We start from the raw sequence: 71,477 nt of genomic DNA on the forward strand, positions 1-71,477 counted from the left end.
CTGCACACGGACTTCCCATGTCTTATGTTCTCTTCTCATAAGGACACCCTAAATCCAGGATGATCTCATCTTGAGATCCTTAATTACAATCGCAGAGACCCCTTTTCCAAACAAGGTCACATTCACAGGTCCTGGGGTTTAGGATATGGGCATATCTCTGTGGAGGGGTTACCACTCGACCCCCCTACGGAGCCCGCAACACAAAAAAATGTTGAGTCCCCATGACCTTCCTAGAGGATTATCGATGTTTCCTGTCACAATCTCACTGTTTCATGATTTTTGCTGCTGTAACTTGCTTGCATTCCTGACCTGCAGATTGGAAATAACGATGCATTTCACTAACCCTCTCCCCGCTTCTAAAAAGCTCCTGAGCGGGATTCAGTTATGGTGAGGGTTGACAAGTCCACATTTGGTTTTTTTTTTTTTAACTTTCAAATATCGTCAATCAGGAAAACACTGAATGGAGATGACTTAAAATCCCTCCCCTGTGCATTCTGCAGGTGACACTTATTCAATGCTTTCTTGCAGGAGGAAACCCCCACAGTGCTTGGGATGGCGCTTCTCAGCTTTGGTCTCGTCTGGTCTGTTTCACGTAATGCAGTCTCAGGGTTGACACCCACAGGCTCCTGTCCCTTGCCACTTCTCCCGAGACACTGAAAGCCGCTGCTGGGTCAGGGCTGGCTGGAGCTTTGCAGTTGACAGACCACTTTCATTCACATGACTTCGTGTGGTGACATGCCTCTTCCCCTGTACCTCACATGGCTGGTTTCTTTGGTCTTCAGGTCTCAACTTAAATGTCATCTCAGAGCTGCCTAACCACCCTTTCTGCCCTGAGGTCTCTTGTATTTTCTCTTTTCTTTTTCCTTCTTTGTCCTTTATTGATGCTATCTATATAGCAAGGAGACAGGCAACCTCAATGTCTTTGGATGACATAATTTTTAAATTTCCTCCTGTCAAAACCAAAAGAGAGAAGTGGAGAACCTTGGGTGAAACTGTGTTGTTTAACAGCTTAGGATACATGTAGAATAAAATTTTGGTAATTTTGAAGAGTTGGGTGAGTTTTAAGCGTTTTGGTGAGTATGAAGAGTCAATGGTAAGTTTTCTGAAGTAGCACAGTAGCTAAAAATTAACCCTCATACTGAGCATGAAACATTTCTATTCTCAGACCCACTACCGCTATGCTATTTTCTGCTTGTTTCTTTTCATTGCTTTTTATTGAGTTAGAATTCACACGCCATAAAATGCACCCTTTAAAAGTGTGCAATTCAGTGGATTTTAGTACATCTACAAGGTTGACCCAAGTGATATTTGGGCTGCTTGGCTACTGCAGAAGCAAAGAGTCAAAAATTTTTTTTCTGGTGGTAGTTTGTGTAGTGTTTATTAAGGGACACAGCATTGAGACCACATTTTACAAAATTGAGGGTATGAAAAATTAATATTTTCTGCATAGAGTCTGTTATGAGCCTGCATAATCTCTAGTTTGGAAAGCTACGTGTGAAGGATAAGACAATGGATGAGGCGCTGCCCAGCTGGATGGTGGAAGGAAGCTGTGAGCCAGGGAAAGACAACTGCCTCTCTGGAAACCCCCAGGTTCATGGTCAGGGACACCAACCACCTACGGAAAACTTTTCTGAATGACACAATGCATTCTTTTATCCTGTTGTCAACCTGAGATGTAGAGGCCCACAGAGGCTCCCTGCCCTACAATCTCCCTCTGTGTGCCAGCCCTGCTCAGGGGCCGGTCCAGCACATCACTCCAGTTCTGGCACACAAAGCCCTTCTCTGCATGGCTCCCATCCGCTTCCCAACATGTCCCTTACTCTCCTATCTGAATTTGGACACCCGCCCACTGTGACCACCACTGTTCCCTGCACGCTCAACGTATCCATGATTGTCAGACTTTGTGGATTTTTGCAGGTGTGATGAGTATGAAATTCGACCTCAGGGTTTTGACTTGCATATTCCTCATTGCTATTGTAGGTGAGCATGTTTCTGCATGCTTATTGGCTTTTTGGATTATTCTCTTCTATGAATTATCCATTTCGATAAAAATATTTACAAACAGCCTTACTGAGATACAGTTCACATACTACGCAATTCACCCATTTAGACTGTATGATTCAATGGCACTTCCTATATTCACAGAATTGTATAACCATCACCACAGTCAATTTTAGAACATCAATAAAAGAACATCCTTACTCACTATCCTCCAAACTCCTCAGCCTAGGTAGTCACTGATGTGCTTTCTGTCTCTATAGATTTATCTATTCTGGACATTTCATATAATAAAATCATACAATATGTGGTCTTTTGTGACTGGCTTCTTTTACCTAATATGCTTGTGTTCAAGGGTTGTCCATGTTGTAGCATGTGTCAGTACTTCATTCTTTTTGATGCCTGAGCAATATTCCCTTGTATGGATGTGCCACATTTGTTTATCCATTCATCAGGTAATGGACATTTAGATCGTTTCCACTTTTTGGCTATTATGAATAATGTTGCTATGAACAGTTGTGTAAAAGTTTTTGTGTGAATATATGTTTTTATTTTTTGGGGGAGTATATACCTAGGAGTGGAATTGCTAGGTCATATGGTAACTTTATATTTTATTTATATATTTTGCATATTTTTCTTTTAGTTCTTTGCCTGTTTTTTTTTTTTTTTTTTTTTTTTTTGCTCTTTCATAGGACTTCTTATACTTTCTGGGTAACTGTCTATACTCTTTGTTGCAAATATCTTCTAGGCTGTGGTCTTGTATACATTTTATTTTTTCATGGTATAGAAATTTTAAATGTATTAATCATTTTCTGTATGGTTTATGATTTTTTGTGTTTCTTGTTTAAAAAATCTTTTCCTACTTGAGGTTATAGAGTTATTTCCTTATATTTCCTTCTAAGGATTTTTACCTGTTGCCTTTTACAATTAGACCTTTAATCCACAGAAATTTTGTTGTGTGTTTGTTGTGCACCATGGAACTAATTTTCTTTTATTTTCCATGTGGATAGTCAGTCTAGACTATTCAATAAGCAGACCACCCTTCCTTCATTGATTTCTAATACCTCCTCTATCATAACTCAAGTTTTCACTTATATAGGGGGACAGTTTCTGGGCTGATCCTGCTGTTCCATTAGTTTCAGCCTCTTACCTGTGTTGCAATCACATTCTCTTACTTCCAACAGAGTGATGACAGGACTAGATATCTGGTAGGGTAAGTCCTCCATATTGTTCTTTAAAATTGTCTTGAGTCTTCTCTATGATAAGGTATTTTCCAATCCATGAACATGGTATAATCTCTATTCAGTCATGTTTTCTTTTGTAACTTCCAATAACACTTTCTAGTTCATAGACAGTGCCTTTCACTGGAACCTCACATGGTGGAAGGGGTCAAAGGTCTCTCTGGAGCCTGTTTTATAAGGGCACTAATCCCATTCTTGGGGGTTCTATCCTCAATACCTCAATACCTTTAGGTATTCCTAAAGGCCCCACCCCAAATACCATCACTTTGGGCTTTAGGCTGCAACATATGAATTTGGGGGTGGGACATAAACATTCAGTCCACAACTTCATTCAAGGAAATGTATATGTTGATCCAGTAAATAACCTAATCCGAGCAATAAATGAGGCAATAAATGCATGAGAATAGTCTTTAGCGAAAAGAAATTGGACATCCATAGCTTGAAAGGGTAACCACACCTATTCAATATGGAGGAGTTTCAGCAGTGCTAAACCGTATGCCCTATCTCTCCAGAATCCTATATACTGGATGAAACAATCAGATTTTTCCATTTACTTAAATCTGAAAAAGAGTCCCTGGAAATTACTCTACAAAGAGGTAATCCTAAACTACTGGGGACCCCGAGAGCAGCCCAAAATGCTGGAGCTGAGTGAGGAAAGAGAGTTTTCGCAACATGGTGTAAACTTCAATGACCTTCATACAAACATAACTTTTATACACATTCCAGAAGCAGAGCACAAAACAGGTGTTGTTTGCACATACCTCTAGCTTGACTCGCAAGTGATGATGCATTTACTTGCACGATTGGATGACGGGGTCAAAACGAAGAGCTCAGAACAAGGAGAAGGCTGTCAGGAAGGAAATGACTAACTTATAAAGAAAATTCAGCCATTTGTGTTCTCCTCCCAGTGCCTCCCCTACCAAGTTCTCAGTTGGCTCATTTTTTGTAGAACAATTCTGCCTGGAGAAATTAGACATTTATTTAGATCTGGAAGAAACTCTAGTGCCTAACTAGTTCAACTCTCTAATTTTCTGGAAGAGGAAATAGACATGTTACCCCCCTCTATTCCGGGCTGCTCCTGTATCCCCTGAGCAAAGTGACATGGAAGAATGGAAAGAGCCATGGACTTGAAGTCAAGAGCTTTCAACCTCCCTGAGTCTCAGTGTTCCCATCTGTCCAAGCGGACAGTCATACCTGTTCTGCCTGTTTTGAGGACCAAGGCTGTTTTGAGAACCAAATGAGAGCAAGTGTTTTGTAAGAGAGAAAGCAAATTGCAGATGGAAGTGGCTATTGCTAGTCTCACTGAGGGCCACACAGCGAATTAGTACTTTCCTTCGTTCTTTGTTGAGTTCCGTAATGCAGTATTGGGAATCCAAGGATCCTGCTTTATGTCTCGGCCTCGGGAACCAACTCCGCTTTGTATCCCTCCTTTGTAGACAGTTATGTGGTACAACCCAGCCACTCATGCGATTAGAGCAAAAGAAATTAGGACCCGGCTTGAGTTTAACTACCTCTATTCAGGAAATATTTACTGCAGACCCTTTAGGTGACAGAAAAGCTGAACCAGAATCATGGAATCTTAAAATTGGAAGAGACTTGAATATTACAGATTAAGTAGTTCACTGTCCCAGATTATACAGTAACACTTTCTGAAAAAATCTTTCACAGGTGATCAAGCTTTTGTTCCTCTATGCTTCCAGGGAGAGGCAGCTGCCCACCTCACCAGGCACCTCATCCCATTTTACAAAGATTATTAAAGAATAGCTTATTATTAAGTGGATTGAAGTACACATGGGAGAAAATTCTGCCCATTGACACACAACTCTTATATGCCACAAAAGTCTGAAGTGAAGATTGCTTACAAATAAAGACTATTACAAAGTCTCCAATCTTGTCTCTTAGAACCAGTGTAAAGGTGGAGTTCTAGCATACCATTTCAAAAGTCTCTCAGACTCCTCAAAATGTGTGATTCTATTTAGAGGTAAATAATTATTGTTGCACTAATTTTTTTCTGTGCTTAAGCCAAACATTTGTTAGAGATCTATTTGTTGTATGTCTGCAAAGGTTACTGGGAGATGGATATGGATGAACTTACTCAGGATTATTTGACCTTTTTGTCCAGCATTCAGATTTCTGGATCTGGCCCCCAAATGTACTGAAATAGGGCCCCGAGTTACTTATGCACGTTAAAATGGAAAAACACTCATCGATGCTACAAGTCAGAATTTATATTTTTGGTAAACCAATATCTCCTAGCAATTGCCCCAAACGTTATAGATATTTTTGATCTATGCTTAGAATCCTTTTATTCCAAGGAGCTATTCTTCTTCAGAACTGTTTCAAGCTCTTCCCCTAGTAATAAATATGAATAAAATTTACATTTGAAAGGCAAACAATTATCGAACGGTTATTGCAATTCTTTTTCTTTACATTAAAGTTTTATATGCTTGGATCCTCCTTGGAGGATGGTTATGAGTTAGCTACATAGCACTTAATAAATATGCAGGAACTTAATAAATATCTACTAAATGAAAGAACACTACATTTAAAAGTAATGCATTTTAGGCTACAAACAAACATAGATTTATCCCAGATTTTTATTTATCTTTCTAGAGTAAAGAAGTAGTAGATTGGGGCAATATTAGAAACTAGTAAATTATCGTCTAAATCCTCTTGATTACCTAGAGCAATTGATTCTATAAAAGAGAAACTACACCTACAGAAATAGGGTCAAAGTTCTCATCTTTAGAATAGACAGGTTTTACCCAGTTTCTGAATATTTCCCTTCCCAAGGCCCTTGAGTCAGCCCCAAATCACCACCTTGAAAAACAAATCTCACTTTTATTGGAAGATAGCCTCTTACATGCAAAAATTGCCCACTTGTGCACACACACACACACACACACAAACACACACACACACACCCTTAACTACTTGATAAGCTATAGCTATTCGTTCTGTATTGAGTAAACTAATGAATGAAATCTTTTCCTTATCTGCCAGGATAAACTGCCAACTTTCAAGTACAAATTGGTTTTTCACCGGGTGAATCATATACCTTCCTGCACCTGTGGGCTCAGGGCTGCCCATGTATGTAGTTGCGTCTTAGTTCCTGATCTGGTGAAGGCATCCCGTGTTTCCCTGAAAATAAGACCGGGTGTCATATTAAGTTTTGCTCCAAAAGATGCATTAGGGCGTCTTTTCAGGGGATGTGTTATTTTTTCATGTACAACAATCCACATTTATTCAAATACAGTCATGTCATCTTCTGGAACATCATCATAACGTACTAAATGCGTCCGTCTGGCTGATGATCTTAACTGGGGCTTATTTTCGGGGTAGGTCTTATTTTCGGGGAAACACGGTATTAGGAATCATTGCTTGGGCTAACATCGTGGTCAGTTGTCAGCTGCCATTGTATTCATTTTTTTGCATGAACCTTAAGTGTTCGGCAGGATGAATTTTCCATATGTACACGCCATGTATTAATACAAACCCCCAGATCATGACAGAACATTCTAGCCCCGGATATACTCCCAGGTGGCTCATCCCCATCAATTCCCACTCACCCCCCCCTTTCCCTGTGACCTCTATTCTGACCTCTAGCACCTTAGTTTTGTCTGCTCTTGACCGTTTTTTTTTTCTGTATTTCTTTTCTTATTAGTTTCAGGTGTACAAAACAACACACTAGTTAGACATTTACACCTCGCACAAAGTGATAAACCCTCTCCACCAAGCAACTACCCCTCTGACATCGTATATAACTGTTACAATTCCATTGACTATCTTCCTTATACTATATTCCATCTTCCGTGACTATATATATGTGTACACATAGATAGATATATATATATTTTCTTATTGTTGACTTATACTATTATTCTCCTTCAGCTTTAGTTGTACAGTGCATTGGTCAGGCATCTACACAGTCTATGAAGTGACCCCCTTGATAAGTCCAGTGCCCATCTGGCATCGTTCACGATCTTTACAACATAGTTGGTTACATTACCCATTTTGTATTTCATATCCCGTGACTACATTGTGGCTGTTAGCTTGCTCTCTCTAATCCCTTCGGCTTCTCCCCCATTCCGTCCCCCTCCCCCCTTCTAGCTATTGGGTTGGTGCAAAAGTCATTGCGGTTTTTGCAATTATTTTTAACCCTTTAAACTGCGATTACTTTTGCAATCAACCTAATAGCAACCAACCGATATAGAAAAAAAAAAAAAGCCTGCTCTTGATCGTTGTGTAAACGAAGTCAGACTCGCAGGTGTTCTTTTGTGGCTTCTTTCACACAGCATGATGTCTGTGAGCTTCTTCTTTGCCACGGAGTATAGCGATGAGGTTCTTTCTGTTGTTAGGTAGTATTTCATTGCATGGATATACCACCGTTGGTTTACCTGGTCTCCAGTTAGTTGATTGATATTTGGGCTGTTTCCAGTTCAACATTTGAGATTATCTTGAATAAAGCTGCAATTAAATTTTTAAAAAAATTTTATTGGGGAATATTGGGGAACAGTGTGTTTGTCCAGGGCCCATCAGCTCCAAGTCGCTGCCCTTCAATCTAGTTGTGGAGGGCGCAGCTCAGCTCCAACTTCAGTCACCGTTTTCCATCTTTAGTTGCAGGGGGCGCAGCCCACCATCCCACGCGGGAATTGAACCGGCAACCTTATTGTTGAGAGCTCGCGCTCTAACCAACTGAGCCATCCGGCCGCCCCTTAAATGTCTTGATTGTGTGTTTTAGTGGACTCCATGTATTCATTTATCTTGAGGATGTATTTAGGAGTGGAAGTTCTGGGCGTAAGACAGGTACCCTATGTTTTCCGAAGTGATTGTACCAATTTGCATTCCTACCAGCAGTGTACAAAAGTTGTAAGTATTCCACATCTTTTCCAACATGTGGTATTTTCCATCTTTTTAATTTTAGCCATTCTGGTGGGTGTATAGTGATATCTTATTGTGTTTTCTTTCTCTTTTTTATTAGAGTATAGTTGTCATGTGATATTATATTGGTTTCAGGTGTTATTGTGGTTTTTTTAAAATTTGCATTTCCCTGACGAATGATTTTGATCACCTTTTCATATGCTTTTTGGCTATTTGGTTGGTGCAGTGGCTGTTCAACCTTTTTCTTTTCTTTTCATTTTTTCTTCAAGTATCACAATGTTTATTGATAGACACAAATATATAAAATCAGGGCATGAACATAATTTCATAAGTTAAGCAGATTTAATTTCAATACTCTGATAAGAGGGACCAATTCAAATTTACCATTTGTTTTGCACCTGCCAAAGCCACTTCATGGACATTAATGTTCTCTCAAAACTGATCAGCTTTGTGCAAGTAAGTCATGTTTCTGTTAAAAAGTCTGAGGATCTGCCCAGGCTCAAAAGTATTAAAACCTTGCCTATAAAGACAGCACAAGAGATGGGATATACTATTATGGTAACAGCCGTCAATTACAGTTCAAAATTTTTGTGAATGACCAACTGGATAATTAAATATTGCAACAAGTCAAGCATTGTTGAGCAAAGTACATTTCTATAGTAGTCATGGATCTTATTGTGTTTTCTAACTTAAAATGGTCTATGATATCTGGGGGCAAAGAAGATCCACGCAATACACTGCTTCTGCTTGAGAATTTAAGGTAGAATTTTTTTCTTATTGATTCGCAGGATTTCTTTTTATATTCTGGATTTAAGTCCTTTCTTGAAAATATGTGTTATGAATATCTTTTCCCAGTCCTGGCTTGCCTTTACACTCTTAATGCTGTCTTTTAATGAATATAAGCTCTTAGGCTTTTTTTTTTAAAAAATGTGTATACATTTTTTTGGTACCCTCTGTATATCTTTACTATTATTTTTTTAAACTTTATTGGGGAATATTGGATATTGGGGAACAGTGTGTTTGTCCAGGGCCCATCAACTCCAAGTCATTGTCCTTAGTCTAGTTGTGGAGGGCGCAGCTCACTGGCCCATGTGGGAATCAAACTGGCAACCCTGTTGTTCAGAGCTTGTGCTCTAACCAACTGAGCCATCCGGCCGCCCCGTAAGCTCTTAGCTTTAATGAAGTCCAATTTATCTATTTTTTCTTTTATGGTCAATGGTCTCTTTGTCCTGTTTAAGAAATCTTTGACTTATTGTTTTCTTGATTGTTAGATTATTTCTTAGCAAATGTCCTGTTTTGTCTGCTCTGTATTTCTGGCCTCCCACCTGCCCTGATCACATCACACTCTAGATTCTTCAAAGCCTTTCTTATCCATCCAGATGGATGATGTGCTGACTGAAAGATCTCTTAGTAGTCCTTGTTTCTTGGGCCCATCTATCCAGTGTTTTTAGTTTGCCTATTCACCGTTTCAGCATTAGTACCATTTCTTACAATTAACTAACCTCTCTCTGATCTGGTGTTGCCAGTTTTGGAGGAAGACAATATGCCATTGTGTTGATGTGGTCTTAAGGAGAAGGTCTCCTTGGAAGTATACAATCAGGAAAAGTTTCAACAATTTACACATGGCCTTGGGTCAGAGTTGTACTTACTTGGAGGGCCCTGGGGTCAAACTCAGAAAGAGGAAACAACCAGAGAAACACATTGGGAGCCACATGATTGATAGAGCTGGGAGCCAGCAGGCACAATGGAGTGTTGGTAATCCAGAGAGCAGAGTAAATTGAGAACTATAAAGCTGAAAAGAGGAGGAAGAGCTCCATTCTCCTCCTTTTTTGGGGGTATCTGAGTGCTGTGGCTGGGAAGAGCCAGGGTCCTTAGGTGGAGAGATTACTGTGGAGGGGCCGGCAGCACCTCCCTGTGCCTAAATGGTTTGTACAGAGTGGTTGGTGTTGTTGAACATCTGCTTTTCCCCTGGGAGTCTGGGATTTTGGTACATGGCAGGCAGAGGTTGCTCATGTGGCTGGCCCCCAATAAAAATCCTGGACACTGAGTCTCCCTGGGGGACAACGCTTCACATGTGTTGGCACAACTCATTGCTGGGGCAATCCAGCACGTCCTGTGTGACTCCACTGGGAGAGGACTCTGGAAGCTGGTGCCTGGTTCCCCCAGACTTCATCCCATGTACCTGTTTCCTGGGATGACCTTGCTCTGTGTCCTTTCATGGTAATAAATCATAGCCATGAGTAGGGATAAATGTGGACTCTGAGTCCTCCTAGCGAATTACCAACCTGTGGTATTCTCAGAGACTTCCAACTCAGAGGAGTACAAAAAACAACGCATCTCCCGGAGCGCAGAGATATAAGTGACTTGGGTTTCTCAGGGGTGAGTTGACACCTGCCCTCTCAGCAAACACATTTCAGAGCTCTCTTGAATCTTCCTCATGAAGCTTGGGCTTGAAAAGTGCCAAGGACAGGTGGGGACACGAAAGTCGAAAAGCTCTCTCCCCAGAATTCTCTGCACCAATTCCCTTACCTAGCCTCCAGCCTCCCTACACGATCTCATTCCACCCTCACTAATCCTAAGAGGAAGGAATGATTAGGTTGAACCATATGAAACTGCCTTTTCTGTAGATCAAAAAGAGTTGAATATTGGCAATTTCACATAATTTCACATTATATTATGATCAACACCATTATACAGATGAGGAAACTGAGGCTTAGGAAGGCTGAGTCATTTGTTCAAGGTCACACATTTAGTGAGTCAGGGAGCTTGAATCTGATGTGGGGCCTGACTTGACAATCTGTTATTCTAACTGCGGCAGCAGGATGCTATCCCTGGAAATAGGGGTTCCTGGTGGATGATCGTAAGAGATATAGTTGGAAAAGTATGGCTTTTAGATGCCAGGATGAGCATCTGGACTTGCTGTGGTAGCCATGGGGAGCCCATTGTAGATAGAAAGGCTTAAGCTGGGGGAGCAAAGAGTAGGATAAACAGGGATATGATAAAGAGGCAGAAAGGCGAGTAGTCTGCTGTAGAAATTAGATGACACTTACCAGGATTAGGAGATGCTGGCAGGTAACTGGAGAGGAAGGAATGATCAGAGACACTTTGTTTCTTTGTTCTGCTATCCTTGGCACCATATCTAGCACATAGTAGTTGCTCAATAAATGCTCATTAAAAACGAACAGAACTAAACAGATAAGGTTAGAATTGTTCCTAGGAGGTGAGGAATCACCAGATGGAAAATATAGGGTTTTAGGAGCAGTTTTAATAAAAGTCAGTGTATTGTGAATGATTCCTATAATGTATATAGTGACACCTACTGCCAATAACATATGTTGTGACCTGTCCATGGCTGACTGCTCTGTATGTGTTTGCTCCTATCTTTACCCAAGTGGACTGGTGAGTGGAAACCTGAGCACACATCTTTGTGCAGGGACAGCTGTAGGTAAGTAAATCTGGGTAGGCTTAACGGGCACATCTGTGAAAAGATATGAGTATAAACGTACACACACAGCAGGCTGTTTTAAGAACTTCTTCGGTCCTAGGTGCTCTGAGTTCTGGAAGCTCATCCCCCAGCATAACAAACACATTAAAATACTCCCACATTATCTAAATAGCCTTAAAAGGTCAAAGAATTTGACCTTCAAATTAACAGTTTTCGTTTGAAATTATTTGATGACGGGGAACTCAGTTAATTTATGAACACTGTGATTTCCTGGCAATCATGGTACTAGGAAATTCTTACTGAGTGATTTCTAACTTACACATGTTTTTCAAATATAACGAAAGGTTTATCAATAAATAAATTACAATTACGAAGTTGACATGTTATGCTATGGGGACCTGTCTTTGAACATTTATGAATTTCAAATTTGCGATGTACTTTTTGCATTTTGGGGCCAATAAAATTTTTTCAGTCTCAAACTTTTTCATAGGTCTTTGAAAAGCCTAATGAATACATGGCCCCATACGCATCACTGCTTGCGTATGATTGGCCAACTAGGCAATAAAAATCAATGAAGACTCTCCTTTTCCTCTATTTTAAGGTACTCCAGAACCGAACCTTCTGTTTCCAGGACTTTTGTGCTTACTTCTTTCACCAGTGTTGTTCCCTCACTCCACTCCCAGATGTACAATAAATGTCAGCTAAACACCCAGGAAAGGCTGGAAACTGAAGACACAGATACACAGGGGACCCTTCCTCAAGATGACTGATGTTTTCTGGGGAAAAGAATTTATGATGAAAATTTCCCTATTTGGACATTCTAGGACTAACATGCTAGACACTCCTGTTTTTATTTCTGATCTTCAGAGGGCAGTGGTTTTAGACACTTTTTTTTTTTAAAGCTGGGCGTTTTTCTTCTACCACTCCCAGTCAAGGGCAGATGACTGGTCATCTAGGACCCATTCTGTAAGTGGCCGGTCCTTGCCGCATCTCAGGTGGACTGTTTGCCACTGTCTGGACACTTTACCAGGGGCTTGGTTGGGACCATGGATGCCTCCATACAGCTCTGGGAACTTCAGCCACATTCGAAATAACGGCCTGCTTGGGTACTGGCAGTCACTCTGCGGGGACCACCTACTGTCTGTAGCATTGATCTCTGGGCCCCACCATCCCAGCCTTGACCTCTGCTATCTGACCTCCACCTCGGACCCGACCTGCGCCATCTGACACTCATCCTCCACCCAACAACCCTGACCTCCGCCTGGGCCCTGACAGCCAGGCAGCGCCTTGACCTCTGCCATCTGACACCCACCATCCGCCCTGACCTTGACCTGGGCCGGCAGACGCCTCCGCGGCCCTTCGGGAATTCCAGGGGGCACCTCAGTCCCGCCGCACCCCTGGGACCCCCGGCGCCGACCCCGGAAGATATCCGGACCTTTAGCCTCCGCCGCCTCTGCCTAAAGTGATTTCTCGGAAAGGCGAGCGCTTCGAAGAAGGCGGACCGAGAGGGCGGTGCCGACTGGGAGGGCCTAGCGGCTCTTTCTTACCCATTGGCCAACAGGGCCGTCGCTCAGCGCTCCGAGCTCCCCTCCGCCCTTAATGCCGCACGGGCGCGGGAGCCGGCAGCCGCATCTCCGGAGGCCAGCTGCAAGCGTGGGAACGCGGGCAGGAAGAAGGGCGGCGGTCCCGGCGCGCAGGCGGCAGGTAGGTGGCCTGGGCGGGCAGACCCCGGCAGCCTGGCGGGCCCAGCGAGCGGGCCGGCGCGAGTGCAGCTGCCGCGCCGTCACAGGGCCAGCGCGATCGCTGTCTCCTGTTTTCTCCCACCCCTCTATTTCTCCTGACTCCAAAGCGAAGGTCCACGTTGTTGATCATTGTGTGGCTGCTCCCAAAGGTTGGCTGAAACTTTTCTTTTTTTAAAATCTCATTTTTCTTAAAATTGAGTTTGCATGGATAGCTTTAGAATGGCTCATGTAATGAAGGGAAATATTGACCCTTTATTATAAATAAGACCTCCATCCTGCTGAAATCCTGCCACATGGAATAACTGTGAAACTTCCCAATTACCAGCGGTGCTTGTGTGGGTGAGATTGTGAAGGTGGCAGACCGGGTTTTTTATTCCGATTGATGACAATTAGGATTTCTGAGTCGGGTTTGAGTTCCTTTGCTTCCATCATAGCCTAACAGTCCCTGGCAAGAAAGTCTGTATGGGGTCACAGCTAACAAGAGCATTTTGGTGTAAAAGGATCCCAAAGCAAAGAGCAGACTGTCTAAGTTGAGATATGCTTCTTACCCACGGCTGTGAAATGCTTCATGAATGGAAACTAGAGACCGATTTTCTGGGTTTCTTTTAAAATGATTCCCCCAACATACGAGGGGATATACCACAGTTAATTTTATTTTAAACTTAAATTAGGAGACAGTCCTTAAATAAGTGTTCTAAGTGTGTCCTTTTGGATTATGGCAAGTTCCCCCATGAAAAGAATTAGGGATGGTCTAGTCATTTCAGCAAGATTGGAAGCCAGAGGGAGAAATGGCTTGGATGCTTTTTGGTCTTGGGGGGATGGAAGTCTGTGGTGGCCCGAGAAAATGCCCACGGGCCCTAAGAGGTGTGGGAGAAGGTGAGTACTGCACCATCTCTCAGACACATCCTGGAATCTGGTTTGTTGGGCCCAAGGCAGCCTCTATATCACCTGCTGCCTGGGAAACCTGACCCCCGGACCCATTTATAGGGTGCAGATTAGCTCCAGATAGGACTTGGCCCATAAAGACAATTATTACCTAAAAATCAAGGAAGGGGAAGTTATAAACATGTGATTGGGCTTATAAATTTCCTGGCTCGGCATTTGGTGGAATTACTTTGTTAGTGTTCAATAGATCATGATGGGTCTTCACTGTATTAGAATCTTAGACTTTTAATGCTGCTTAAAATCATGGAGATGATTTCATTGAAAATTCAGGTGGGGCTGTCCATGTGCTGAGATCTCATAACTTAACCATGACTTTTCTCTGCAGAGTGAGTAAAATAAGACTTCCCCTGCTAGGGTGCCTGGAGGTTGGGGTGCCTCTCTGGGTTCAGTTTTTCCTCTTTCAAATAAAGAGGGGCTGGGTTAGATGATTTCTAAAGCATTTTTCAGCTTTCATATTCTATGACACACTCTTCTTCTTAATGACATCCCTCTTACTTTCTTTTCTCTTTTTCTTATAAATCACCAAGACATTTGTCCTTAGCAATTTTGGGGTTCTGAATCTATTAGAAATCCTGATGAGAAGGTGTTGATCCACTTTCTCCCAAAATGCCCATACATACAAAATTTTGATTGTTGTTTCAGGAGGCTCCTGGAACACAGACTCTAATTTAGGCACCTTGAACGAAGGGGGTGAGCAAAAGGCTAACGAGCGGGTGCATCTCCTTTAATAGACAACCAGTCCTTCTGTGGTGTTTTGGCCCCCTCTCACCCTCCTCCACGCAGCTCCTTCCTCAAGGGAGGGGAACGTCTCCTGCCTTTCTCCAAGGAAAACAATGTGTACACTGCCAAGTTATTTTCTGGGCGGTGGGGGAGCTTGGTGGTGGTGGCTTATTTCTCTCACTAGGTGCTCCTCCCAAATCTGTCCTTTATTTATAAACACAAGAGACTGTTTTAGAATTCTGGGATGCTTGAGATCCATTCACTTTGCAGGTGAGGAGAGTCTCAGAGAGAGGTTCAAGTGACTTTCCCAAGGTGTAGTTGGAGAAAAGCCGTTGCTTGGGTCCACAGTTTTCAAATCGAAGTCTAATTCCTATTTCACACATTTCACCCCTTTTAAATCCACAACTGGGGAGCTGGAGTTATTGGATGAAAAAGTTACATTCAGTGCTCATGGGACCTCACCTCCTTCTTCCTGGGACCTGGATCCCCTCTCCGACCCCACGGCCACCTGCAGGGTGGCTGGAGTCTCCAAAATGTGCATTTCTTGCTTTATGGACCAGCATTGCTCTGGATGTGATCATATTCTTGGGGGGAATATTATGTCTTGTCACTGCTGATTTTTTCAAACTAGTTTGCCTGAAGAGGTCACATTTTAATCAGAAGACTAAAAATGCTATTGTTTTGGGGGGAGTGGGCGTCTGTCCAACTGCCTAGGGGATTTCCACCCCTGTTCTTGTAAATGTGGGCTGTGAGTTGATATGGCGTGATTGCTTTCTCTCTTTCTCTCAACTCTTGGGACAGCTGGCTGCTCTGGCAAAAATGTTCTTCCGAAGGACGTCTTTGGGCACCCTGGGATGATGAGGCCCCCCGATTTTACTGCCTTTTTGAACAGTCTAGCCTGGCTAATTTTGTCTGTAGCCACAGTCTATTTCCTCAGTCTTGTCTGCTATCTTCCAGTGGGTCATAAGAGCTCCTGAAGAAGAAAGTTGGGATAGTAATAACATCTGTTATTCAGAGAGAATCTTCTAAGGTCCAGGCACCGTCTCAGGTGCTTTATACACATTGAGCTCTCCTTACAATGATGCCAAGTACCAATGATTGTCCCAGCGTTTCAGCCAGTGTAGCTGACATTTTGGTGTTAAATGATACTCCCAGGTCACCCCGCTGAGAAATGGCTCAAGGACTCAAATGGGACCCCAGCTCTGTCCTTCTCAAACTCATGCTTTTTTCTCAATTTCGAAGGCTATAGCCTGAAGAGCTACTGTTTCTCGAAGATCACAAATGTCATAAATGCTCACAAAAATTGGTCTAACCGGGCATCAAGTAATGGGATTGGCTCTTAGAGGTTGCGCATTGGAGGGATCTGAAACCGTAAAAGTGATTTTTCCATATCTAGTGCTAAGAAAGGAGTGACGCCATTAGATGTGTTAGAAAGGGCACATGAGGTGAAAGCTGGGAAGTGCCCAGCCAGAATCCTAGGTGGGACCAACATCTGGCTGATGGGCAGTTGCAGGTTTCCCAGGGAGCTTTTCGTTTTCATTCAGGGATCTGAGGTCCTGGAGACAGGCATTGTCTTCTCATGGCAGGTGGCCCAGGGTTCCTGGATCTGTGGGTTTCCCCTAAGTTGGCACCTGTGTTACAGCCCTCTGATTTTTGTATTAGCATTTCTTGGCAGTTAAGTACGTGGGGTACTGTGATTAATGAGATAATATTTGTGGTGTCATAGAATATGTGTTTTTCTTTCCAAGGATGTGTGACCGGAATGGAGGCCGGCGGCTTCGGCAGTGGCTGATCGAGCAAATCGACAGCAACATGTACCCAGGGCTGATTTGGGAAAATGATGAGAAGAGCATGTTCCGGATCCCTTGGAAACACGCTGGCAAACAAGATTATAATCAGGAAGTCGATGCCTCCATTTTCAAGGTAAAGACTCGACCTGCCTGTTCCCACTATGAGCGCAGTCCTAGGCCGATGGAGGTGTTGAGTGACGTCTTTCTTATTTTCTTGAAACTTAATCCAGTTTTTAAAAACAAACATTGACTGAGTACTGAATTGTGTCTCAAAAAATATACTAGGTGATTTTACATCTATTATATATTTTAATCAGTTTGGAGGTCAATTGTATACTGGTGGCATTTTTTCAGTGAGGAGATTGAGGGCACTTTCTTTACCTATATGACCATTTCTTTTGCACGAGGACGAGCAAGCACATGGGGGTGGGGGTGGGGCAGAGAGAAAATACTTCTCTGAGGCCCTGAGACTAAGATCTTTACCCCCTGGGCTACCATCTAAATTCCATTTGGAATTTAGGAAAGGTTTAAGGATTCTTTCTTGCCAAGTTATTACTTGTGTTTGGCAACGTAGGGTCAGTTCAGATGAGAGAGACACCATCTGTCATTACTTCCTGCCGGGTCATGTGGGGTGTCCTGAACCTGCAGCAGATGTCTGGAAATAGTCTGACTTCCCTTGAGAGTAGTGAGTACCCCAAGCATGGAGGGACTTGCTAATTGGTTTTGCCGTTCGCATTGTGACAGCCAACATTGATTGAAAGTTTGCTCTGTGCCAGGCCTGGCCCCACAGGTTTTGTGTTTTCCTTTCCCACAGTCTTATACAGGAGGTGCTGCCCTTGTCCTTGTTCTGTAGAGGCACTGAAAGGAAAAGTGACTTGTCGAAGATCTCACAGCTCTTGGATGAGAGAGCCAGCATTTGAATCCAGGCACCCCAACCCTGAGCCCGTGCTCCCACTCCCTAGCAGTACTGATAAACAGGATTTTGGCTATTCCGCTTAGATTTAGTCAGAGGAGCCAGGAGCCAGGGCAGCGCAGCTCTGCAGTCCAGCCTGGTCATCGGAGTCCCCTCTGGACTTCTCTAAGGCTCCAGAAGTGGTGCTCGGTCAAGCTGAGCCCAGGCTTCTATTTTTGCAAATACAAGCACCACATGCAGTCTGACTCAGAGCCCAGGTTGAAAATGCTGCAGTGTGAGCTTGTTCTGTGGGCCTTTGGGGGCCAGGAGCAGGGAGGGGAGAGTGAGTGAGAATGGGGGAGGTAGAGGACCAGAATCAGGCCTGAAACTTTGGATGAATGAGGGGAGCAAGGCCCTGTGGGTCCTCAGTGCAGCACCAGATTTTTAGCCAGGGAAGACTGTCTTCTGACACACACACAAAAAACACAAAAATGACAAAAGATCATACCTTGGCCCCAGAGTGGAACATAGATAGGTCAAAGTTGGCTTATGAGGCATTTCAGTCCTTTGAGTTGCTGACATTTGCAGTGGGGCAACACATATAGCAATTCTGTTAAATCTGTCATCTGGGGTCGCAGATCTCTTTGAGAATCTGATGCCAGTTACTGGCTCTCTCCAACAAAAGTGGGCACATGTGGACATTTTGCACTCACCTTCAAGGGGACCCATGTGGCCTGAGTATCCAGCACATTTCTTTCCATCAGGGAACGTAGGTCAGGAGCCTGGACACTGCCAGGGTTTTATGCCACTAGTGCCTCTTTTCGCATTCTTGGAGGAGCGTGGATCCCTTTCTCTCAGAGGTTTTTACCTGTAGCATCATGGTGCCTTCTCTTGGGAATGACTCTGGCTAAATTTAAACAGTGCCCAAGGTCCACCCAGTCAGCTGGGAATTCTAGATTATAAGTGGCGATAAGCCAGGGCTCCTCAACCTCGGTGCTGCTGACATCTAGGACCAAATAGTCCCTTGGTGTGGGGCTGTCCTGTGTGCTGTAGGATGTCCATCAGCATACCGGGCTTCGATGTACTAGATGCCGGTAGCACCCCTTTCCCCGGTGTGACAACCCCAAACACCTCTGACATTGCCAGATGCCCTCAGCAGGCACACTCTCCCCCTCCTCCATGGAGAACCCCGCTAGGAGCTGACCATGGCCAGGATGAACAGGTTTCACCAGAGGCCTGAGTGCTGAGGGCATAGTTCAGGAAGAGAGTAGAGGGGGCTGGACCGGTAGGCCATGGAACCCTGGCTTGTGGCTTGCTGGTGGAGACCCAAGGCCTCTCCCTTCACACTGCTCCCTGCTTGGGGGTCATGAAATAAAGCCCCAGATTTATACATCTTATGCAATGCTCTTCATGGCCGTTTCAACAGCGTTGAGAAAAATGTGCAAGATTCCCAATGTTTCCGTTGATTACGCAGTTGCTCAATGTGGCAATCTGAAATGAGTGTACAATCTCAGCAGGAATGGGGGTGGGAGGGAGACACGGGCACCCACCCAGAGCTGGGAGGCCAGTGGGAGGGTGACAGACTGGACTGGTGCAATGCAGGTGGGAAGAACCCATCTGGCACTGCCCTGAGTTGTGTTCACCCACTCCATCCTCTGAGGGGCATAGCTCTGCGATGTCCACCAAACATGCCTTTGCTGTTGGAAGAAGTCAATAGGTAGGACGGGGTTAGACGTCTATTTCCTACCTTAGTCAGTGGATTGTCAGAAGCCACTTATACTGGAGAATCCTTCATTGTTCACGGATGTCATTCTGAGGTCAGCTTCATGGGCCAGACCAGAGATGGTAGACTGTGAAAGACATTTAGCTCGTTTTGTACCACATCCCTGAGCATACTGATAAGGCCCTGATATCAGCTCATATTTATTTTTTAAAAAGTATTTGGCCTCCTTTTCCTAAAGTTGAGGGCAGAAAATTGAGTTCGTGGAGGGTTATGATTCATTTGTTGTTCTCTCATTGACCAGGCATTGTGATAAGCCTACATGAATTAGAACTTACTGAGGAGCACAGATATTTCAAATTCAGTAGGCCTTCGAGGGATAAAAAATAGCATTTGATTTTTAAAACACGAGATGAGACAAGAATGTTAAGGTAGGAAGAGTTTGCAGTCCTGCGTTTAATGCTGGCTGCTGCTGAGTGCAGAGCCATAGATTACAGTAGAGGCTGGACAGCCGTGGTGGCTGCTGTTGGCAGGGCTCAGAATCACTCTGTTCTGTCTAGAGTTAGGTCTCGGGTCTTGCGAGATCCCCCAGCTAAGCTTATATACTAGAGTTGGCCAGGGAGCCCCTGAGAGGACTCAGGGCGGGCTGGAAGCGGGGTTCACGATGCCAGCCCAGGGGCCCTGCTTTGTTTTTTGATATCCTGGCTTTCTTCATGGGGGTGAGTATGAGCCTTGAGCAAACCAGTGACTGACAGTATGTAGGCTGGGGCAGTTCTGGATAAACATCAGCTGGGACTAGCATTGCCCCCAAATCCATGCTCTTCAAGGTCCATTTGTAGTATGGATTAACCCAGTGGTTCTCAAACGGGTGTGTGTGTGTGTGTGTGTGTGTAGCCTGATTTTACCTCCCTGGGGGATATCTGGCAATGTCTGGAGACATTTTTGATTGTCATAATGGGGGTGGGGCGTGCTACCGGCAGGGATAGGTGGAGGGGGTGGGTGGAAGCTAGGAGAGCTGCTGACCTTCCATGCACAGAATCATCCGACCTCAAATGTCAATAGTACCGAGGTGGAGACACTCTGATTTAACATAAAAAGAAACTGAAATTACTGTTCAGTGTGTACATGTTTTCTCTTATATTTCTCTGGGAAAAAATATTCATGCATGGTCTGTGATGCAGTTAATAAATGATTGAGAAAAAGATTGGACAGGATTGAAAACCATTTACTTTGAAACATATCTCTACAGGGGAGTTTTGCATCTACGTCAGGAAAGGAAATGACTGCTCGTGCTCATTAATAGGAATGTTCTAACAGTTTCTTTACCTTGAGCAGAGATGCAAACTCTAAGCTCTGAGCATCCACAAAGGAGGGAGTGCTGTCAGTGAACTGTGAGGTGTCTTCTATGAGGGGAAAAAAAAACCAAGACTATTTTAAACGGAACTGTGACTCTTAGGGGAGTTATGGAGTTTCTTCTGTAAGTGTGGTTTCCTGGCCACTTAAGTCAGAATCACTGGCTAAAGAGACAGGTTTGCAGACCTAACCCACACCAATGAATGAGACTCTTGAGGGGCAGGCCCAGGAATCTGCATTTCACAAGCTCCCCAGGGCATTGGCATGACGCTTGAGAACACTTGGCCTAGTGGAAATTCACTGGGTTGGAAATCAGAAGAGTTGGCGTTTAATCCCAGACAGGGTCACCTTGGGAAAGTTACCTCTTGGAATTGCATTTTCCTGTGTGGGGGTTGAGAATTCCCTCTAGATCTGGTATTAGTTTAGTTTGGAAGACATGTCTGATTTTGCGTAATGCCAAAGGGTATTTTCACTTGACAGTAGTGACCTCCTAATTGATGTGTCCTGTATTCTAATTTTGAACTTAAAACTATGCCCATTCACATGTTTGATTTTTAAAATTTTTTTAATGCCCCATTCTACATTCCATCGTTCAATCTCTGGAACTAGTTCAGAGTCTAAAGTTTGGAGAGGTCAGAAAACCAAACTGTGAAAAAAACCATCAGAGAGGGAAAACATTTCATTGCATTTTAAATAGTGCCAGAGAGGGGGTTGGGGGTGCTGGCACCCAGGAGGTTAGAATAAATGCCAAAATGCCAAACAAAATTTCTATTAAAAGTAGCAGGGCAGTGGATGACCACACACAGAATTTTTGCAAATGTTCCCTTTTCATGCTAAATTTTCATGGTAGGGGTTGATAAACACACACACACACAAATTGTTCTTTGTTTTTAACATTCTAGTGAAACCATGTCCAACTTCCTCTTTGTGCTACTTGACCTCAGGCTCCCCCTGGCCCTCTGGTCCAGAGAAGGATTTGTGTGGGGGAGGACACATGGGCCTGGGTTCCAATACCGGCTCAGCTGGGCAATCTTGGGGGACCCCTTCCTGGCCTGGGTCTTTTCACATCTGTCGAAAAAAGTGGTCTAATGGAGGTCTCTGAGCTCTGAAATTCCTTGAATGAGAGATGATGGCCAAAAATGACTTTTAGGAGCGTGAGAATGTGCTGGTCCTGACCGTGGCCATTGGGTATCTGTGGTCAAGGTGCCAGCCGTGTGTTTCATGTGCTGCTTTCTCTTCCTTTAGGCCTGGGCAGTTTTTAAAGGGAAATTTAAGGAAGGGGACAAAGCTGAACCGGCCACGTGGAAGACGAGGCTACGCTGTGCTTTGAACAAGAGTCCAGATTTTGAGGAAGTGACAGACCGGTCCCAGCTGGACATTTCCGAGCCATACAAAGTTTACCGCATCGTCCCTGAGGAAGAGCAAAAATGTAACTATCTTTGATGGGCACTCAGCCCAACAGAGGCTGCCCGGCTTGCAGTCCCCCACCGGAGAGTCTGGGCTTGGGGTCAAAGCCGCCGCCCAGAGGGTCTGGGGCGAGTGGTTTTAAGCTAAACAAAATAGTTCTCTCCTTTGTATAAGCAGATATGGAGATCTCTTTCTGCTGACCTCACCCACCATCTGCTGACCCAGTGGCAGCTTCCAGTTGAGTGAGAGGCAGCTGCGGCTATGAGGGGAGGAAAGGGCGGGGAGATCGGGTGTTGGGTGGCGGCCAGCTCCGCAGCTCACTGTCAGACCAGGAGTACATTGTAGGACTCCCCCGGTGACGGTGACGGGATTGGTCAGGAGGACGCTCTGACAGCATGGAAGTAATTCCTTTTGTTTTCTAGTAACTCTCGGAGGAGGCTTGGGGAAAATAAGGTAGACAAAGAAGGGATGGCTGATGAAGGTGGAGGGTAAGATTCTTGAATGAATTTGTGGTGGATGGCACTACTGGTGTCATGGCTGGAGATCGGATATGACTCAATACCATGTTAGCTCCTGATCATTGTTTGGGAATGCAGGATGTGATAATTCCTGAAATCTCTTCCAGTTGTAAAATCCCAGGAAAGCATTTGTGAGGAGTTTAAAGCAGGGTTAGCCGCACATCCCCCAGGCCTGCTTCCGGGCGTTCTGGTCAGACACACATCACTAATCCATCCAGATGTATGGAGCTCAAATCTGGGTCCCAGGATTGGTTTCAAAGTGGCTTGCTGTGCCGCTGCTAGGAGTCAGAGCTGGCCCGTGAGATAAAATCTAATTGGCCATTGCTGGTTTAAAACATTCTTGTAACTCACTGATTTTTCTCAGCCATTCGATGTAGCAATTAGAATCTTGACTCAACACCCTTTTCTCCTTAGAAGTCCATTCGTAGTCCAGGAATGCCTGATAGAAATAGAACCCTCAAAAACTGCTTAGGTCTGTGCACAAAGTCTGAGTTTGAGCTCTTCCCACTGTGGGGGGCTTGAAAATGTAGATGTATAATTTAAAAAGAAGTTAAAATGGTGACCCTAAAAAATGTATAGTGAGCCTCGGTCAGAGAGTTATTTGACTCATTAATGAGGTAACCAGCATGGTGACCAAGGTTATTTGACAGAATGTAATACCGGTTTACATGGTCAGTGAAAAACAGAAGGTTGAGCTGAACTCATGAGTGTCCAACCGGACAATATAGCCCTAGTTCGGGGGTTATCTTTACTACTCGTCATTGGTAGCTTACTTACCTGTAAATTAACACCTGACTTTACTGAGTCAGAAGCCTCATCGATAGTCAATGCTAAGTCAGACAAACTGACCATGCCCTAGAGAATCAGATGATCCTGAGGGGAGATTAGATAATCCTCTGAAATGGCTTTGAAAAGCCAAACAATTATCTTTCTGCTTTATTTCCAAGTTTTGGATACTTTTTTGTCATCACAAAGTAAATTGTGATTTGAAGGAATGGAGAAGTTCTTCTGACTCCCCCACCTGCAAGATCAGTGAAGCTTGAACTGGCAGGTGACCCTAACTTGTTTATAGCATGGGGTGCAGCCAGCATCACCTGCAATGGGAGATGTTAAAGAACTGCTTCTTTAACAGGTTCTCGGGGCGGGAGGAGGGGGCAAAGAAATGTTGCATTTGCATAATGCCTCCATGGACCCGTTCTCTTCTGTACTTCAGTGATTTGCAAGCTGCATTGGGGGTGCCCCACTTGTCCCCTACTTCCCCCATCAAAAGCTTCTAAGTGAATTCTTGAACCTATCAAAATGAAATCAAAATTCCGTGAGGGTGAAAGAGTAGGTCAATTCTGTAGATCACTGGGGACTAATGAATTCCGAAAGATGTGTGCGTTGGTTATAATCCATCTCACACCGATAAGCTTAATAGGGCGTGTGTCTGTCTGAGGAAGAAACTAGCCTGGTCCAGAGTACTTGCTGTGCTGTGTGTGCGTGCATGGAGTGTGCATACAAATGTGTACGTGTATATTTGGAAAGGCCAAAAAGAGATTTCCTGCCGACTAACTTAAAAAAAAAAAAGACTCCAACCTGCAGGCCTATTTTGCCAGAAGATCTTTGCGTGTCTTCACGTGCCCCAGCTTATAAATTTCACCTCTGTAGGGCGGTCTAAAGGGTAGCTGGTGTAAAGGGTAGCTGATGTGAATTGAGTTTAGATCTCAGCAAACGGAAGAGACCACAGTGCTGTCTCTGTCCTGTAAGTGTTAGAAACAACAACAACCAACTTCTCTCTTTTAATGTTGCTGATCAGATGACTGAAGAAGCATGGGAAAAAAATTTATAGGCCTTTCCCAAACCCGGGAAGACCCTTATTGACTATTATTTCCTTCAGCTCCGCATTAAAAAAACAAACAACAACAAAAAAACAACCCACAGATTATAGCCTTGCTGAGGGTTGTGATGCCTCAGTGCCATGGTCACGTTTTGTCACGTTTGTCTGGTTTCCCATAGGCAAAGTAGGCGTGGCGATGCCTGGCTGTGTGAATGAAGTCACGGACATGGAGTGTGGGCGTTCCGAAATTGATGAGCTGATCAAGGAGGTGAGTGGGGGCACCCTTTCCAGGGGTCTGGCCCCGACCACAGAAGATGCATGTGTTTTGGTGAGCATGTCTCCAGCACGTTGCTTCCACCCTGGCAGGGCTGGAAGGGGAGGACTGGGCTGCCCTCGCAAGGCCAGCCTCTGCCAACTGGCCTGCCCCTTCACCTGGTGTCCCCTCCTTCGTCCTGAGGGCTGGGGCAGAGCTGTGTGCTTTGCGTCAGTGACATTCCCTCAAGCTCTAGACTTTTCCACCAGTTTGAATGGCAGTCTTTTATAACGCACCATGTATTGCCTTGCCTTCTTAGCAGGCTGCCGTGAACAAAATGTAAACTGTCCTTCTTGCTTGGGGTTGTCTCTCTGACATGATTGCTGTACTAGCTCTCATGGCTGGTGGGCTGCCTGTCTTGTAATATGCAGTTTTTCATCCTTGATGGCTTGGAAAGCTGTATCACCAAGCTGATTTGAATTGTATGGAATGTCCTAGTTAATAGGCTGTAGGTAAAGGCTTAATGAGATCTCAGGCAATGGGTTTTTGAATACCCATTTTAGCTATTTGGATGTCATTTTCTTCCACCTTTAGCTTCTTAACTGGGTTTTTATGGCTATTACAAGGTGGACATTGCATAATTAAAATAATCTCACACAGCCCTTGCCAAAGGTGGTGTGGGTGCTATAGAAATTCTTACTGCTCGCATGGTCATACTAGAATCCTTAGGAGTGAGAGTAGCTTGGGGGAAAAAATTTATTTTCAAATTCAAAAAAAAAAAAAAAGAGTAGCTCGGGAGTCAGAAACTACAGATAACAAATTGTAACCTACTCTAAGCTGCCTGACTTTTCTGCACATGGCAGCTGTTACATGTCTGGGTGGTCTTTGGCAGCAGACTGAATGTATTCCTGGCTTCGTATCTCTCCAACAATGTCCCATTTTCCAAATGAGACTTTTCTGCCGACTCAGCTAAGTGAGTGAGATAATTGGATTGGCGCACGAGGATCACAGGAAAAGCAGATTTCAAAAACATTTCCTAATTGGATTTATCAACTTCCTGTAAGGAATGGGTCAGAGATGGAAAATCTAGACATGGCGCATCGAGTGAGATTCACTAAAACATGGAAGAGTTTGTTCAGTGTCACTGTTCCTTGGTGTCCCAGAATTGCAATAATAAATTGCAGTTCCATGTAAAAGCCAATAAACTTATTAGGGACGGGGAAGAGGCTAGGAACGTGGTTTGATCACGAAGCCCACCGGACTGTCTTGGATCTTTCAAGATGCAAAGTAAAACTTCCCTGTTATCTTGTGAGATAAAGGTGACAATATGGTTTTAGTTAAGCATAAGCCATTCATCTTTGTGATCCTGGGGCCCTGCTCTGGAAGCCCAGTGACAGCACTGTTCTCTCTCATCCCCGATCACACAGCCTTCTGTGGACGAGTACATGGGGATGGTCAAAAGGAGCCCTTCCCCACCTGAAACCTGCAGGAATCAGCTCCTCCCAGACTGGTGGATGCAGCAGCCCAGTGCAGGTGAGGATGGGAGCCCAGGACCACCCCAAGTAGTGTGGGGCTGGACGTAAACGGTTTCAGCCTCACAGCGGCCAGGGCCGGTTGAAAGCAGGGGAGCTGCTATAGTGCCTATTTTATTGAAAGTAACTGAGCCCAGAGAGATGGCCCTTGAGGGCAGAGCTCAGGCATGCTCTTAGCCTCGTTTGCCACTGCCTCCCAGGAAGGCACACGTGTCCTTCCCATCGCAGGTGTCCTCTCCCCCCTAGTCTCCGGGGAAATTTGGAGGGGACAGAGTGCAGTGAACTCCAAGACAAGAAGAAATTCGCAGGTCTGGGCCACATTGTCTATTAGGTCTGCCATCTAGTTTCTTAGGACATTAAGGAGCCCTCAGAGCCGAGCATAGCCCAGAGCGGCCGGAGGGCAGGAGATCGCAGTCTAGGTACAGGCAATAGCTCGCTGGGAGCCCTGGATTTGAATCCTCTGTCGGGAAATTGCATGTCTTGTATGGGGCTCAGTTTACTCATCTGAAAAATGGAGGCACCAGGACCTGCCCCACAGGATCCTGAGGCTAAATGAGGCATGTACCCACTTATTAGCTTTTGATGACCCCCTGCCCCATGCTTGAAATGATCCCTGAGCATGAGCGCCTTTGCTTCCTCCCTTGGCCTCTCCCCCACTGTCCCCTATAGGAGACGGGGAGGTGACAGCTGGCCTCAAAGGTTACCGGGGTGTGGGTGGAGTCAAATCAGGGGCCTCTGGGAGAGCCCCCTTCTCCTGGGCTCAGCAGTACCTCTGTGAAGCTGGCTTGGGCTTAAGCTCCACTCCGAGACAAGCTCTGGATGCTGGGCACACAGTCCAGCGATATTTCAGGAGCAGGCCCTCGGGGGGGAAGGAAATGTGGCCCCAGAGTGTCACACTGACAAATGGTCAGAAATCCCACAGCACAGAGGAAGTCTCCCTCCTCCATGCTGGTGGGGTTGAGGTCTGGTTTCTGCATTTATGAAACATGAGTCGCCGCACTGAGAGGGAAAAACACCAAATTCAGCGGAAGCCTGTGGCAGGGCCTCAGGAGCACGCCATAAGAGAGGCTTTTTAAGAAACTTTTGGAGAGGGGGAGCCTTCAGGCTGGGTCCCCACACAAGCTGGTCTGGCTAGGGCTTGATCTGCTTTTCTCTTTCTCCAGCAGGCTTGCCACTGGTGCCGGGGTACACTGCCTACGATGCACACCATTCAGGTACGAGGCAACCTGGGCTGGGCAGGGTCAGGGAGGGCACTCTGTGAAGACGAAGCTCGAAGGACCTGTGTGGGTTCTTGAGGGTCCGTGGACAAGCGCGATCCGGTGTTAGAAGTCGGGCACCTAACTCCTCCTTTTCTCTGTTTGACTTGGGAGTGAGCAAGTGGCGGGCCTTCTTGAGCCTCTTCTCGGATTGGACCAACAAATAGATCCAAAGAGCTCTTTACAGGTGTAACTGTGGGGGAGAAAGTGTGGGGACAGATACACGGGAGGCCCAGCTCGGCCCCTCTCACGTGATCCGGGCAGCGTCCTTGAACCACGCGGAACCTCAGGCTCCGCATCTGTAAATGAGGCACGGCAATAACAACCACCTCAGGGCAGGGTTGTGAGGATTAAACGTAGTGTTATTAAAATTTTCTGGTAGGGGCATGTTGGTCAATGAATTTCACCGTGTGTCAGTTTCTTTTACTCTCTCCCACACCCAAGTTTATAACAATAATGATACTAATAACCACAATGGTGGTGATGGCGGTGATGGAGGTGGTGATGGTGGTAGTGATGGTGGTGATGATGATGATGACGGAGGTCGTGATGGTGATGGTGGTGATGATGATGATGACAGTGCTGGCTGACATTCGTGAATGCTAACGGGGTCCAGTGTCATCACTGACACGTTCATGGCCTCATCTCATTACCCCTTCCCACCACCCCTAGGTAGGTGCCATTATTATTCCCACTGCACCATCTCAGAAACCCCTGGTCACACAGTTTGTGGGCCGCAGAACTGGGGCATGGCCCCGTGCTCTCCTGCCCTCTGCGGACAGAGATGGCCTCAGTACCACTGGTATCTAATTATGCTGGGGACTCGGACATCGCTCCTTCCAGTGACCCCTGGGATTTACATTGAGGCTCCTTGGTGGTGTCTTCAGAGCAAGGGAAGCCAGTGTGTTCCCCGCCATCTGCCGGGTTCTGTGAGAAGGGAACAGCCTGACTCATCAAGATGGACCACAGAAAGTTAGGGCCGGGGTTCTGAGGCCTTCTATCACGGAGGAGGAAATGGGACTCAGAGAGAAGTGCCTTAAGCAAGGCCCTCACGAGACGGGTGTTTTTGGGGTGGTGGAGGCAGGTCCTCACCTAAGCAAGAAAATTATAAAGAAAACAATGGCCTCGTTCATCAAACTCTCATCCATTGCACAGCAGCCCTGGGGACTGTTATAACTGCTGCTTCACAGATGAGGAAACAGAGACTTAGAAGTTAAACTGCTCACCCAAGGTCACACAGCTTGGTAAGCAGCGTTGCCAGGTTCAAACCCAGGCATCTGGCTTTGAGCGTGTTTTCCGATTTAAATTGGGTAGCTTCCATGCTCAGCTCCCAGAGGCCCTGGATCATGGCCTTGGTCCTTTGACCTGGTTAGCTCTGAGCTGTGGCCTGGGGTGTCTGCTGACCAATGCTTTCTGGGGGCAAGAGAGTAGCCAGGCACCAGGCTGCAGCATCTGGGTGAGAAGACATGGTCTGAGTAGGAAGCTTTCTCAACTGATTGCGGAGCTGTCTCAGCAAGCAGCGAGTGGAGTGACTTGCATCCACTGCCTCCTGCAAAGAAAACCCTATGACATTCCTTTAGAAGTTTTGGATTTTGGTACCTCTGTTCAATTCACCCCTCCATTTCCCCCCCAGTGTAAATAAGTTGATGTTAGGGTTCCCCAGTTCTTAACCCTGCAGGCTCGAGATAATGTAATGAATGAAATGGCAGGTGAAGATAACAGGGAGTGGCAGAGACTATTGCAAAGTAGAGGGACCATACCCCACTGGGATGCATGTGGGAGAGAGTACCCTGTGGACTTGCAGACACAGCCAGGCTCAATTTTCCCATTTCTCTAGAGAAACCAGAGGTCTGGATTTTTAGGTGCAATTGTCCAATATAAAAAGGTAGCAGCAAATCTGCGTTAACAACAGCCCACTGTGCGGGTGGAGCCAAACATGACTGTGGCTGCCTGTTTGTGCTTTTGACTGTATGTATTTGACATGATTAGGGCACAGGGCTGTGCTTGATACTAACAGTGTAGCTCACTGCTTAAGAACACAGATGTGAAGCAGTCTGCCAAGAGGGGAGTGCATCCAGGCTCCTCAGTTAGCAATTGTGCCACTGAAGGCAAGTGTCTATGCCTTGGTTTTCTCACCTGGAAAATGGGTATAATTTTTAATAGTCTCCATCTCATGGGGTCATTTTGAGGATGAAATGTGCTAATAGGTCCAAAGCACTGGGAACAGTACTTGGGATGTGTTGTGTGGGCCAGAGACTGTGGCTTATAACTTCAGGTATCTCATTTATGTAGCTGATCTTTTGTCCTATCACTCTAGTTTATTTAATAACCGCTTATATGGTGCTGACATATGCTAAGCACAAATGCAAACTCATGCAATCCTCATAGCCACCCAGTGAGGTGGGTGTATTATTGTTTTCCCTTTGCTGATGGAGAAACTGAGGCACAGAGTAGGAAAGCTGCTTGCCCCAGGTCACACAGCTGGCAGGGGTCTGCAGAGTCTGTGCTCTGCTGCCACTATGGTCAGGCCATTCCCTAGCAGGGTGTCCTCAGTGGGTGAGTAGATGTAACGGGAGCAAGCCATGGCTGTGGTGGGGCTCTTAGAATTGCGGAAGGGCTGAACTGAGTCCTTGGTGGCACTTGATGAGTGGCTTCTGCAACGTGGGTCTCCACTGCTCACCTGTAGGTACGGTGAGTCGTGACTCAGGCCTTTCCAGCGCAAACCTTCTCTGAGCCTAAGCGGTCCCATGGCATTGGGGTCAGTAGGACAGTCCCGCCTGGGCATCTGGAACATTTTGTCTGTTGCTCCCTCTGAAGCAGTCAGTTCACACGGTCGAGAGATGCTGTGAGATAAGGCCTCAGCAATGACAGGGCAAAGGGACAGACTGGTGACAGAGTCATCTGGAGTGTTTCATTCATTTGGGACAAAGTTCAGAATTGTTCTAAAGTGAAGGAAGTGCAATGTGTCAAGTCATCAGGCGATGAGGACATGCAGACTGGGCGGGGAGGAGGATGGTGAGTGGGGGTAATGAGACATGGGATTGGATGCTGGGGCGGCCGCTTACCTGCTGGGTGACCCCATCTGGGCCTCAGTTTCCCTAAATGTCAATGAATGCGTTGGACTGGAGCACCTGCAGTTCCGAACCCCAGCCCTGCATGATTCTAAAATGCCTGTTAACTCCAACGTGGGAGAAAACGGAGCCTGGGAATAGTAGTGGAGAGTCTTCATATCTAAGAAAATGTTTCTTGAGCAGAGCCCAGTGAGAGGGTCCAAGGAATTGTAAGTGCACAGAAGCGTTAGCCCAGGGGAGGTAGGTGGCTACCCATAGGGCCGCCCCTCACAGTTATGCACAACTCTAGGGGGTACCATGGTGTTGGGTTGTTCACAGCTTGTGTGGTCCCAGGGAGCAGTCCTGGACTGGTCTGCCGCACTTAAAAGGTGCCCTGAACTCAGCAAGCTCATTGATAGTGCATGTACTTCTTATAGTTTAAGCTATTAAAATGCAGATTCCTCAGGTGGTACCCCTGGATTTAGCTGTTGTCTTCATTCCTACTTTAATTTAGAGGTGTCCAGACGTTAGTCACTTACGCTCCACCTTCACAATTAGTTTCGTGTCCGGGTACCACTGTTATTAATATCCTATTTTTCTCTAAATATCACTTTTTCAAACTTAAGTTTATTTTAAATGGGGGCCATCTATCATTGCCTGTAAAAGGAGAACCACTGCCAATTTCTATAAGTAGGAAAGCAGAAGTTATAGCAAATTCAGGGAAAACCAGACAGAGTTTGGAAATTCTGGCCAGATATTACCACCTGCCCAAGGCTCCTGTCCCTTAATTCTTGTCCCTTTGTTAAAAGGGGGTTGTCAGGATTAGGTGTTAAAGATCCATGGACACCAAACTGGGGCTTTCTTTTTGAGGTGATCAGAGATTGAGAAATATTGAAAATGGAATAATCTTTTCATTGATTCAATGCTGTGTCACCTTACCCCCAATCATCTTACGTGTCGCACGTTATGGGAAATGTTGCCTTAATCTGAGTGTTTTTCATACTCTTTCCTGAGAACAGGGTTGGATGACAGGTTTTGGAGAGATTCTTACTTTGAAATCCAGAGAATCTCAAGGGAACTGTGAATTTGTCAAGAAAAAGATTATATTTTATTTTCATCAACTTTGAATTCAAATCTAGAATTTCCTTCCATTATGAATGTAGGCAATAGGCCACATTGTTATACAGTATAAAACCAACTATATATCTAGATAACATTATATAATATATACTGTAACATTGTATAATATATAGTATGATATCGTATAGTACATATGTTAATATTATAACATTGTATGATACATAGTATAACAGTGTTATAGCAGAACCTGTGAGATGAAGCTATTTTCCTAAGAAATTAAGTTGTCAAAACCTCTTTACCAGCTCTTCCCCAATAGTACAGAGAGCACTATAGTTTTTTATATTCAAAAATCATTGGTTTTTTTAGTAATCCTGTGTATTTATTCATGCCTATAAAAATTATTATTTTTAGAAGGGGTGCATGAACTTCCCAGAATGCCACAGAGGTCCTCTTAGACGCACAAAAAGTTAAGCTCCCCAGTTTGAGAGAAAGAAAGGCTCTGGGCATTTGCACAGGAAGGACCAGGGAGCCCCCTTCCCCTCAGCCCTGACCTGTCCTCCTCTTTCCCACAGCCTTCTCCCAGATGGTCATCAGCTTCTACTACGGGGGCAAGCTGGTGGGCCAGACCACCACCACTTGCCCTGAGGGTTGCCGCCTGTCCCTGAGCCAGCCAGGTCTGCCCGGTGTCAAAATGTACGGGCTCGAGGGCCTGGAGCTGGTGCGCTTCCCGCCAGCGGACACCATCCCCAGCGAGCGCCAGAGGCAGGTGACGCGAAAGCTGTTCGGGCACCTGGAGCGTGGAGTGCTGCTGCACAGCAGCCGACAGGGTGTGCTGGTCAAGCGGCTGTGCCAGGGCCGCGTGTTCTACAGTGGCAACGCTGTGCTGTGCAAGGATAGGCCCAACAAGCTGGAGCGTGACGAGGTGGTCAAGGTCTTCGACACCAGCCAGTTCTTCCGAGGTCTGTACCCCTGTCACCTGCTGTCCAAGTCTTAAAGATCCTGCCTCCTTCCCATGGGCTATTTGCCACCCACAGTCCCTGTGGGGATATGGAGGGGCCAGGGGCATGGGTGCAGCAGGAGCACTCCTGGCATTTGAATCCTGCTCTGCAGTTTCTTGATGAGCAACCTGGGGACCCTCTCTGTGCCTTGACTTCCTCATGTGTAGAATGGGAGTGCAGATATGTACCTTTCTGGTGTGGCTGTCGGGAGGACAAAGGAACTTCACACTTCGCAACTCCACTGTGGACTGTTCCCATACCCAGGGAGCTGGTTAGAAATGCAGTCTCAGGCCCTGCCCCTGGCACTCGGGATCAGATCTGCACTTGGCCAGGTCCTCGGCGATTGGTGTTCACTGACCTTGTACACAGAGTCCTCAGGACGACACCTGCACCCACCCACATGTCAGCTGTCTGTGACATGTTATTATTCTGTGAGGCGTATAATTAGGACTCCACCCCGTGTGTTCCTTCTAGGTCAGGGTGTCTGAAATCATTCCGTCTGGCCACCTGCAGTGCTGCGTGTGATGTGACCCCCTTCTCTGTGCCCCTATAGCTCTCTGCTCCTCTGCCTGTAACAGCACTGGCCAGGAGCTAATGTCATGTCTCTCCTGCCACCTGGCCTGAGAACTGGAGGCTTCCTGGAGAAAGGCCCCAGAAAGATGGACGAGGTGGCATGTGTGAGCTCAGGTGTGAAAGCACCAAGGAGCCCCCCTGATGAAGAGGGTAGTGAGGCCAGGGGTTGTAAACACCCGCCTCTTCCTCCTCATGTCTTTCCAGAGCTGCAGCAGTTCTATAACAACCAGAGCCGGCTTCCCGACAGTCGAGTGGTGCTGTGCTTCGGAGAAGAGTTTCCAGATATGACCCCCTTGCGCTCGAAACTCATTCTTGTGCAGGTAAGTGCAGGCAGCTTCAGGGCTTGTGGCTAGATCGCCCAGCCTTAGCCTACACGTCAGGACCCAGTTTATACTCGGCCCACAGAACAGGCAGCAAGGACTTGTGGGCAGAGGCAGGGCGGGGTGAGACCTTCAGGTGGGGAAGTGGATTCTTGCCACCTCTGAACCGTCTTCTTATGTTCCAGGGCTCTCACAACCTATGTGTCCTCTTCTTTTTTTTTTCCTGTTTGGTTTGTTCTGCTAAATCAAAACCTCCTTCCCAGAAAGAGTCCACCTTGCCTGAAGGTCTAAGCGACAGATTAGGGGTTTGCAAGCCCTTATTTAATTATAGTCCAAGAAATGAAACTATAATGGTGGAATTCTGGACCCTGGCTAGCCAGATTGGGGACAATATTGGGAGAGCATAGGGCTCTTTGTAGGGTTACTGCTTGCATCTGCCTATTCTGGGTTCATTCATTTGGGACCCTGTGGACGTTCTGCATGATAGCTTTGGACTGGGGTACTCAGAGAATCTGGCTGGAGTCGAAGCAAGTCCCACCTCACTGCCCACCTCCCTGTCTTACCTTGTGCACCATCCCTCTAGATTGAACAACTCTACGTCCGGCAGCTGGTAGAAGAAGCTGGGAAGAGCTGTGGTGCTGGGTCCATGATGCAGGCTCCCGAGGAGCCCCAGCCAGACCAGGTCTTCCGGATGTTTCCAGATATTTGTGCCTCTCACCAGAGACCCTTTTTCAGAGAAAACCAACAGATCACAGTTTAAGTCTCTCTCGGGCACCCCCACCCCGCCCACATCTCACATGTCACTATTACAATTACTGTCGTAATTATTTAAGGATGTGGGGTCCCCTGACCTGGGGTGGGACGCCTCACTCTGCTCTTAATTTAGTAAGGGCGTTCTCGGAGGCCTTGACATTGAAAACAAAGCTATATCTACTGTTCAGATATAAGCATTGAAACTCACGCTAAATGGTATGAATGCTGTACCTAGGATGAAAACATTCTTTTCCTGCCCTTTTCCCCTAATTATCATTAGTTGCTATGATTCTTTCAGCATTTTGGGATAATTGATATTTCCAAACACTGGGCATTCAATTCAGCTAGGCCTTAGCTGCTTCCAGGAAAGACATTTGGAGATCGACCTGGGAGAACAAAGCTGCTTTTCATCTTTATCTTTTGTTAGAGCTATAGCTGTATGATTTTATGTGCTTGATTCCATGTGAAGTATCTTTTTACTTTTAAGCATGATTTGAAAATACTTAGATACTTAGCCTCCCTTTAATACGTGAAAACAAAATTCTTGCCTTGTTAGGAGAAGGTATATTCTTCCCAGAATTCGGTGCTAGGGAAGCTTTTCCATCACCAGGTGAACTGGTGTATTTTTACCTTCAGACAATGAGAAATTGCCCTTTGGCCCTTGTTGCCAGGAAGGTTGGAGCTAAGTTAGAGCTAAATTTATTTTTCCATTTTTATAATGAAACCAACGCCAGATACCTCTCTCTTTTCTTCTTTCTAAATTGTTGTGACCTATTTTAAAAATATTTGTACTTTTAATTCTACTGTTTTACATGTCTTATTATAAATTGCTTTGAAGCTTTTCTTTCTTTCTTACTTTTTTTTTTGTTTTTTTATAAAGTGGGCAGGATATAAACCACAAGTTCAAAAACTAATTGTGGCTTGTACGAGCATTCTGATTGTGCCTTCGATTCAGTCAACCCATTCACCAGCCGGTGGTGTGTAGTGTGTGGGCGTGGCTAGAGTGGCTTGGGGGCTGTGGATGACATGTGTTAGCCTGTCACCGCTACACTGGTCCAGGGGTGGACTGTGTGGGAGCATGCCTTCCCCCGTCCCTGCCACTCCTTGGGGATCAAGATGGTCCCACTCCCTACCAAATTCTGCTCAACAGAGTTGTCTCTTGGGATTTCAATGGAGAAGTCCCAGTGTTAGCCTTAGAAGAACTTACCCTATTTACTAGCAAAGAAGATGCCCTTACTACCCCCAGGATGTGTCAAAATGTTTACTCTACATCATGATGCTAATCAAAAGCTAGACAGAAGATGGAAAACAATGGCTTGGCTGAATGACGGTGGCAATTCGCACCATCTTACTGACAGTCCAGGAGGCAGGATAGCCCATCTCTACAACCACTTTAAAACCGCTTTCAGGATTAAAAAGCCCTTGAACGTTTTTTCTAGAAAGGTGTTGTATGTTGCTAGGTTGGGGTGCCCTTGATTTGTCTGTCTGTTCCCATGTGGTGCGCTGCGACTGACAGAGATTGGCACCCATGGTGTGTGTTGAGCGCCGGCCCCACTTTCTGCCAGTGCAGAGTTTGTTGATCTGGCTGAGTCCGTCCCACCAAGGGTGTAGACACCGCGCAGTTTTAGGGGGTTGGGGATGGTCCTTTTGCCTCCCTTCCCCTCTCTTGGTGGTGGGGAAAAGAATCTTTTCTCTATTCTTTTTGCTTTATCACCCAACCTGAGTCACCATCACCCCTGACTCAGACTCTCACAATGAAAGGGCAGGAAGGGGGCCTCACCTGTCAACACCCATTCGGAGAAATGGGAGAAGGTGTTGGGGTTTGGGGGACAGATTGCCCCAGCTCAGCCGACCTGGTGGTCTTGGGAACACGAAAGTCTCTCATTTAAAATCTGAAAAGCCACAGAATGCCCCTTAACTGTCCCATTTTTACTGCTGTGAGGGTGACGCAGGTGTAGTGCTCATCACACTTCATAAACGTGGGACCTTTATGAAGGTCAGTGCACGTGTCTGCATTGACATGAGGGTATAGGAAAAGTTTAGCACAAGTGGCTTTTCTCCTTTGGTCAACAAAGTGAGCATTACCTTTTCAAAGACAGCGGCCTTTTCTTCCTGAAATTTTGTAAGATAGCAAACGGCTTTCGTCTGTAATGCAAATGAATGTTAAAGCCCCCATCTTTAATGTACTTAATGACTATTTATTTTTGTATGCATTTAAAAAGTATATTGATCTCTTTTTATTCTTTATTAAAATAAATTCTCTCTTTTTAAAAACTGATATGTGCTCCGTTTTGTTTGCTTTTTTTTTAAATCACTGTCACATCGTATATCATTTCCACCAGATTCTAGGTTCTTCAAAGGGGGAATTAAAAAATAATACTGCACTGTGATGTGAAGGATTTTTTTGCTTGTTTGTTTTTCACTCATCCCAAAATTAACAGCAAAAAAGGTATGGGGACTCGCAGACCACACAGAATTTCCTGGAGCAAATTCGGGGCTGCACCATGTGTTTATTAAAATAGGAGGGCCTGTTTGGGCTCTTGTGTGTAGAACAATGGATGTGCAGAGGGAGCAGAGAAAGCAGGAGGTAGTTTCTATCCTGAAGGCTGCTGGAAATGATTTGTAGGAGGGCCACCCACTTTGGGTGGCCATACGTGCTTAGGGTGCGTGTCCTTCCATTTATACGCATGTTCACTGTGCTAGGTTCTAGGGGTAGAGTGGGGATATGAGGGACCCCCGATGGCACTCATGGAGATTGCTTCCAGGCTACTGGGTCATGCCTGTTGAACAACCCAGGACAAATCAATCAATTGCAGGGAGGCACAGACCCTGGCCAACCCAGGCAGAGAGGCGTTATCCAGCTTACTCTGTCTACACAGCAATGTGTATTCTCTCTCCAGTTTCCAATGAGCCAAGTATGTCTGGGGCTGTTGTTATTCTCAGTCTATAGATGAGGAAACCGAGGCTCGGGTCCATCCTTGACTAACATTTGTGTCCTGGGGGGACAACTCAGTCCGAGAGGTTTTCTGACAACACCTCGCGGCCGTGCTCAAGCCTGTTGGCCTGCTAACACCATGCAGCTGGGCAAACTGCTGATTTTCTTAGAAATCTTTGCAGTGAGTCACGTTAATTCCCGAATGCTGCAACTAGAAATGTTGTTTATAAGCAAGCCCTTTTCTGTCCTGTGGATTGAGATCCAAATGGGGAGACTTGATAAAGTCTGCTTCTTCCCAGAGTTCAACACCCTTGTACAGACACTTGACAAATCCCTCCCACTCAGCAGCATGCAGCAACCTCAGAGGACGAGGAGGGAATTCAGGGACAAGATGCTACAGGAGTAACTGGGGGTCCTAGAAAATGTCGTTAGGACTGTAGACGTGAACGAGCTTTTGAGATGTTGACCCTTCTCTGGGACCTCAAGGGCACCGAGTGGGAAGGGGCTGATGAGACATTCTGGAGAATAAGCAGCCTTTACTCTTTGTACTTTAAAAACATTTAAAGAAATTAAGATATTTCCACAATTGCTTTCTGAGTACCACTTAGTACATTAACTTTGGCAAAAGCCATCTGGGATGTGAAATTTTTGTTTTGCTTTGTAATGTCTAAATGGATTGAGATGATGACCCCTGGGGTCCACATCCACAGGCTCTACTGGGCCCTGGGAATCCTGGGAGAATCCTCCTGAAGGGGCGGACTAGGCAGGCATCCTTGTGGGCTACGGGGACGAAGAAGCAATGTGGAGACTTATTCATGTGAGTGATTCAGACTCTCCATAAAAGAAAGTTTCTCAACTCAGCTGCTCAGAAATATTTAGAAATTCTTTCTAAAGAATGATCTATAACCAATGATTGCAATTGTAACAGCTCAGTGCACTGAGAGTCGGGGAGGGGTGGTTTCTCAGTGGAAAAATCTGGCTGCTTTTACAGGAAGTAGGAGGGAAGCAGCAACATCTGGACCCACTCATAATCTATATGTTCCTCTTGGACAAGCACACTGTACACTGGTATATTAAAAGGTTTTGTTCACCGTAAGAAACTCATTTAACCCAGTGTTTCCCAAATTTATTTGCTCTGATGTTATGCCTTGCATTGTGTCTATGGATGAGAGGTTCTGAATCCAACTTGAACAATCTCAGGTGTCGAGAGGAAAGTGTGCCTATTTCTTTCCTGCTTTCGTTGGCCTGCCTATTAGTCTAGAGGGAGTCTGCCAGCAGGGGGATGGCTTCACTCATCTCTTTCTGTGTAACAAGCGACCCCCAAACTTAGTGGCACAAACATGCTTTATTTTGCTCATGGATTTTGTGGGTTAGAATTTAGACAGTGTGCAATGGTGTTGCCTTTTCTCTCTTCCACAACGTCTGGGGTCTTATCCGGGAAAACTCAAATAGCTGAGCGTGACTTGAGTGCCTGGGGTTGAACCACCTGAAGGCTTTTCCATCCGCGTGGATGGTGCCTGGGCAGGAGGACTGGACAGCCGGGTACAGCTGGAATATCCACACGTGGTCTCGCCCTGTAGCTTGGGCTTCCTCACAATATGGTGGCCTCAGGGCAGCGCAGGGGACAAAGGGGAAGCTGGATGGCTGTTTATGACCTGGCCTCAAACACCATTTAGCATCACTCCTGCTACGCTGTATTGGTCAAAGCAGTCACAAGGCTGCCCAGATTCAGAAAAGGCAGAGACCCTGCTTTCTGACCATAGGAGGGTCAAGGAATTTGCAGCCATGTTTTAACACTGCTTTGCTACTCATCCCACCTGCCTTTAAAAAAGTCTTCTGCCCTCACCCTGGAAGTCTTGGCTCCTTTTTTTGCCTGACTCCTTGAGTCCCAGGCAGGTAGAACTTTTCATTACTCCAACTTGGGAGCACGACAGTGGACACTTGCCTTCTTCAGAATGTTGTAGCCCTTCTCTTGCAAATATTGATCACCTCTCAGGGCACGCCTCTGATATGTTACTGGGTGAGGATGGGGGTGTACAGGGGACTTTCCAGTGAGGGTTAACTTTGGCTGCTATGGCAAGAGCCTCGTGTGGAGTTTTCCCATTTCCTTCCATCCATCTGCTCATTAACCCTCCGGATGAGACGGGACTGGCCACCTTTCCCTCCCCTCATCCCCAACTGTATGGCTGCCAAAATTTCAAAAGAGTATGTCATTGGTTATGGTTTTTGTGGGGCTCAGGGTGAACTGCCAGCTCTACCACCTGTAGCTGAGTGAAAGAGGGCAGGTTCGTAAAATCCTCCCTGCCTCAGTTTTCCCATCTGTAGGCTCGTTGTGAGAATTAATGGAGTTAACACATCAAAGCAACCTAGAACAGTGCTTGACAAAGCATCAGCAGTTTATTAACAGGAGCTCCCATGATTGAGAAGCTGTAGAGGGTCCCGGTTTGAATTCTCCCAAAAGCAGAGCCAAGAACAAGGATTTGAGTGTCACTCTGTGTGGGAGGTCATGTCCCACAAAGGTAGGATGGTCGGGGAAGGGGACAGGCAGATGGCGGTGCATTACTAAGCCGGTGAGGCGGGAGCCGCTGGAGCGTGGTCCTGCTGGGTCTCTGGGCAAGGACAAGGCGCAGGCCTGCAGACCTCGCCGTCAGGATCAGGGGAGCAGGATATTCATGGACCTTCCTCCATCAGTTGGTGGGTGAGGGCCGCTCTGATGGGGCATTAATTACGTGGTACTTCTAGCTTACCTCGCACGCAGGAGGAGCGGTCTCTGGCACGTCTGCTCCATAAAGCATTGTCACGATTGCTGGGAGGAAGAATGCGTAGTGCCAGAGGGCCGCCTCCAGACCCTGATAGCCCAGGGCCCAAGTTCCAGCTCCGTGCTGCATAGCTGTGTGTCCTTGAGAATATCACTTAAACTTTCTGTTTCTCAGTTCTTTTCTCTGTAAAATGGGGGTCATCATACCTATGGTGAGACTTAAGTGACTCAATAAGTACAAAGAGCTTAAAACAGCACCTGACATATCGTAAGTACTAAAAAAAGCGTACAGTACATATATTTATCATCACTGTAATTAAATTATCTTATTATTACATGTTGATAAGTATTATAAATAATGGATTATAATTCAACAATTATAGGCAATTACTGAGTAGTTGCTAATTATTTAATGTGATAAATTATACACTTATATAATTATTTGATTCTATTTTATAATTATTTAATTTTATAATTATATTAATCATTCAGTTGATTATATAATTATTAAATAACTGTATTATGTAAGTAACTAAATACAGTAATCCCCCCTTATCCGTTCCAAGACCATCAGTGGACGCCTGAGATCGCAGATAGTACCAAACCCTATGTATACTACGTTTTTTCCTATACATACGTACCTATGATAAAGTTTAATTTATGAATTAGGCACAGTAAGAGATTAACAGCAATAACTAATAATAAAAAAAGAACAATTATAACAATATACTGCAATAAAAGTTACGTGAATATTCTCTTTCTCTCTGATCACTGAAATGGCTACTAAGTGACTAATGGGTGGGTAGCACATACAGCGTGGACACACTGGACAAAAGGATGATCCATGTCTTGGAAAAGATGGAGTGGGACAGCGTGAGATTTCATCATGCTGCTCAGAACAGCGTGGAATTTAAAACTGATGAATTATTTATTCCTGAAATTTTCCATTTACTATTTTTGGACCGTGGTTGACTGCAGGTAACTGACACCATGGAAAGTGAAACTGTAAACAAAGGGGGACTGCTGGAATTATAATGCAATTATTAAATGATTGTAATTTCTTACGTCCTCGCTGTTGGTGCTCAGTTAATGTTTGTTGAGAGAGTGGACAGTGAATGTGTGTAGGTCCGAGCTCTGGTGGTGAAAGCAGCAGTCAGTGAGAGAGGCTGCCATAGAACAGGAACGTGAAAATGCAGGGCCCTTTTCGAGGAGGAAAGGGCTCTAGGAAACAGCATATTCAAAGCTGCCTGGCACATAGTAGGTGCTCAAGACATGTCAGTTCACTTCCTAGCCCCTTCTCCCTGTAAAAAGTGGAGAAATGAGAGTTTTTGTAAGGCTAAATGAACCCATGGAAGTCTTGCAGCAGAAATCGTGAGTACGTTTACAGATCTCTGCTCCCCTTCTGGTCTTCTGGAGAGAAAACTCGAATTATAAGCTCAGTTCTTGCCTTCTCCTCTCTTCCTAGATGGATTGTTTTTTTTTTGCTGGAGAGAAACTACATTAGTCTATAGGATAAAGAAAGGGTGGGGGAGGCGCGCCAGGAAATCAAAGAAAGTACTATACTTGAGTGCGGAGAGAGTTTTAGGGTATCCATGATGGTGGTACGTAGGAAAGGAAAAGGCTGTTTACAAATGCTGTGATGGGTTATCTGTGGGACCTACCCCTTCTCAAGACATGAAAATAGGGGAAATGACTTAACTTGAAAATACACCTGGTTGTGGAACTATGTTTCATCAAGAGGAACGTTTCTGAGCTTGAGCTCTGTGGCTCCTGGCTTTAGAAGGATTACACACATGCATCCAGTGCCTGGTACCTCTCCTTCACCTTTTCATACATTATAAGGACCAGAAGGAGTGGGAAAGAATAAAGAATCTGGAAACCAAAAACCTCTCCGGGAAACATAAGAGGGAGGGACCCTGGCTGTTTTCTTGAAGAGCTTTTTGGGGGAGTGGGGGGGTGGGGTGGAAATCACAGTGCGTTAGCAGACTCAGATGTTATCTCTCTGTCCATCGTTTCCCTTCCTGCAGCATCTGCAGCAGCCTTTCTTTTGCCCTCCTCCCTCCGTCTGAAATGAGGCATTGAGCAATCCAGCCAGTTAGAAATCCTGAGCCCAGAAATAAAGTGACTGTTGCTTTGGTGTTCTTGCACGTTTGCTCTGGGTCCTGGCAAAGGCAGAAGGCAATATTTGGAGGAAGCAGATGGCCTGGTCTACTGTACATTTCAGAATATTTCAACTGCAAGACTGGCTGGAGCTGTTGCATCACTGGGTCAGACAGGGCCACAGGACAGTGGCAGGGACCCCTGGGGGCTGAGCACTGGGCAGCAGGCTCCATTGTCCAAAGGCAGGTCTTGAGGGGAGGTGAAGATGGCATTTGGAGACGAGAAGGAGAAAGGGGGAACAGGGTGGGAAAAGCGCCTGTGTTCTTACTCAGGTCCAGTATGGGCTGATGCAAAGGGCGCATCTCTGGGCTCAGAAGTCAGCGAGACCTGGATTTAAATTTTGACTTGGTCAGTGATGAGCTGTGAGACACTGGCTAAATGACTTCCCTTCTCTGAATTTCAGAATCCTTGGCTATACATTATCCATTATTCCTTCTTCATATAGAGACTGCGAGGATTCATTGCCTTGACCTCCTGGGGTAGTTAAGAAGATTAAATGAGGTCATCTGTGTCGAGTGCTTAGACAAGCACCCAGCAGACTGCAAGCACTAGAGAAACGTTAGCTATTGGGGAATTCTAGTGACATCATTACAATGACAGCAATGATGGGAGAGCACAGCTCGGCACTCCACTCGAGGTAGTGTGCTTCTCCCTGTGGGCAGGTGATGTGGGCACCAATTTGGGAGAGTGCTCAGTGAGTGTGGACTTGACCAGAGGGAGCTAGGAGATTTTCAAACGGGCCTGTCCGCTAATTCTGTTTGAACATCTACCTGAGCAGACACTGTTCTAAGCTTGTCATGCTGGATGTCTTCTGTTGGCTCCAGGAACCACCCCGTTCTCTCCCTGGGAGGCTGAAGTCCGTGGACCACTAACAGGCTCCCTTGCCCGCTGACTTCCAGCAGAGCTCAGGCAGTGGGAACCCGTCAGAGATCAGAGGGGAGGAGGAGAGAGAGGTCAGTGTTGCTTCTGTCTCAGTTTTCTCCCAGTCTTCCTCAGTAGGCTGTGTCCCTCCTAATGCAACAGACTCTACGTGACTCTTCCTGGGCTCCAGTAACCACTCCTTCCCCTTGTCCAGTTGGGAACTACTTTTGGGTGGTGACAGCTCTGCTGTTGCCAGTCCTGGTTCTTGCACTATATCTTCTGGTTCCCTTAGACCAGGAGTCAGAAAATCGGGCAAATCTGGCCCACCACTTGTTATTGTCAATAAAGATTTATTGAAACGCAACCACACTCATTCATTTACATATTGTCTGTGGCTGCATGTGCGACTGTGCGACTGTGTGACTGTGACCCAGCTGAGTAGTTGGAACAGAGACTGAATGGCCCCCCGCCCCCAAAGCTTAAAATATTTACTATCTGGTCCCTGACAACTTTTAATTCATCTTCATGAAGGGAGGGAGAGTGTCTGCTCACTATTAAATATCCATATTTAGTATGTGCTCAAAAAATAGGTCCTGATGAATATGTGAATGCTTACTGCCCAGTAGGAACCAGGCTAATCATGCTTCCTAAGGCACCGTGTGATCCATGTGGCGAGCTGTGACAGGGACACGGGGGCTGAGGGGATGGAGACAGAGGACACCAAGGGGGGTTTGGCGGATCCCTGATGGAGGAAGGCTGGGGGCGAGGTGTTGGGCTGGGGCCTGGAGACTGGGCTGGCGTGGGTGGGAGATGGGGGCTGATCCATAGGTCTCTGGAAGCAACCAGGACCTTACTACATGGCTGATCTTGTATAGTTACAAGGAAAACGACGGATTCCAAACGGCTGCACTTGCCTGGCCCAGCTAAAGGTGCAAGACCCCCGGTCAAGACAGTTGTACTCAAAACAAAGCTGCTTTTCGGAAGTCTCAGTGAAGGTGTGGGATTCAGGCAGTTCTGAAACTCAAGGTAATTCCTTTAAATGTGCCTTTCGTTTCCTGAGTGTGACGTTACTTGAGAGCACTTCCCTCCGTCTCAGGCGTGAAAACTTGTGGGCACCAGAGATCAGCAGCTGCCCCCTCGGACCATGCCCACAGCCTGGGCCAGGAAAGGCTGGGGGTGGGCAGTGCACTCTGCCCACCGCTGCACGTTTGTGGTAGCACGACTTCTCTGACAAATGGCAAATGGGGCGAGAAGCCACAGTGAGATTATGGTTTTTTTTAATTAAAAAATATTTTTAATTGCAGTTGACATACAATATTATGTTAGTTTCAGAGGTACAACATAGTGATTAGACATGTATATAACTTATGAAGTGATCACCCCAACAAGTCTAGCACCCATCTGACACCAGGCATTGAGACTCCAATATTATCTTAGTCCCTTCCTCTTTTTCACCCACACTCCCCCCTCTTCTGGCATTATGTTTTGTGAAAGGAGCTTGGGGGCTGCAGAGCAAGTCCAGGGTCAGTGCTCCCGCCCCTCCTAGGCCCGGTGATGCCCGATTAACGCCCGTTCTGTCCCCCACCAAGGGAGAAGGTGCTGGTTGAAAGTGAGTGTTCTCTTGACTTTTAGGGTAACCACCTCCCTGCTTTTCTTTATGCTTTTACTACCAAGTAGCAGCCCCTAAACACACGCCTACTTTTGGGATATTAGGTAAATAGGATTATTTAGTGTTTCTTTGTGTGTGTGTGACTTCCCTCACTCACCGTTACGCGGTAAGCATCACCCTGCTTCTCGGGTGGTCTGGGGTCATGCATTCATTTCCACGCGGTGTTACAGCCTGTGGTGCGACTACATTGTGATTATTCCCTTCGTCTGTGGATGGGCGCCTGGTTTGTTGGCTGTCAGTGATGGTCCTGCCTGAACATTCTGGTAATGCACACACCATTCAGATCTCTGAGCCACAGGTGTGCATAGGTGCAGTTTGGCTGCGTGCTGTCGCACAGTCTCCCATATTCCCGAGGGAGCGTGAGTATTCCTGGTGCTTCATTTCCTTACCAACACTTGGTACTTCCAGTTGTTGGTGTTGCAGCGATTCTGGTGGGTGTCACCAAGGCTCATTTGGGTTTTACTTGGTATTTTTCTGCTGGCTGATGGATTTGGGCCCCTTGTTGGATATTGATTGGACAAGCTCTTTGGTGAAGTGCTGGTAGTTTCAGTTCTCACCCCCTCTTTCAAGGGTCTGTCTGTCTTCTTCTTAGGGACTTGTAGACGTTCTCCTGGTTTCCATCTTTGACCCGTTGTGATTCAACTAGGTAAGTGTGATTCCCGCCTCTGGCATCGGAGCAGCCGTATATCCCCGTGGTTAAGGGCTCACGCTCTGGCAAGATGTGGATTCAGCTTTCCAATTTTCTGTTCACTTCTGTGTGAATGTGGGCAGCTCAATTACTGCTCTCCACCCCAAGCCTTACTCTCCTCCTCTGTGGACCGGAGATGAGGATGGGACCTAACTTGTGGGGATGCGGGTCGATTAGACTGGACACTGTGTAAATGGGGGAAAACCTCCTTGATGAACCTCCTTGATGAACAAAACCTCCTTGATGAACGACTGTTGTAACCGAGAGCGAGTTTTGTAGAAGACTCAGCTCTCTTATCCAGACCCTTAGAAAGTTCAAGAGGGAAGAAACTTCTAGTAGACAGGACAATGACCCCCAAGTTGTGCATGTTCTAGTGCCCAGAAGAAACCTGGGGCTGTGTGTGACCTTCGTGGCAAAAGGGACTTTGCAGGTTTGAATAAGTTGAAGACTGAGATGGGAGAGGATCCTATATTATCTGGGGGCCCCTATGCCGTCACGAGCACCCTAATAAGGAGGAGGCAGGAGGGTCAACATCAGAGAGAGATTGGAAAATGCTACCTTGCTGGGTTTGAAGATGGAGGAAGGGGCCATAAGCCATGGAGGCCACGGAGGATGGTGGCCTCTAGAATCTGGAAAAGATAAGGAAACAGAATCTCCCCTGGATCCTCCAGAGAACTGGCTCTGCTGACACCTTCACTTTAGCCCACTGAGACCTGTGTCAGACTTCTGACCTCTAGATGGTAAGAGAATACATGTGTGTTGTTGTGTGTTACAGCAGCAAGAGGAAACTCAGACAGAACCGTAGTGACCCAATGAGGAAAATGAGGCCCAGAGAGTGGGCCCCATGTGGCCCCGGTTCCACTGTCGGGACGTGCCATCACCTGCACCCTTCTCTCTCTCTTTCGCAGACCTGCCTTCTCTTCACTCCTTTTCCGTGAGTTCAGGCTTTTGGCGGTGTCATGTGGGAGCTATGCTGCCCCGAGCACTTCGGGGACATGGAGTAAAAACCCCAAGGATGAAAATAGCTTTGTGCCCTGTGTAGTTAAGTTTCTGCTTCTGGGCCTGCTTGTGAGGTCGACGACTCACAAAGCCACTTCCTCCTGACTTGCTTCTGCCAGCTGCGTCTTCACTGGCATTTTCCTCTTCTTCATTCCCCCCCCACCACGCACTCCCCATCTCGAGTCCTCGGTGCGCCAAGCTCTTGGCCATCCCGGGGTCGGCCTTGAAGTATCTCTCCTTGGAAAAAAATCCCTGACACGTTCCCCAACCAGGGTGCGACGAGTGGCTAGGGATTTCTGGTTTAGAAGACTGCTTGTTTTTGGTGTGTGTGTGTGTGTGTGTGTGTGATTATTATGGTCTTCCTTGTTTTGAGGTTAAAGGCGATGCTTCCTTTCTCTGGTGTAAAATGCAACCACGATGCTGTCACAGTCAAGATAGTTCCACTTAAAACCACTGTTCGTGGAGGGAATTAAGACATTTTCCTTAGTTTCCATTGAGTTCTTGGGCTTGACCTAAAGGTCATTTGTAATTGGAAAATCTGAACATTGTCAGACTCATTGTCTTGGGTTGTGTGGGAGGAAAGGAATTATTTTCTCAATGAGGCTTACAATTTCTGTTTCATTTCAGATAGGAGTGCTTCAAAATGCCAAAAATGTTAAAAAAAATAAAACAAAAAAAACCCCCACACTTCTTACCCTGGAGACTCAACCTAATTGTTACCAACAAGATGTCCCTCTTAATCCCTGGCTTATAGTAGGCGCTTAAGGGATGTTTGTTGAACGAACATTCAAATGAATGAATGTGTGAGTGGGTGAGCTATGAATTCTGAAGCAATTGGAAGGTTCCAGAACTGACCCTCACCCTCTTCCTCGAATGTGGATCCTGTGTCCTCACTTTGAACCATTTATCAGGCGAGAGATAATTACTTCAAGTCTTCTTGCTGAATGGGGACTAATACACATTACACTGTAGCCCAAACTTCCTGAGCCAGAGGCCCAGGCTGGAGCAACTTTCCAGCGTGAGCTACTTTTCTGAGTCTGGACGAAATAGCAACGCTTTGGCTCAGTAAGTATGCCAACGATCACAAAGGCACCATGAAGGGTTTAGAGTATGGGAGAAATATTATGAAATGTGTATCATACTGACAGTAGGGTGCCTTCCCAAGTTCCAGGAAATATACCTTCTTATCTTCCTTTCTATGTCTTGTAGCTAATTATACCATGGGCTGCTATAGAACATCCATTGTTTTATCTTACAGATATTTGGTTAATTATTGAACAGTCCCATGGATCTTGCCTAGATACCCATGCGCCAAGCCCGGTCTGTGTCAATGAATAAGAACACAGGGTCCTGTCCAGCAGAGCTTGTGGTCTAGTGGACAACAGCCATCATCTTTGGAGCATTTCTTGTATCATCTCCTCTAGTTGCACAACAACCCTGTGAGGTTATTATTATCGTCATTCCTCTTTTACAGGTGAGGAAACTGAGGCACGGAGAGGTTAAGCAGCTTGCGCAAGGTCCCATAGCTTAATCAATGGCACAGTTGTCAGAATGTGGGGCTCCTGCACTTAACCTTCATCCTCCTCTGATGCTTATTACAGAACGTATTGCTGTGATAGCAAAACACTAAACTTAGCCGCGGTCACCATTTTGTAGCCCAGCCACGGGAGGGGTGCTGTGTGCTAGCCTGTCACGATGCTCTGTTTGAGGACCACAGCTTGCAGCATCCAAACCCAGCCTTCTCTCTGCTGTTGCGGAAATGAGAGCCCAGATGTCATGAAGCCAGGAACATATTTCTTACACTAGAACCAAGGTCCCCTGAACTTGGTGGCCTTTTCCTTTCACAGCCATGGAGTCCTGTGGTTGGCAGGGACCTCAGAGTATCTAGCTCCTTTTTCCCACGCGGGGATAAGGATCCCAACTACAGCACCATGACTCAGCACCATGGTTACTCACAGCCTTTGCCAGTGCCACTTAACTCAGCCCATCATGGACCAGTCCAGAGGGGCTGCACTCTCTCCTGAGGCTGGACCACCAATGTCCACCATATAAAGCAGGGCTGCTTGCCCCGGGGCAAGTTGGGGAGCTTCAGGAAAGATCAATGCCTGTACCCCATCCAGGCCAGAATCATTCTCTCAAGATGGAGGCTGGACATCTGAATTAAAAAAAAAACAAAAAAACAAAAAACCACTTTATTTTTCAGAGTCATTTTAGATTTACAAAAAAATTGCAAAGAGAGCCACAGCATTCCCATAAACCCTACACCCAATTTTCCTCATGGTTAACAGCTTCCATGAATTTGGTACACTTGTTATAATGAATGAACAAATCCACCTACCCATCCATCTAGCCATTCACCCACCCATCATCTATCCACTCATCAGCCATCGATCCACCCACCCATACATCCATTAAATACCTGCCCATCCATTCATCCATCCATCATCCATCCACCCACCTATCATCCATCCCCCCCATCAACTATCTGTCCATTCATCCATCTATCCATCATCCATCTGCCCATCAACCATCCATCCATCCAACCATCCATCCATCATTCTCCCATCCATCCATCCATCCATCCACTGAGCCAAGCATGGTGCCAGGTTAAGCACACAAGGTCCAAGGAGTCACCTCTGCCCTAAAGGAGCCAACAGTCTTGGTGACTCCTAACAATTCTAGCCAGCTCCTCTTTGGAGCTTCTGAGACTTTAGGATGTGGCTCTCTTCTGAGTCTCTCTGTGGCTTCCCTGGGCTGGGTACATAACATGATTTTTCAAGGTTGGACCATCACATTTGCATTTTTTACCCTTTTGGTCTTAAATTTTGCAGAGGAAACTTTTCTGGAAGTCTTAAAAAAAACTGAAGAAGAAGAAAAAGAAACCACAGGAAACTGTGTCTTGTGTTCTTTGTAGCGAATCTTGAAGCAAGACTAATTTTGAACCAAGCTTTATTTTTCTTTATTTTTAAACCCCGAGTCTAGAGTGTAGAGAGAGGAGCTTCCTCCAGTGAAGTGTCAACCCCAGCCCTGGACTTTGGGGTGGGACAATGAGGATGAAATGCATGCAGAGAGCCTGGAGCAGGGTCTGGAAGCAAAAGCTCAACACCTGCAGCCATTACTGTCCTGACAGCCAATGTCAAGGCAGGTGAATAATGTGGTCCCATTGCTGGTGTCATAATCGAGGTGTGACCATAAGGAGGCAGGAACATGCTGGCAATGAGTGCTGCTTGGTGACAGGCATCCTGGCTGGAACATTGTCTCTGCCACCTGCCAGCTGTGTGACTTTGGGCGAAGGCCTCCATATGTCTGTGCTCCAGCTCCCTGTCTGTAAACTAGGGGTGATACTGACAGCAACTAGTCTCTGAGTGATTGTGAGGGTAAGAGGGTTGACCACATATACGAGCGTTGTTCCCAGGGGGCGTGGGTTCCTGGCACTTCTCATCCGGGCAGCAAAGCAGACAGGTGGCTGGAGAAAGCCTTCAGGTGAAGACATGCAGGGCATCCGACTGGAACTGAAGGGGTAAGAATGAGGAGTATGGGGGTGCACAGTGACTGCTCCACTGGGATAGCGCCCTCAAGGTCAAGAGAAACTCCCCTTCTCGGTGCTCAAACATTTCTTAGGTGTGTTGGCGGCATCGCCAGGTGGGAGTTGTTACTTCATCTGCCATCTCTCAGGAACTTTCCATGTGACCATATCTACTCCTATGATGCAGCCACTACCATTGGCTGATGACTTCTAAATCTGTGTCTTTAGCACCAGTGCAATAGATTCCAGAAGTGTCCATGGAATCCCCCCTTGACTTCTCTGCCAAGATGGCCCAGAGTCACCTCACTCAAAATGTCTAAACCCAAATTCCTTATTTCAACCACTTCCCTTACCCCCAAAGCTGGCTCGCCTTCCCGGCTTCTGTATCTCAGTTAAGGACAGTTGAAGAGACTAGAAAGCTGAGCGCCACCTTTGCCACCTTGCTCCCTTTAGGCCACCGTCACCTCTTGCCTGGATAACTGCCATAATGTGGTAATTATTTTCCCTGCAAACCTTCAGCCACCCTTCTAATCTGCTCTCTTCACAGCAGAGAGAGCCATCGTTTAGCCACACAAATCTGAACACGTCACAACTCCCCATCCTAAACCCTGTAATGACTTAGCCCGGTGCTGCCAATATAGAGTCCAAGAGCCCCACCTGGTAATCTATTTATTTACTTAAACAACTTTGTTTCTATTAACTTTTTACTTTAACAAAAATTTTTATTATGTACAATTCCAAACATATAAGAAGTATAGAGAATAGACTGAACTTATATACCCATCGTTCAGCATTAATAGTTTTCAGCCCGTGGCCGTTTCATCCATAACTGCCACCAACTCTCCTCTCTCCATCACCGTACCAGGTCCTTTGCAGTAAATCCTGGACTCATGTGGTTATTGAAATGTAACTTAATTAGAACTAAGGCATGACAGCCTCCCAGCTGCTTGCCAAGCTGCCTGCTTTGTTCCACCACCCTTTCAAGAGCCCGAGAGAATGTTCTAGAATCTGTCTCTGATGCGGCCAGTGCCCAACTCCCTCGCTCTGCTTCACCATCAGTGGCTGCTGCACTCCGTGGCTCACACTCTTAGCTGCCCCTCATCCACTTGTCGGAGCTGCTCTCCGCCTGCCACGTACCTCACTCTCAGCCCCATACTCCTGCCTTTCTATTCCCTTGACAACGGCACACTTACAGGCCTGTCTTTCTCCCCACCCCCACCCCCCCACTTCCTTATCCTCCTGCAAGACCCCAGGGTGACATATTTGCTGGCTGCCTGAGGAAGCAGAGTGCTTTGTCCTCTGCACGCGCTCAGCACTTTGGTCACTTTTGGAGCTCCTTGCACGCAGAGGAGGTCGTGGCCCAGGTGCTGGGATCACCCAGCCTGCGAGGGATCCTGGCTCAGGGGCAGATGTACCACGGGACTCAGGACGCTTAAGCTCCAGCACTCCTTTCTTGTCCTGATCCATTACTGGGCTGGGGGCTGAATTTTGTACTCTACCTTAAAGAGGGACCCTAAATCGTTTAAGCAGCAGGCTACAAATCTAGATGTACTCTGGGCAGACCACTTGGCACTAATAACCTCAGGTTCCTCATATTTAAGGTAGGAATAATAGGACCTATCTCAAGGGATTGCTGTAACGATCACCTAAGAAAACTCCCTGAGCATGATAGGAGCGGAATTCCTAAATGTTGGATCATACTGTTTGATTGATAGAATAAATAGGTGCTCAATAAATCATAGTTATTATTAAAATTGGTAGTACCAATTTATGGGTGGGTGTGCTGACTCAATCCTCTATAACCTGCTTGGGGGTGGGGGGTGTAATTGTTGCCCTATTTTACAGACGGGGAAACTGAGGCCCAGGGAAGGGAAGTGATTTTGTGTGTCAGGCAGCCACCCACTTGTGGAGCCAGGTCTATATGGCTTAGAAGCTGGGTCGGTTTCAGGGACATTGCTGTTCCCCAGGAAGTCCTCTGAGGTGGCTTCTGCTTGTAGAATGCCCCCACCCCATGAAGAGACCCCACCAAGAAGGACAGCCTCAGCTTCTGGAGCCATATGACTGGCTCCTGTCCCCGACTCTTCTTGTTTCTATTTCGGCTCTTCTCATTCTGAATTTCGTTTCACCTCAGGCTCCCACCTTGACACATACACAAGAGACGGGCGAAGTTTCAGGGACCGTGAATATCGAGGTAGTTCCATAGCAATGAGGTGCCCAGCTCATGAGATTAGTCATACACCTTTCTGATAAGAAAAGCGAAAACGTGAAGTTGAAAACTGAAGACTTCCTGAATCCAACTCTCCACGTCCTGCCCTAAGGAACAAGCGACTCCCAAAAAGGAATCATTAGTGGAAGTCCCACGTTTCGCTGGCGATGGAAGGGGAACTGGTCGGGGAGGTTTAGTTTCAGGATCTCACCTCACTGCCAGTGGGGGCTCAGGGAGGGCTCCCCCTCTCCCAGCGGTGGGAGGGTCTTGCTGCCCTGGGCTCTGAGACCGGAGTCCATGCTGCACTTTGCTGGGATGGTCTGTCCCTGTCGTGGGCACCTGTGTCGGACAGCCAGAGGCTGTGTCTTCCTGAGCAGCTGCCAGCTTAGCTGTGTGGCAGGGCCCCACTATTGCAACACGAGCTGCTGAGGTTTCTGTGGCCCCTCCAGTCAGAAGACGGCCCAGGTGCTGTGGGCAAGACATGTGTGATAGACTGAATTAGACCCCCTTAAAAAAACACCACCACTCTGCCTGTTTTTCTGCAGAGTTCGTCTCTGGACCCACACCCCTAACCGACATCTATGCTTGAAGCTTGCTCTTGGGTCTGGCCAGTGCAATAGCAAAGAGTCCAGACAATTTGGTCGGACATTCTCAGTTTGGTCCTGCCTCCTCTTCTTACTAGCTGGGTTATCTTGGCAAGTTACTCTCCTCAATGGGCCACAGTTTTCTCATTTGTACAAAGAATAAGTTAATAGGACCTACCTTGGAGGGAGACTGCTAGAATTGAGCAAATTAATGTCTATAAAGTGCTTGTTATAATGACAAGTGTGGCACAGAATAAATACAAAGAACATGTTTTTCGACTGAGGGAGGGAAACGGGGATTCCTAAAATCTTGTTCACTTGAGACAGAGGGATCTGATACATCCATTTAAAACACTTAATGGGAGGGGGATGAGGGTGAGGGGGATCAAATGTATGGTGATGGAAGGGGAGCTGACTCTGGGTGGTGAACACACAGTGTGATTTATGGATGATGTGATACAGAATTGCACACCTGAAATCTATGTAATTTTACTAACAATTGTCACCCCAATAAATTAAAAAAAAAATAATAAAAAAAAACATAAAAAAAATAAAGGAAGTTTTCTCTGAAAAAAAAAACACTTAATGGGAAATAATTTTAAAGGTACAGAAAATTTATCAGAATAGTGCAACGAACACTCTCATACTTCTGAGTCTCATACCCAGACTCACTTCTTTCTTTATTTTTTTAACAACTGATGGTCAGTTTATTTAAAAGGCTGATTTAAGCATCTGCAGTGGTGACTTCAACCTCCACTCCCGGTCAGTACTGATGGAAGTCACCTGCTTCCCAATCTCAGGACTGTGCAGGTCAGGGAGTCGCTCGTGGATCCGAAAACAATCCCAAGTTCTTAGAACCTTCCCCTCAGGGAGGTTTTCTTATAGTGATGCTCAGAGTCTTGGTAGGCATCCGAACTGGTCCTTTCTCTTTGAGATTCTTTTCCTTTGCGCCTCCGATCTAGTCAGCACACACCTTCTCCAAGGATTTTCCGTTGTGGCTGGTTAGAGTCATTCTAATTCTGTGAATCGCCACCTTTCGTTTCATGGCTGTGGCGCGACTTCCTGACTGGCTTGTTCCTCGGGAAGAGTGAACAGCGGGGAGTCAGGAGCAGGACTCACCTATTTTTTGTAGCAGCTTTATTGACATATAATTCACACACAGTTCACTCATCTAACGCGTACAATGTGATGGCCTTCAGTACAGTCACAGAAAGTTGTACTTGCAACCCTCACCACACTCAATTTTAGGACATTTTCATTACTCCCTTCCCCCCAAAGCCTCACATCCCTTGGCTGCATGCACCCCATTGCCTATTGTTAATACCTTTTATGTTTTTTACTATTAATACTTCCTGCATGCTTCGCACCGTGGTTTCCAATGTTTTTGAGTCTTGGGGACCCTTTTAAGTGTTAAAATCCTCTGTGGAGTCCTCACATTCATTTAGTCACGCAACACATATTTAGTGAGCAACTGCTGTGTCCAAGCCCGGTCCTTGGTTCTCAGGGCTGTGGATGCAATAGAGAGCACACAGACACGGCCCTGTTTGTAGGGGTGAACACAGACCCATTCACACGCTGAGAGGAGTCCATGTAAATCTCAGTGTGGAAAGTGCTAGAAAAGAAACTAGGAAAGACCCACTAGAGAAGGCAGCAGGGGACCTCCCCTCATATGGGGAGTGAGGGCAGGCGTCTGTGGGTGAGTGGAGATGGGAGGACCCCTGACAGAGGGAAAGAAAAGCCTGTGGGAAGCCTGGGCTGGGAAGGAACATGCTTGAGGGCAGACTGAGCAGAAAGCCTGATTTTAGCGGGAGGGAGGGCGAAGAGGAGCAAGGAGAGACCGCAGGACGTGTGAGGTGAGATCATGCAAGGCTCATAGAGGCTTGAGCCTTCTCCATGCATCGGGGGCCTCCATAGTTATCGGGTACTGTGCTGAATTCTCTTACATGTTTAAGCCAACAGATTTGCCCTTAATTAATCACAGCACCTTTTTTTCCATCTGAACGGTAGCCACCTACACGTGGGCAAGAAAGAGTATTTGTGATGGGAACTCCTTGTGAGGACTTGCAGGCGTCCTCGGAAGCCCATGCTTTACCAGTTGGATGGAATTGTTTCAGCCTCCCCTTTATTTCAGCATTTTATAAACTCTGTCCCATGGGACACTGCCTTCCCCTCAAAAAATCCCCCTCCCACCAAACCCAAAGGTTTTGTAGTCAAACAAGTTTGGAAAGTACCCTAGTTCTTTCTGTGCATTTTACAAGGCACAGGAGCATACTGAAAGTTCTGAAAAGTCCTGCAGCAAATAACCCAGTGTTTCCCAAACTCAATAGTCTAAGGAACCCTTTTATTCCATTACTCCATGAAAGTCATGAAACTAGCGTTATGTGGTAAATGCTTTGGAAAACATGGCTTAGTTCTGCAAATGGGCCAGCTGCGGTGTGGGATGGGCAAATGTGTAAGATACCCAGCCAGAGCCTGCACAGAGACAAGGCAATGTGAAAAGCAGGAACTGTAGAATATTTTCAAAAGGGTTCACTCACTCTTATTCTTGCAAGAAGGCCTGCTGACCCCTGGGCACTGTCCTGGCTCCCAGCAGGGCTGTGCTGTCCTCCTGTTGGGCATAAACACCAACCTCAGGCAAGGTCGCCTGAGACCATGATACAGGGAGAGGGAACAGGTCACTGTGGCACCCACTCAGTAGCTAACCTCCCCTCTTGGTTACAAGGAGGGGTACATCCGGGTGCTGCTCCCTGCTCTGCAGCTGAGACTGAGTCCGTCCCAGCTAAGAAATGCCCCCCTTTCTGACAGCACCCTATTGAGAGTGAATCCCGCTCCCTTAGACCCTCCCCAAACCACTCACCCAAAGCCCAGCCCCATCCAGGCTCTTCTAACATCCTCTCACTTCATGGTCCCCTGGGGAAGGTCTGCCCTCAATGCAAAGAGGAGTAAACTTGGCTGTTCCACGCTCCTGGGGGTCTTGGCCAGCAGGTCTCGACAATCTCAAAAACGTCTCTCTCTCTGAACTAAACATATCTCCATTGCTTTATATATGAAGCATCTTTTTGAAAACATGTGGGATTAATTTTGCAAAGATATTACCAGTGATAAGGCTTGACTCAGGGTGACCACGTTTATTAAAGAAGCCACAGACTAAGATGAAATATATATTGAATGATGCAATGATATGTTTTACTCCCTTCTGTCCAAGTCCAAACTTATACCTGGAGCCTCTTCCATTGCAGCATTCTGCCCCCTTCCCCCCCAAGTCCCCTCCCCCCCGGTCTGCCATCAGGGCGCTGGAGGAACTGGAGGGATGGCCTGCAGTTCCGTGTAGAGCTGGCTGAGGATTTACATGTTCTCGGCTAAAGGGAAAGATGTGTATGTCTTGTGATTTCAAATTGGGGCTCCATCCTTTGATAACTGAGCGACTTTGGGTGAGTTCCTCTACGTTCCTGAACCTCAGTTTTCTCATCTGTAAAGTGGGAGGCTCACCCACGACTCATGTTTAAGGATTTAGCAGACGGCATATATGAAGTGTTTAGCCCAGACCTTCTAACCCCCCCATCAGAAAACAGTGACCACCGCCTGCTGTGACCCATGGCAGAAGCCTGCAGGATGCCATATTAGGTAAGCAGAAGTGGAAGGAAAGAAAAGTATTGCTGTACTATGGGGGCCCTGGAACCAAATTTTAGGGGCACTTGAAAGATGGACATTTAGAATAAGAAACTAATATAAACTCATCATGAAAATCATCAAAACCACCTGGACAGTCGTCTGGCTGCCGACATGATCAAAGATGTCATTTCCGTTTGTGTCAGACATTGTATCACTGGTTTTACATACAACTACACTGAAATCACCACTTTTTAGTCACTTCAATTCAGCTTCAAAAGCTGCAGAAAAAATGATGTTTGATGGCTGCTGTTAAAAATAATAATGCTACCAAAAATTTAAAAATAAATGCTATTAAAAAGATAGTTGCTTGCAGCTGTCTTCCAGGTACATAAGTAGCTAATCAGAATCTCAATAAACATAACAGCGAAGTATGAGAAACACAGGGAAAGAGGGGCGCTCATGACTTACAGTCAGCCTCCCCGGGCCGGATACCCCCAGTTATTTAAAGTCACAGAAACGTCAAAGACAAGAGAGCGGCCAAACTCTGGTCCAATGCTAATAAATAGAATTTGTTTCCTGCAAAAAAAAAAAGAACACTGTGACCACCAGCAGGCCGGCCCGGTGGCTCAGGCGGTTGGAGCTCCGTGCTCCTAACTCCGAAGGCTGCCGGTTCGATTCCCACATGGGCCAGTGGGCTCTCAACCACAAGGTTGCCAGTTCAATTCCTCGAGTCCCGCAAGGGATGGTGGGCAGCGCCCCCTGCAACTAAGATTGAACACGGCACCTTGAGCTGAGCTGCCGCTGAGCTCCCGGATGACTCAGTTGGTTGGAGCGTGTCCTCTCAACCACAAGGTTGCCAGTTCGACTCCCACCAAGGGATGGTGGGCTGTGCCCCCTGCAACTAACAATAGCAACTGGACCTGGAGCTGCGCTGCGCCCTCCACAACTAAGACTGAAAGGCCAACAACTTGACTTGGGAAAAAGTCCTGGAAGTACACACTGTTCCCCAATAAAGTCCTGTTCCCCTTCCTCAATAAAAATCTTAAAAAAAAAAAAAGTGGTTGAGATTTAAAAAAAAAGAAAACGGTGACCACCATTGTTGTGGTCATCGTCGTCGTTATTATTATCTAAATAATACAGGCCAAATGCGTACATCTTCCGTCAGCATTTTTTCTAGATTAGATCAAGTTCTCAGCCTTGACTGCCATGGGAACCACCTGGGGAGCTTAAAAAGTACTGATGCCCCTACCCCTCAAGGTTGGCAATAGCTTGGTGCTGATAGGGTTGAGAGCAGCTGTCTAGGTCTGGTGCTAAGAAAAGGAGGACATGGCTTCCCTGCCACTTCAGTCTGTACAGTTCTGCTGAGTGAGCAAGAATGGATGGTTCTGATGGTCTAGGATGCAGGGCCCACGTTCGCACCACCCAGAGCCGTCTTTAGAAGGTGCATCCCACGGCAGCTCCCAGGGCTGCTGGAAGCCTGGGAATTGGGGCATCGCAGGGCGGTGGGTGGCAGCAAACCCCGAATCTCTCTCATTAGTGATGGAAATAGCTAACTTTCCTTGAGGGCTTCCAGGGCGCTGGGTGCTGCATATCCATGCATCTTCACACACACCACAACCCTTCAAAGTAGGTGAATTCGTTTCCAGTTGCTGCTGTAACGTTAGCACCGAATCGGTGGCTCGGAGCAACACACATGCATTTTTTCACAGTTCCGGAGATCAGAACCAGATCTGTTCTGGAAATGAGTCCCAGGGGGCTCAACTTAAGGTGTTGGCAGAGCTGTGTTCCTTCTGAAGGCTCTAGGGAAGAACCCACTTTCTTGCCTTTTCCAGTTTCTACAGGCCACCTGCATTCCTTGGCTCACGGCTCCTTCCTTTATCTTCAAAGCCAGCAGTGGCCAATTGAGTTCTTATATTGCACCACTTGGACTCTCTTTTGCCTCCCTCTTCCACTTCTAAGCACCCTTATGATTACATTGGACCCAACCAGGTCATCCAGGATTATCTATGTGAAAGACAGCTGATTAGCAAGGTAAATTCTGTCTTCAGCAGTGACGCCCCTTTGCTGTGTAACCTAACACATCCACAGGTACTGGACGTCTAGGGGGGGACCACTGCCTACCACTCTACCTTCTACTCATTATTCCCATTACATAGATGAAGAAACTGTGGCTCAGAGTGGTTAAGTGGCCCAAGACTACACAGCGACTGAGGACCCTAGTGAGATTCCCCAGACCCTTTGTGTGGAGGTCAGGGGACCACCCTCCTTTATCTTCAGCCACTGCAGGCCTAACACAGGCTACGAACTTCCACATTTCGTTCTCCATGACACACAGCGTCTCATCCTATCCCTGTAGCCTGAGCAGATGCAGAAACCACACATGAAGCGGGGGGAAGGGGCCCACTCACTCACCACCCCATTCCCAGCCCCCTCCATTCACAGATGGGCTTCAACCAAATACTTTACCACACCCTTTCCAAGTCAGTTTCTGTTCATTTAATCGGACCCATTGCGTGTTGAGTCAAGACCAGCTGGGAACATAGAGGGAGGCAAAAATAAGAAACCGTTGAGACTCCGGAACCCAACTAAAACGGTTCTCCAGGCTTTTTATTTTTAATTTTGGAGATTCACTCATTAGAAGTCCTTGCCACTTTGATGTTAGTTTTCCATTTGTGGGTCCATTTGGGGTGGGCTTGGGAGTGAAAACTATAGAGTCCATTTTCACTCAGCATCTTGGGAGCAAGCTGACATGACAGAAGAAAATCTTCATTTAGATGGTGTTTGCACCAAGAATGATGTGTATTTGTGTTGTCTCAACATCTAAGACAACAGGAAAATAAAAATGGAGGCAGAATCTCAGGGCTGGAAGGCTTCGCAGAGACAGACGCTGGAGCTCACCTGCCTTCGTGTGTCAGTAAGGACACAGGCCCGAGGGGTCCGGCCTGGCCCAGGCCATCTAGTGAGGGAGTGGCGCATTGAGACGCTGACCCAGACCATATCAGCGTGCTAGACAGGCTTGTGACATACCTCAGAAGGCTTGCCCTCCTGTCTCCCCTTTCCTCTCTCTCTCATGGACTCCTCTCCTGAAGCCATGCTTCCCCTCTGAAGATGCCAGCAGGAGTTAAGCAAACACTTGAAGGTGGAGACACTGGATTACCTGGCTGCTGACCCATCCTCTCAAGGGCCTGCAGGGCCTCACCAGGGATGTGCACCTGGGCCCATTAGCAAGGCCCAGCCCTGCCTCCGGAACCCACAGAACAGCGGCTCTCAAGTCCTGATTCTCTTGTCTGCAGTGGGACTGGGACATCTGTACTTAACCAGCTCCCCAGGTGATTCAAATGGGAGGCCATGGCATTCACAAAGGGGGAAGAATCCCCCTTTCAAGTTCTCTTTAAAATTTCCAGACCCTTCTGAGGGTGGGTGTAGGAATGAGTCCAGTTTTAGGTTTCATCTTTGTATTTTTTCCTGTGTGTTCTGAATTTATTTTTGCAATGAGCATTTTTTTTTTTTTAAATAACAGGATGACACAATTTATATACTATTTCCATTAGAAAAAAACAAAACCAAACCGAGACTCGTCACATGGAAGGCTGTGCATGGAAGCTGGTCCAGGAAACCCAGTCTTTTCTGCAGCGCCAGACCTGGCCCTGGGTAGCCAGTGCACAGGTACTACAGGGGTCCCCCGTCAGTCAGTACAGGCTCAGATATTGCCACTTTGGGGGGCCTCACTTAGCAAATGCCAGGTCCCTTTTCTGTTGGTGGGAGTCATGCCCCACGACGATGCGGAAGGCAAAGAGACTATTAGCAGCTGAAGCTGGGGTGGGGCTGCCTGGTTCGTCCTTTCCAGTGACTTCCTGAGATGCTGGCTCCCTGCCTGTCAGAGGGACTTCTGTCCACCAAGCCTGGGCTGGTGACCACACTCCCGCCCATGACACCTCAGTTTTCCCAGCAGGAATCTGCCCAGGCACCCCAGATCCTTTTGGGTCCTCAGCTGTCCCCAAGCTCACATGTGCCCCCTCCCTCCCCACCCCCAACTCCATCTGTGCTTCCTTCTCTCCAGCGCTCATCCAAACTGGGATTCTTAGGCCTCACAGCTGGCACTCCCAGGAGTGTGGGTTGGAGAGGAGAACGTAGAGGCTCTCCCACTCTGGCTTGCTGCGGTGGGTGCTGGGGTTGGTGGCAGGACCCAGGACGGGCTCTCGATAGTAGGATAGTAGGATTATGTGAGGTCAGGGAGAGCTGCTTGGAGGAGGGGACATCTGAGCGGAGCATTGAGTGTTCAGAACTAGGCAGGTAGGATACTTTAAGCGCAGGGAGCAAATGGGCAAAGGCCCAGAGGAAGGAGGGAGTCCAGTGTTACTTAAGAAACAGCAGTCAGCTGGGTCAGCTGGTACTTGGAGAAAGAGGAGTTTAGGAAAAGGGGCAGGTGAGGCTGAGGGGAAGTAGGAGAGTGGTGTGGGGGCTGCTTAACTCACCTGGATCAAGGGAGTGAGCCTGGACCTGGGGCTGCCGCTTGGACTGGCCTTACATTGGACTGAATATGAAGCATGAGGGAGAGGCAATTTTCTCCAGTAGGGTTTAGGAGGAAACCCTTGGTAATTAAATGGGCCACAAATGGTGGGATTTCAGGCCGAAGCCAGGGAGGCTTTTGGCAGAGGGAGGTTTTTTCCAGCTGTCTTGTAAGAACATAGGCCCCCCTTACCCACTTCTGGAAGTCTAGTTATGCTTTGGACAAGACAGCTATGCAGGGCAGGGTTCTTACATTCCTAAGAATCTATGTAGCCCTTTGGGGCTGGGCGCTGCATTTGTCGCCTGGGCTGGCTGGGTTCCAGAAGGCAGTGGTGAGAAAACCTGAAACGTCGGTGGTGGGGTGGGGGAGTTGGTATCATGAGGAAGGGAAACCAACTTGTTTCGTTGCCCTCCTCTCACTCCGCCATTGCTTTCGTCTGAACACATTTTCCCCCTTAATGTTTTTTTTTTTTAAATTATAAAAATAATGCAGCAACCGCATTATATAAAATTTGAAAAAGGAAAAAAAAGAACTGTTTCCCTCTGGTCCCCTCCACACTAACCCAACAGCTCTCAGGCTTCATTCCGGCCCAAGACCGTTTTTGAACTTATTATATCATACTCGTTTTCCTCATTGCTACGAACTCTTCGTTTGGTAGCATCGACGGAGCTGTCGTGCCACCCTCTATTAAACTATCCTGTGTGGCTGGTCATTTCGGCGGTTTGGACATTTCTGATCTTTGGGGACAATGACACAAATGCCTGCACGTGTGGATTTTTGCTTTTGTTAATTACTCTCTTAAAACAATGCCCAGGAGTGGCCTTATTGGGTGGCCAATATAATCTAATCCCTGCTCACTTCTCCAGTTATTCCTTCTGCACTCACTCCACTGCAGCCATATGAGGCTCCTTGTTGTCCTCAAATGTGTTAACCGTGGTCCTACCTCAGGGCCTTTGCATGCCTGCTCCCTCCTCCCAGAACCCTCTCCTCCCAGTTGTTTAGGTGGCTTTGCCGTTACTTCACCCAGGGGGTCTGCTCAGATGCCTCCTCCTCAGTGAGGGCTAGTCTCACTTTCTCTGCAGTTGTCCAGCTTTGTTTTTCTTGTGGGCACTTGTCATCATGTGACATCAATGCAGTTGGTGGCTTCCTGTGAGACAGTAAGTGCCACGAGGACGATGTCTTGTTCTTTGGTGCATCTGCCGCTTCCTGGCACCGAGGAGATGCTCAACAACACTTGCTGAATGAACATGTGGACACATGGAGGGCTACAAATATTTTCAGGTCTCTTGACCTGGAGGGCCGTGTTCTTTACGAAAGGAGTGGCCATTTTCCAGCGTTTGTGAGCGGCTGGCTCCTACAAAGGTGCTCGGGGCGAGGGGCAATTTCAGTTGGGGCTTTTCTCTTGCCAGTGGTTCTGACACATTCACGCCTCTGAAAACATCCACACGGACACATTCTGGGTATTAATTTAGTAGCAGGGTGGGCACCAGATGAGAGAATGAATAGGTTTCTGCCCTTCGAAGTGATATTTTAGGCACTGCTTGGCTGGAGTCCTGGAGATTTCAGGCTACGGATAGAGAAAGCCAAATTAAAATGTTGTGAGGGTCCACTCATTCCCCGTGGCAGGATGACCCCACTTTCGGAGCCAGAATACAGATGGTCCGGGTGATGCTGACCTGCCCCCAGGGTGGTCTGAACAAACTCACTGTGACCCAGACGCTGGGGTCTCAGCTCCGAGCCTTGACCCTGAATCTGACACAGATGAGAAGGTAAAGAAGTGGATCCGCTCGTGCTGCCCGAGTGTTTGAGGGCAGCTCTGGGAACAGAGCTCACTCACCTCCGTGGTTGGGCTTGGCTGCTGTTTCAGGAATCTGGTTGGATTGATCCTTTGGGCAGTGTCACCCACGGACTAAGCAGATGAAAGTGTAAACCTATGCTCCAAGACGGACTTTGACACCAACTTGCTGTGTGACCTTGGACATGTCCCTCACCCTCCTTTCCAGGGAGGAAAAAGGTTGAAACAGAGCTCATGGTGGTGTGTGTGTGGGGAAAAAGATACCCAGAAGTCTTAATGCTCAAGTACCACCTGAGTCTCCCTTCTCCACTGACAACAATCCCCGTTATGTAAGACGACCCGGGTAAACCCTCTCACACGGTGGGCCCTCAATTTTGGGAGATGCTAGTTCCTTTGCAAAGCAGTGTCTTGGGGGTTATTTCAACAAGTCTGTTGACTCAGCCCCCTAATACCTAGGAGGCAAATCACCGTAGAGTGATGGGTAAAGGCTTGTCCTGGCTTCCAGCCCTGGCTCAACCCCTTCCAATCTGGGCGGCCGTGGGCGCATGGCTTAACCCCCCCTGAGAGCTCTTACCTCCACACTGGGCGCAATGGGAGTTCTTTGTTCTGAGGGCAATTGTGGTTTGAAGAGAAAGATGAACGGACAGCCTGAGTTTAGTGCCTGGGGCACGGGAAGCCTCTCAGTGTCGCAGCCAGCGAGGATTAGTATTACCCTTGGAAAGGCCCTGGTGGAGGGTGCCTCTCACTGCATTTTAGTTTACCTGGGAGGCAGCTGGGTGGGGGGAAGAGTCCACATGGCATGGTTACTCTCAGCGCACTCGGAAAAGGGAGCTGACTCTATCCCTACCGGAGATCGGTCCAGTCTCTGAAAGACAGGCCCACAATTTCTACCTCTGCCCACAGAGATCAAATGCCTGCCTTAACTTGTGTTTCAGGCTGGCATGAGACTCAAAGGAGGAGGTGAACATGGCAAGTCAGGGGGCCCCAACCAGTGCAAGGAGGTGAGGTGCTCCCCCCTCCTGAGGCTCACGGCCTGCTGAGTGCTTTCCAACCATGGGTGTCTAGTTAATTCTCCCAACAACCCCGGGGGGTGAACACCATTCCTATTTACCACTGAGAACACCGAGACTCAAAAAAGTAGATGATTACCCAGTAGGTGACCAAGGGGGGATTTGGTCCTTGGGGCTGTCTGAGATGGAAGCTTTTACCATGAGTTGAAATGCATAGCATCCAACGTCTGTCCCCTTACTCCTGCTGCTCTTGGGACAGTCCTGCCTACCAGCTGGACCTCTGGGCTGTGGAATGGTCCATTGCAAGCAGATAAGTTTCTTTTTCCTGGGCCTCCTCCCCAGGGGGTCTAATTTGAAGGTCTCAGGAGGGCCTGGGGATCTGCATTTACATGAACTCAGCAGGTGATCGTGATACAGGTGGCTACAGACACTTGGAGAAACCACTCCTCTGGAAGAATCACGCCTCTTCTTAGCTCATCTTCCCCAAATGCTGACCACACAGGGAAGACATGTGACAGTGAATGGCTGACACCTGTGTGAGCCACACTATTCTCCCCACAACTCGTGCAAAGAAATCCTACTTTCACTGACGCTAATTAAAGAAAGGAGAAAAAAACCCACTGGACTCAGATCTGGAAGGACACCTGGAAATCCTGTAATGCTGTTTCTTTTTATTTGATTTTAAAAAAATTAACTTTATTTTGAGAGCAGTTTTAGGTTCACAGCAAGACTGAATGGAAAGTACAGAGTTCCCCTACAACACCGTCCCCCCAGCCTTCCCACAGTCTCCTCAACTATTAACACCCCCCAGCAGAGTGTTACATTTGTTACAATCGATGAACCTTTGTTGATACATCCTCATCAGCCAAGGTCCACAGTTTACCTTAGGTTCACTTTTGGTGTCCTGCGTTCTGTGGGTTTGGACAAACATATACTGACACGTGTCTGCCATTATACAAAACAATGCATACACATTTTAAGAAAGGAAAAAACTGCGTTAAAATTACGCTGACGGTAACCACTTTGAGCTCCTCTTGTAATTGCAGAAGTCAAATGTGACTTGTGTTCATCTTTTGTTATCGGTATATATTGAGTATTACAATGATAATACAGAGGGTATCATTATGCCCTCTGCAGTATCGTTCAGAGTAGTTTCACTGCCCTGAGAATCCTCTCCACTCCGCACATTCATCCTGCCCTCCCCAATGCTCTGTTTTTTAAACTGGAAAATCCAGTTGAGGACAGATGTTTCAAGCCGTACGATAAACATGGAGGCCTTCTCAGAGCGTTCATTTTAATGAAAGATTTGGGGAGGAGGGAATAAAGTGATAAAATTGGTCATTAAAAAATGTTTTCTTAAAATCAAAAGTCACGTTTTGTGAAGTAATTGCAAAATACACAGAAATTTTAAAGACAAGACCAGATACTTCAAAGACATTTGAGCCGATTAAGGCATGCTGGTAGAAATTACCAACTGGCTCTCCAGAAAATAGAAAGCGTTAGCCAATTTCCATGGTGTAAACACTCCCATCATGGCCGATTTAGGCTACGAATGTGACATCACAGAACGCAGAGCTGGAAGAGACCCTGTGAACCTCTGGGGAAAGTGAATTCAGATTTTTCTGTACAACACAAAAGCTTCTGATCTAATGGAAAAATTGGTTATAAGTCTCTCAGGGAACCAGTAACACAGCCAATATCAGAACCCAACTCCTGGTTGGCAGGCAAGTGAGTTGTGTCCACACATTAAGTTCTACGGAGTGACTCCAAGACTGACCTGTCCCATGTAAATGAAGATTGGTGTAAATAAAATGGCACCATGGGCTCTAGAATCCCACAGATCAGACAGTAAACAACACGATCTATGTTCAAGTGTTACACACATGAATTCCCTCATCCACTTACTCATTCACTTATTCCTGAGCTAATGAAGAAAATATTTACTGACACCAACTTCATGCCAGGTGTTATTTTAGGCACTGGCGAAGCAGAAGTGAGCGAGACGGCCGTCGATACTCGCTGGGTGGGGCTCAGATGTGCTCCAAGACTCAAGAGGAGAATACACAGGGAAGCTGCAATGGGAAGCAAGATCTGATGGAGCTTTCTGGACTTTTCTTGAGCTCTTATCGTGCTGGTTTGTGGTTGTCTGATGACTCACAGCACTCCTTACTGGGCAGTGAGCTTCTCAGGGCAGGGCTGGGTGTTGTTTCCCTTGTAACTGCACACCTAGCACAGGACCCACACAGGACAGGTGCGCAGTGAGTGTTCATGGAACAAGTGGGTCCTGGGTTTGCAGAGGTCCTCCCTGTAGGGGTTTCTGACAGCTGTTTCCACCCTTCGGTGTGGTCTTCCTTATATCACCAACAACACACAATTCCAAGGTGATCGATTCCAAGGTGACCGCAGGGAAAGTCTGCTCATTGTCAAAGAAGCTAACCTGGCCACGGAGGGATTGGACTGATGGAAGGCAACATTATGGTAAAAGGCAAAAGGTGGAGTTTGGAATCTGACCAACATGGGTTAAAATCCCACCTCTACCATTCACTCTCCGTGTGGACTGCCCTCTCTGAGCCTCAGTTTCCTCATCTGTACAATGGGGATAAAATAGCTTACTTCCCAAGGTTTGCTGTGAGGCTTAGAAATAGTGTATTGAAAGTAACTAGCCTATAACTGGCACAGAGGAGGCCCACAGTAAGTATTAAAAATATAATTAAGGCAACGGACTTCAATTCTAGCTGCAAATCTCAGCATGTTGAAGGAAAGGGACCCTGGAGGTGATCCAGCTTTTGACTTTTCAGATGAGGAAAGTTGGAACAGAAAGGGGAAACAACTTGCCCACAGTTATCCAGTGAGTTAATATCAACATTGAAACTCAACCTGGGGCCGATTGTCAGCCGGTCAGGAAGTTGTGCTGGGAATGATTGATCTTAGAGGTAACAGGAGAGGGGAAGGGAGGTGGCAGGGGCAAGGGGGCCAGGAACCATCTGAATTTCTACTTTAGGATGGGTTTACTCTGCCTTTTCAGCCAGAGCAATAGTTCTTTAGGGTGATGAGATAACAACCACGAAAGCGGTTTGCAAACTGTAAAGTCCTATGAATTCTTACCAGTAACTAGATAGATGTACTGATGCTTACTACACACTGGGGAGCATGTTAAATACTTTGTGTGTATTACATCCTGCCAAAAGGAGGCCCCGGAGGAAGCTACTGTTGACAGCCCCATTTTGTAGATCAGAAAATAGAACCAGAGAGGTGAAGTTGCTTGCCAAAGGTCACACAGCTGGGAACAGGCAGAGCTGACACTTGAACTTGGATCCAACTGACTCCACTTTGATCACCACACTGAGCTGCCTCTTTAGGGTGTCCTGGCTTCTGGAACTGGGAGAAGGTCAGCAAGTTCTTGTGGCTGGAGAATGTGACCGGTGAGTGTGGTCGCCAAGACAGCGAGATTTTCCTGGCTGCCACCACTGCCCGGCCCACGTCTGGATCTTCTAGAAGCCCGAGCAGGGCCCTCCACAGTCCAGTGTGCTCCAGCAGTGGAATTCACCCCAAGTTGGAAGATGAATCTGATGCTGTCTCCTTTTTGGATGAGAAACAGAAGTCGAGGGCCTGGCCACCTCTTGCATAGGGTCAAGACCAAAATACTCTCTCGGCCCTTGAACTCCATCCTGCCCCATATTCCCTGGGCCCCACCAATGCCTCCTCACTTCCCAGGTCATTGACTCGAGTCCAGTGGGAGGCCGACAGGGCAGAGGCTTCAGTTCACTCTGGAAACATCTGGCTCCTGAGGACTTTTTGTGGGAAACTTGTATCTATCCGCTTTTGGGTCCTCGGCTGAGCCAAGAGCAGATGGGGTCCCTCAGAAACTATGAGCTAGCCATCCTGATTTTCCTTCCCAGAGCCTTTGGGTTGGGTGGAGGGCAGGCAGAAGAGCACGGTCAGAGGTATTTACACTGTAGCCACATTTCCAGGATTTCCATCAAGGGGTACTCAGGGGTCACTCTGGTTGGAAAGGAAGTGGGGTTGGGCTTGGAGTTGGACTTTAATAGCACTTTGGATAAGAATTAAGGAAACGTGAATTGTTCAAAAGAAAGTACACATGAAGGGCGGTTTGAAGTGGAGGGTGGGGGCTACACCCACTCCCGTGGCACCACCTGGAACTTCTGAAAGACCAGAATTATCTAGAAACGAAGAGAGGGAGCTCTCCTGCTGATGTGGCAGCCTGGCAGGTGGGACCTGGGGCTTTGCCAGATGTCTTCTGTGACCACTGTGTTCGCTGGCTGAGGGTTCCTGGAGACGGGGGCAAGTTGGGGTTGAAAGCCAGCTGCATCCTGCTCCCTAGGCTGGGTGTCCTTGTGGAGGAAGGGATATCTTTCCAAAGTCAGGCAAAGCCACCATATCAGCCAGCACTGGTTCAGCTTCCTGATCTCATATCAATAACCAAAATGGAATACACCAGACTTACAGAGTTAAGTCCACTTATTATTTCACATAACAGGAAGTTATGGGCCAGCTTCAGGGTTGGCTGGCCCCACAGCTCAGAGATGTCCTCAAGGACCCAGGTCTTTTCCATCTCCTTGTTCTGCCAACCTTGACGCTGGATTTGTCCTTGGGCTGGCCACAAGATGGTGGCTCCAGCCATCCCAATCAGGTGACAGGATCTAGAGGAAGAAGAGAGACCATCTTTTCCGTGGCACTCTCCTGGTAGGGAGGAGACTTTTCTCAGAAGTCTTACATCTCATTGGCCAGAACTGGGTCACATGCCCATTCCTGAATGAATCACTCTGGAGGGGTGAGTTTGATGATTGGATTAGACTAATTATAGGGGTGGAAGGGAGGCTCAGGGCAGTCGACCTCAATGTCCGCTGCAGCCCCAAAGTCCATGAATGGGATTCTTTTCTCTGCAAATGCAGGCCTCCTAATTCTCCTGTATTAAAATGGACAATCAGAGTAGAGTCCCCAAACATAGCAGACTCAGAGTAGCTAGCTGCATTTGAAACTCCAAGTTTCAGAAGCCCAGCCCCGCTCCCACCCCTGCTTCTGATTAACCATTAACATGTTCCTTGGCTGACATGTGAGTTTCTGAGCTGCACATGCCCTGTTCCCCACTGCTCCATGGGTGTTTTGGCTTTGCTTCTGCTAACGTCCTCGATGCTTAGAAATCACTTCAACCACAGTTTTCTCTCTCTTTTCATGCTCCCTCTTTGATCCTATCCTAGCAGCCCAGGTTTGAGGTCTTTGTTCCCATGGCTTCTGGTCGCTCTGAGGCTTTCCCCTCAACCTCACCCACTGCTCATCAAGTGGAGTCTTGGGAAAAGAATCCATAGCACTCTCTGGTTCACTTAGCTACCTTTTCCTTCTCCTCACCCCCACAACTTTTTATCATGAAAACTTTCAAACATACCGAGAAGTTTAAAGTGATGGACACCAATATTTACCCACTACCCACGTTCAACAGCTGTTACCATTTTGCCATATTTGCTTTATAGATCTGTGTTTATATACTTGTTGATCCATGTGAAAGTAAGTTGCAGGCATGTTGACAGACCACACACAAACACCTTCGCGGGTGTCTACTAACAATGAAGACTCTCTCCTTCAGAATCCCAATGCTATGCTCACACCAAAGAAATTTAATATCTTTAATATCCAGCCCCTATTAAAATTTCCCAGTGAAGCATCTATCATTGGGATTCATTTGAATCTGAAAAGAAAGTAAATTTCTTCCAGCCTCCGAGAGGCTTATGAGGTTGCTCTAGAATGACCAAAAATACATCGAAACACACATGCAATTTTCCCAGCCCAGAAGTCTTCGTTATTCTTTTCCCTAACCCCACTTACATCTCTCAAAGTGATTTTTTTTTTTTTTTTTTAGGTCACACATAGGGCAGAAACCAGATGGCATTTTAATCTGCAACTCGATTGCACGGTCCTGGGAAGGCTCCTGGGTCTTGGCACGAGATGATGTGTCTCTAGCATCCAGCAGCTGCCTTAGCATTTGCTTGTTCAGATTCTCTTGACTTTTAATAATACCACGATGAGGGGTAGACTTCTGCTTTGTCTGCACTCCCATGCTGAAGCAGTAATTCCTCCAAAGTAGGTTTGTCAGTAAGTTGTGTTGACTGACTCTTTTCAGGAAAGTGGCCACAGAGTCTGTGGTGACAAAAAAGCGAAGGGCCTCCGCTATACAGCAGATATATCTGTTTTTCAAACAAACATGTGCGACAGTGACAATTTCATTTTCTACACTCACCAGATGAACAATAATTTCTTTTTTCTTCTCCTATGCTCACAAGTATCTCCAGTACAATGCTGAATAATTGTTATCATCGAGACAGATAATATTCATGTACCAGGCATGACTTAGTCTACCCCTATTAAGTCGTGAGGTAGACTGAATAATCGCCCCCCAAAGATATCCATGTCCTAATCCTCGGAACCTATGAATGTTACCTTATGGCCAAAAAAGGACTTTGGAGATGTGACTAAATTTAGAATTTTGAGGTGGGGCGAGATATTGAATCATCTGGGTGGGCCCTAAATGCAATCACAAGTGTCCTTATAAGAGAGAGGGTGAGGGAGATTTAACATAGAGCAGAAGTAAAAGCCATGTGACCACGGAGGCAGAGATGGAGCAATGAGACCACCAGCCCAGGAAAGACAGCAGCCATCAGAAACTGGAAGTGGCAAGGAAACGGATTTGCCCTAGAGCCACCAGAGGAAGCGTGGCTCTGCTGACATCTTAATTTCAGCCCAGCAAAACTGATTTCAGATTTTCGGCCTCCAGAACTGCGACAAAATTAATTTCTATTGTTGTAAGCCGCCAAATTAGTGGTCATTTGTTACAGCAACCACAGGAAACCAACACAGGTAGACACAATGACTATCATCACCCCCATCTCATGCACAAGGAAACCATCCTAGTAGTGATCTGGACCTGTAAGGAAGCGTTGGATGTCATCAGCGATTTGTTCAGTTTGGCTGTGGCCTATCTATCCAACTCCCATAGAAGACTGGGGCCCAAGTACTCTAGACTTTAAGTGCCGTGAGGGCAAGGATCATCTTTCATAGTTCTCTGTAGACCCTGGTTCTAGCACATTGATAAGCTTTCTAGATGTCCCTTTGAGTTGATCCAGTAATCTCTGCTGCAGGTGTGTTGGACTTCCAGGATTGAAGTAGTTCAATTGATTTCCTCTGCCTACAAGTGTCTATCTATCTAGTCTATCCATCCATCCATCCATCCATCCATTCATCCATCCAAACCACCATTTATCCACCCATCTGTCTTTTCAGTCATCAACAAGCATTCATTGAGTTTAAGTGTAGGATATTTAAGAATGGGATATTAAGTATAGTTTTCAGGGGTACAGGGGAAGGGGAAGGGAACACAGACACAGCTGCAATGTTGGGGAGCTGGGGGAAACCCAGACTAGGAGGCCAGAGTCTGTGCAGGGAAGGTCATCACAGGCCAAAGTGCAACCAGTTAAGGGGAAGTCAAGAGGGTCTTGATAGTCTAATAGAGCAAAGCTTGAAGGAATTTGAGAACAGGAGACATTTGAATGTCTGTATAGGCAGCTCTGGTTAGCATAGGAAACTCTGAGAACAGGAGGTAGGGTTCTAGGGCTTCAGGGAACAGCTGCACTTACATGGAATTGGGGCAGCTTGGAAAAGTTAAGAAGAAGAAATTAAGACCTCAGACAAGGGGATCAGATGAAACAAGCAAGCAAGAAACCTGTCACATTTAATTAGAGCATGAGGCGAAGAGAAAATTCTCAGAAAAAAGGTAGAAGAAACCCAGGTGCCAAAGTTCAGCCTGCTGACTAAAGGTCACAGTTGGTGCACAAGGTCCGCTGAATGAGTAGCCCAAGCACTAGTGCT

At 46.7% G+C, this 71,477-nt stretch overlaps 1 protein-coding gene and 1 pseudogene across 5 annotated transcripts; one reads left to right on the top strand and one right to left on the bottom strand.

Annotated features, from left to right (window-relative positions):
* Window positions 1-13,133: 13,133 nt before the first annotated feature.
* Window positions 13,134-36,268, top strand: IRF8 (interferon regulatory factor 8). Of its 5 annotated transcripts, none has more exons than XM_033128597.1 (9): window positions 13,134-13,269; window positions 16,721-16,895; window positions 21,973-22,156; window positions 24,651-24,739; window positions 26,152-26,257; window positions 27,420-27,470; window positions 32,215-32,601; window positions 33,418-33,533; window positions 34,117-34,293. In XM_033128597.1, the coding sequence occupies exons 2-9, from the start codon at window positions 16,722-16,724 to the stop codon at window positions 34,291-34,293; spliced, it is 1,284 nt and encodes a 427-aa protein (XP_032984488.1). In that variant the 5' UTR covers window positions 13,134-13,269; window position 16,721. The 5 variants fall into 5 exon arrangements, with proteins under 5 accessions (XP_032984488.1, XP_032984489.1, XP_032984486.1 ...); XM_033128598.1 differs by lacking the exon at window positions 13,134-13,269 and adding an exon at window positions 13,311-13,456; XM_033128595.1 differs by lacking the exon at window positions 13,134-13,269 and adding an exon at window positions 14,049-14,183 and having other exon boundaries at window positions 27,423-27,470.
* Window positions 36,269-53,396: 17,128 nt separating this feature from the next.
* Window positions 53,397-59,457, bottom strand: LOC117035327 (40S ribosomal protein S20-like; annotated as a pseudogene).
* Window positions 59,458-71,477: the final 12,020 nt, after the last annotated feature.

Source organism: Rhinolophus ferrumequinum, chromosome 15 (genome assembly GCF_004115265.2).
Source record: "Rhinolophus ferrumequinum isolate MPI-CBG mRhiFer1 chromosome 15, mRhiFer1_v1.p, whole genome shotgun sequence".
In the NCBI taxonomy this organism is placed as follows: Eukaryota; Metazoa; Chordata; class Mammalia; order Chiroptera; family Rhinolophidae; genus Rhinolophus; species Rhinolophus ferrumequinum.

Coding starts and splice junctions, on each gene's coding strand:
- IRF8 (XM_033128594.1), top strand. CDS start 14,152: ATGCCCACGGGCCCTAAGAGGTGTGGGAGAAG. Junction 24,740..26,151: donor TTGATGAGCTGATCAAGGAG/GTGAGTGGGGGC, acceptor CCGATCACACAG/CCTTCTGTGGACGAGTACAT. Junction 33,534..34,116: donor CGAAACTCATTCTTGTGCAG/GTAAGTGCAGGC, acceptor CCATCCCTCTAG/ATTGAACAACTCTACGTCCG.